Source organism: Pocillopora damicornis, chromosome 5 (assembly GCF_964200805.1).
Source record: "Pocillopora damicornis chromosome 5, jaPocDami1.2, whole genome shotgun sequence".
In the NCBI taxonomy this organism is placed as follows: Eukaryota; Metazoa; Cnidaria; class Anthozoa; order Scleractinia; family Pocilloporidae; genus Pocillopora; species Pocillopora damicornis.
In genome coordinates this window covers 14,815,619-14,880,618 of record NC_142674.1, presented here as the reverse complement: position 1 = coordinate 14,880,618, position 65,000 = coordinate 14,815,619, and the positions used below count along the sequence as shown (strand labels likewise).

Here is a 65,000-nt window from a genome sequence, read left to right as displayed (position 1 = left end):
CAAGCCTTCCTAGAGTCTTCCCACTTTGCACGTGAGTTGGTTGGTGTGATGTCTGTATAGAATTTACCAACTTAATAAAAGTGGATCTAGATGTAAATGAGATGTCACTATCGAATATTTAACACGCGCAATATTCGAGAAACAAGAGACAGCTTTGCACGTGGTCCATACGTGTCATTTTTTTTTAACCGATATGTGTTCATTTTGTTGACAAAAATAGGGGCTGAGACCAAAACTGTTCCCTCGACTTGATATATTTTTAACGTTTAGGGGTGTTCGCGCACTGATTTTTACATATGTGCCTTATATTGTTATTGGCTTACATGAGGAACCGGCGAATTTTTATAGGGAAAAGCGAAGCGTGGCTTTTGTGACTGGCCATTTGATTACTTTTCTGACTGTTTTATCTCTCATCTGTTTGGGGATTACGCAAATATTGATATGTGAAAATCAGACTATCTGGGGGCTTGAAATTCTATTAAGAACCATTGTAGCCGCTTTGTTAAATTCCAAATGCAACGATCGCTTTATTAAAAACAAAAGATATTAAGAAACAAGCAAGGAATATTTCACAATAGTGCAAATGATCATGAAAGATGAGGGTTATAAATGTTTTGTTACTTGAGCAACATTTGATGCTTGATCATGCCCACCCAGCCCACCCTCCGCCCCACAAACACACACACACACCAACAAAAAGGACACTATATGCCTAATGACCTCTGCCCATCCCACCTCCAGCCCACATAACCTTATTTCCAATTCCCATCACGACAAATGAACAAGTTTTCTTATTACACAACTGCCCAAAAGTCTTGAAATTTAACATAAACTGAATTCAACTGTACCTTATTCAAACAGTCCAAGATATCAATACAAACTTAAGCCATAACATGATTGAGCTGGCTCCAAGAGCCCTTTAATTGATTATATTTGCTGTCGGTCGCTGAAAATAGCTAAACACTTCTCAGTTACTAATAGTTTTAATTTGCGCATAAAAAAATCAATGGAGATCTTAGGATTCAGCGGTGTCACTAAAACATAGTGATTGAAACAAAAAGTTCAGTTTTTGATAAGCTTTGGCAGTGAGTTGAAATTAATTTAAAATCAACTCAGAACTCTTTAGAAGGGAAAAACCATTAAAATAAACTATATTTGGTCAACACTTACTTAATTCCACACCAGATGGTTGCACTGAGACAATTTTGATGTCCTCTTATTGGCTCACTTCGAAGTGAGGTCATAAACATATAAAGATAGTAGTTATTGGATTCTGAAATACATCCTTCTGCAAAATACTCGTCATTTTCTTCCTTTTTATTGTTTGTGTCTTCACGGATCGTGGTGTTATATCTAGCGACCCTCCATTTACTTTGGAAATAATCAAATTTTCAACAGAAGGAAAAAGGTGAGAAAGACATTATCATCATTAGTTGTTTTCTTCTGGTATTGTTCGGATCACCAAAACGAGTTTCATTCTAGGCCTCTTAGTTGTTTGATTCAATTGTTAAATCGTTGATGATACGCTGTCAATTTTCGTTGACGATCTTTACCCATTTTTATTTCGATTCTGCTGACTGAGTTTACCATGATACACTATATTCAGTTGCATTGTAGGCGTTTTTAACAATATTTGCTGCCGGTCGCTGAAATCGGCTAAACGCTTCTCAATTTCCAATAACTGCAAAAAAACAAACTAAATTAAAAGAACACGAAATAAAACAGGTACAAAAAAGAAGCGAGAAGCAAAACTCGACAGAACGGAGAAAAACCAAATTTCAAACTGTTCGTAATACTAAAATCTCCAGAGTTTTTAAAAGGACCAATTTTGACAACAATCGGTAATGGATTTACGTTATTCGTCACCAGATGGTGGCAAGCGTTAACGATCTCTTACTTGACTGACTCATTTGAAATAATAATAATGCCCAAAGAGATGTTTTTTTGGCACGATTATGGCAAATAAATTCAAAAGCAGTTTTAAATTTTCGCGTTAAAAAGAAAGGAGATCTTAAGATTCAGCAGTGTCACTAAATGGTAAAGTTTAAAACAAAAGATAAGTTTTCCATGAGCCTTGGCAGTGACTTGAAGTTAATTTACAATGAACTCAAAACTATTTAGAAGGGAAAAACTGTTTAAATAAACTACTTTTCACTCTAGGCCTACTAAATGTTTAATTCAGTTGTAAAAATGTTGATGATTCGCTTTCAATTTTCGTTGACGATCTTCACTCATTTTATTTCGATTTTGCCGATGCACTTTATTCAGTTGCATTATAGGCTTTTTTAGTGATATCTGTTGTCGGTCGCTGAAAATAGCTGAACGCTTTTCAATTGTAAATAACTGTTAAAAAAAACGAGACAAACTAAAAGAACACGAAATAAAAACAGGTACGAAAAAAAAGAGCGAGAAGCAAAACTAGACAGAACAGAGAAAACCAAATTTTAAACTGTTTGTAATTCTAAATTCTCCAGAGGTTTTAAAAGAACCGATTTTTGACAGCAATCGGTTATATGGATCGATGACGCTGGTAAAATAGTTATGTCATTCGTCGCCACGAAATAAACACGAAATAAAAACAGGTACGAAAAAAACAAATAGGCGAGAAGTTGAACGCGACAGAACAGAGAAAAACCAAATTTTATTTTATTTTGTGTCATCGCGGATTGTGGCTTTATATCTGGCGACTCTCTATTTACTTTAGAAATAATCAAATTTTCAACAGAAGGAAAAAGGTGAGAAAGACATTATCATCATTAGTTTTTTCTTCTGGTATTGTTCGGATCACCAAAACAAGTTTCATCCTAGGCCTCTTAGTTGTTTGATTCAATTGTTAAATCGTTGATGATACGCTGTCAATTTTCGTTGACGATCTTTACCCATTTTTATTTCGATTCTGCCGATTGAGTTTACCATGATACACTTTATTCAGTTGCATTGTAGGCGTTTTTAACAATATTTGCTGCCGGTCGCTGAAATCGGCTAAACGCTTCTCAATTGCCAATAACTGCAAAAAAACAAACCAAATGAAAAGAACACGAAATTTAAACAGACACGGAAAAAAAAAGCGAGAAGCAAAACTCGACAGAACAGAGAAGAACCAAATTTTAAACTGTTCGTAATACTAAAATCTCCGCAGTTTTTCAGCCGGTCGCTGAAATCGGCTAAACGCTTCTCAATTGCCAGTAGCTACTTAAAACGAAACAAAACAAAAGAACACGAAATAAAAACAGGTACGAAAAAAAGCGAGAAGTGAGAAAGCCTACTATTTGTTTAATTCACTTGTTAAATTGTCGATGATTCGATATCAATTTTCGTTGACGATCTTCGCCCATTTTATTTCGATTCTGCCCATTTAGTTTACCATGATGCCCTTTAGTCAATCGCATTGTAGGCGTTTTCAATGATATTTGCCGTCGGTCGCTGAAAATAGGTAAACGCTCCTCAATTGCCAATAACGGCAAAAAACAAACCAAATCAAAAGAACATGAAATTAAAACCAGTACAAAAAAAGCAAGAAGCAAAACCCGACAGAACAGAGAAAAACCAAATTTTGATAACTGTTCGTAATACTAAAATCTCCGGAGTTTTTGAAAAGGACCAATTTTGACAGCAATCGGTAAAAGAGGTACGTTATTCGCAACCAGATGGTTGCAAGTGGTAACGATCTCTTACTTGACTGACTCATTTGAAATAATAATAATGCCCAAAGAGATGTTTTTTATCACGATTATGGCAAATAAATTCAAAAGTAGTTTTTAATTTTCGCATTTAAAAGAAAGGAGATCTTAGGATTCAGCGGTGTCACTAAAAGGGAATGATTAAAACAAAAGATAAGTTTACCATTAGCTTTGGCAGTGAGTTGAAAAACCTGTTTAAATAAACTTCTTTTCACTCTAGGCCTACTAAATGTTTGATTCAGTTGTTAAAATGTGGTTGATTCGCTCGCAATTTTCGTTGACGATCTTCATCAACTTTATTTCGATTCTGCCGATGCACTTTATTCAGTTGCATTATAGGCTTTTTTAATGATATTTGCTGTCGGTCGCTGAAAAAAGCTCAGCGCTTCTCAATTGTAAATAACTGTTCAAAAAAACGAAACAAACCAAAAGAACACGAAATAAAAACAGGTACGAAATAAAAAGCGAGAAGCAAAACTCGACAGAACAGAGAAAAACCAAATTTTAAACTGTTCACGGTGATACTAAATTCTCCAGAGCTTTTGAAAGGACCAATTTTTGACAGCAATCGGTTATACAGATCGATGACGCTGGTAAAATAGTTATGTCATTCGTCACCACGAAATAAACACGAAATAAAAACAGGTACGAAAAAAACAAATAGGCGAGAAGCTGAACTCGACAGAACAGAGGAAAACCAAATTTTAAACTTTTGGTAATATTCAAATCTCCAGAGTTTTTAACGTGGTTTTATATCTAGCGACTCTCCATTTACTTTGGAAATGATCAATTTTTCAACAGCTACTAAACAACACATACTAAAATCTCCGAAGTTTTTAAAAGGACCAATTTTGACAGCAATCGGTAATGGAGTTACGTTATTCGTCACCAGATGGTGGCAAGCGTTAACGATCTCTTACTTGACTGACTCATTTGAAATAATATTAATGCCCAAAGAGATGCTTTTTTTGACACGATTATGGCAAATAAATTTAAAAGTAGTTTTTAATTTTCGCATTTAAAAGAAAGGAGATCTTAGGATTCAGCGGTGTCACTAAAAGGTAATGATTAAAACAAAAGATAAGTTTACCATTAGCTTTGGCAGTGAGTTGAAATTAATGTACTATTGACTCAAAACTATTCAGAAGGGAAAAACTGTTTAAATAAACTACTTTTTACTCTAGGCCTACTAAATGTTTAATTCAGTTGTTGAAATGTGGATGATTCGCTTGCAATTTTCGTTGACGATCTTCATCCATTTTATTTCGATTCTGCCGATGCACTTTATTCAGTTGCATTATAGGCTTTTTTAATGATATTTGCTGTCGGTCGCTGAAAAAAGCTCAACGCTTCTCAATTGTAAATAACTGTTAAAAAAAAACGAAACAAACCGAAAGAACACGAAATAAAAACAGGTGCAAAATAAAAAACAAGAAGCAAAACTCGACAGAACAGAGAAAAAACTGTTCTTGATACTAAAATCTCCAGAGGTTTTAAAAGGACCAATTTTTGACAGCAATCGGTTATACAGATCGATGACGCTGGTAAAATAGTAATGTCATTCGTCACTACGAAATAAACACGAAATAAAAACAGGTACGAAAAAAACAAATAGGCGAGAAGCTGAACTCGACAGAACAGAGGAAAACCAAATTTTAAACTTTTGGTAATATTCAAATCTCCAGAGTTTTTAACGTGGTTTTATATCTAGCGACTCTCCATTTACTTTGGAAATGATCAATTTTTCAACAGAAGGAAAAAGGTGAGAAAGACATTATCATCATTAGTTGTTTTCTTCTGGTCTTGTTCGGATCACTAAAACGAGTGTCATTCTAGGCCTATTAGTTGTTTGATTCAATTGTTAAATCTTTGATGATTCGCTGTCAATTTCGTTGACGATCTTCACCCATTTTATTTCGATTCTGCCGATTGAGTTCACCATGATACACTTTATTCAGTTGCATTGTAGGCGTTTTCAGCAATATTTGCTGCCGGTCGCTGAAATCGGCTAAACGCTTCTCAATTGTCAGTAACTCCGAAAAAACAAACCAAATTAAAAGAACACGAAATAAAAACGGGTACGACAAAAAAAGCGAGAAGCAAAACTCGACAGAACAGAGAAAAACCAAATTTTAAACTGTTCGTAATACTAAAATCTCCGGAGTTTTTAAAAGGACCAATTTGACAGCAATCGGTAATGGAGTTACGTTATTCGTCACCAGACGGTGGCAAGCGTTAACGATCTCTTACTTGACTGACTCATTTGAAATAATAATAATGCGCAAAGAGATGTTTTTTTGGCACGTTTATGGCAAATAAATTCAAAAGTAGTTTTTTTAATTTTGGCATTAAAAACAAAGGAGATCTTGAATGAAAGTGAACCTCGCAGTAATTTGCACTACTTAGGCAGTAGTGAAAATAAGGCCTGAAAAAAATTCAGGCCTGTACGGGATTTGAACCCATGACCTCTGCGATACCGGTGCAGCGCTCTTTTTCATTTTTTTTTTTTTTTTTTTTCAGGCCTTATTTTCACTACTGCCTAAGTAGTGCAAATTACTGCGAGGATCACTTTCACTCACGTCTTCATCCGCAGTTCAAATATATGACTTTCATATATTCTTAACCATTTAAAGGAGATCTTAGGATTCAGCGGTGTCACTAAGAGGTAATGATTAAAACAAAAGATAAGTTTTCCATTAGCTTTGGCAGTGAGTTGAAATTAATTTACAATGAACTCAAAACTATTCAGAAGAGAAAAACTGTTTAAATAAACTTCTTTTCACTCTAGGCCTACTAATTGTTTAATTCAGTTGTTAAAATGTTGATGATTCGCTTTCGATTTTCGTTGACGATCTTCACCCATTTTATTTCGATTCTACCGATTGAGTTTACCATGATGGACTTTATTCAGTTGCATTGTAGGCATTTTTAACAATATTTGCTGCCGGTCGCTGAAATCGGCTAAACGCTTCTCAATTGTCAATAATTGCATAAAAACAAACCAAATTAACAGAACACGAAATAAAAACAGGTACGAAAAAAAAAGGCGAGAAGGAAAACTCGACAGAACAGAGAAATACCAAATTTTAAACTGTTCGTAATACTAAAATCCCCGCAGTTTTTCAGCCGGTCGCCGAAATCGGCTAAACGCTTCTCAATTGCCAGTAGCTACTAAAAACGAAACAAAAGAAAAGAACACGAAATAAAAACAGGTGCGAAAAAAAGCGAGAAGTGAGAAAACCTATTATTTGTTTAATTCACTTGTTAAATTGTTGATGATTCGAAATCAATTTTCGTTGACGAACTTCACCCATTTTATTTCGATTCTGCCGATTTAGTTTACTATGATGTCCTTTAAGTCAATCGCATTGTAGGCGTTTTAATTTTTTTTGTCGGTCGCTGAAAATAGCTCAACGCTTCTCAATTGTAAATAATTGTTTAAAAGAACGGAACAAAACAAAAGAACACGAAATAAAAACAGGTACGAAATAAAAAGCGAAAAGCAAAACTCGACAGAACAGAGAAAAACCAAATTTTTAACTATTCGTTATACTAAATTCTTCAGAGGTTCTAAAGGACCCATTTTTGACGGCAATTGGTTATACAGACCGATGACGCCGGTAAAATAGTTATGTCATTCGTCACCACGAAATAAACACAGGTGAAAAAAAAAAAAGGGCGGGAAGCAGAATTCTACAGAACAGAGAAAAACCAAATTTCAAACGCTTCGTAATATTCAAATCTCCAGAGTTTTTAAAAAGACCAATTTTGACAGAAATCGGTTATACAGTCAAATGATGCTAGTCATGTCATTCGTCACTATTGAAAAAAACCAAAACAAATGAAAACAAAACACGAAATGAAAACAAGTACGAAAAAAATAGAGCGAGCGGGAAAACTCGGCAGAAAAAAGATAAACTAAATATTGAACTATTCGTAATGCTAAATCTCTGAAGTTAGTAAAAGCACCAATTTCGACACGTCTCGTTTACAACAGTCCAGTGACGCTAGTAAAATAAATACGTTAGTCGCTACCCGATGGTTGCAAGCGCTAACGATCTCTTACTTGATTGGCTCATTTGAAATAATGATAATGCCCAAAGACATGTTTTTTTTCGGCACGATTATGGGAAATTTATTCAACTGTAGTTTTAGTTTGCGCATTAAAAACAAGGGGGGATCTTAAGATTCAGCGGTGTCACTAAAACATAATCATTAAAACAAAAAATTCAGTTTTTCATTAGCTTTGGCAGTGAACTGAAATAAATTTACAATAAACTCAGAACTGTTTAGAAGGGAAAAACTGTATAAATAAACTTTTTTTAGTTAACACGCACTTAATTCTACACCAGATGGTTGCAATGAGACAATTTTGATGTCCTCTTATTAGCTCCCTTCGAAGTGAGGTCATAAACATATAAAGATAATAGTTGATGGATTGTGAAATACATCCTCATGCAAAATATTCGTCCTATTCTTCCTTTTTATAGTTTTTGTCATCGTGGATCGTGGCTTTATATCTAGCAACTCTCCATTTACTTTGGAAGTAATCAAATTTTCAACAGAAGGAAAAAGGTGAGAAAGACCTTATCATCATTAGCTGTTTTCTTCTGGTATTGTTCGGATCACTCGAAAGAGTTTCATTCTAGGCCTATTAGTTGTTTGATTCAATTGCTAAATTGTTGATGTTTCGCTGTCAATTTTCGTTGACGATCTTCACCCATTCTGTTCCGATTCTGTCGATTGAGTTTACCACGATGCTCTTTATTTAGTTGCATTGTAGGCGTTTTTACAAATATTTGCTGCTGGTCGCTGAAATCGGCTAAACGCTTCTCAATTGCCAGTAACTGCTAAGAAAAACAAAACAAAACAAAACACGAAATAAAAACAGGTACGAAAAAAAAGGGAGAATTAAAACTCGACAGAATAGAGAAAAACCAAATTTTCAACTGTTCGTAATACTGCAATCTCCAGAGTTTTTATAAGGACCAATTTTGACAGAAATCGGTTTTACAGTCCGATGACGCTAGGAAAATAGTTATGTTATTCGTCACCAGATGGTTGCAAGCGTTAACGATCTCTTATTTTATTGACTCATTTGAAATAATGATAATGCCCAAAGAGATGTGTTTTTTGGCTCCATTATGGCAAATACATTAAAAAGTAGTTTTTAATTTTGGCATTAAAAAGAAAGGAGATCTTAGGATTCAGCGGTATCACTAAAAGGTGATGATTAAAACAAAACAAAAGATACGTTTACCATCAGCTTTGGCAGTGAGTTGAAATTCATTTACAATGAACTCAAGACTTTCCAGAAGGGAAAACTGTTTAAATAAACTACTTTTTACTCTAGGCCTACTAAATGTTCAATTCAGTTTTAAAATGTTGATGATTCGCTGTCAATTTTAGTCGACGATCTTCATCCATTTTATTTCGATTCTGCCGATGGCATTAACCATGATGCACTTTATTCAGTTGCATTATAGGCCTTTTTTTTTAATGATATTTGCTGTCGGCCAGTGAGAATAGCCAAACGCTTCTCAATTGCTAATAACTGTTGACAAAAAACAAAGAAAACAAAAGAACAGGAAGTAAATAAGGTAGGAAAAATAAGCGAGATGCAAAACTCAACAAAACAGAGAAAAACCAAATTTCAAACATTCCGCAATGCTTAATTCCCAGAGGTTCAAAAGGATCAATTTTTGACAGCACTCGCTTTTACAGATCGATGACGCTGGTAAAATAGTTATGTCACTCGTCACTACGAAATAAACACGAAATAAAAACAGATACGAAAAAAAAAAGGGGGAGAAGTAAAACTCTACAGAACAGAGAAAATAAATTTTAAACTCTTCGTAATATTCAAATCTCCAGAGTTTTAAAAAGGACCAATTTTGACAGACATCGGTTATACAGTCCGATGACGCTACTCATGTCATTCGTCACTGCTGAAAAAAAAAAACCGAAACAAATGAAAACAAAACACGAAAAGAAAAAAGTACGAAAGATAAACTGAATATTGAAATGTTTGTAATGCTAAATCTCCGAAGTTAGCAAAAGCGCCAATTTCGACACATCTCGTTTACAACAGTCCAGTGACGCTAATAAAATAATTTCGTTATTCGTTTCCCGATGGTTGCAAGCGTTAACGATCTCTTACTTGATTGGCTGATTTGAAATAATGATGATGTCCAAACACATGTTTTTGGCACGATTACGGCAAATTTATTCAACAGTAGTTTTAATTTGCGCATAAAAAAACAACGGAGATCCTAGGATTCAGCGGTGTCACTAAAACATAATGATTAAAACAAAAAATTCAGTTTTTGATAAGCTTTGGCAGTGAATTGAAATTAATTTGAAATCAGCTCAGAACTGTTTAGAAGGGAAAAACCATTAAAATAAACTATATTTAGTCAACACTTACTTAATTCCACACCAGATGGTTGCAATGGGACAATTTTGATGTCCTCTTATTGGCTCCCTTCGAAGTGAGGTCATAAACATCTAAAGATAATAGTTATTGGATTCTGAAATACATCCTTTAGCAAAATACTCGTCATATTCTTTCTTTTTATTGTTTGTGTCATCACGGATCGTGGTTTCATATCTAGCGACTCTCCTTTTACTTTGGAAATAATCAAATTTTCAACAGAAGGAAAAAGGTGAAAAAGACATTATCATCATTAGTTGTTTTCTTCTGGTAGTGTTCGGATCACTAAAACGAGTTTCACTCCAGGCCTATTAGTTGTTTGATTCAATTGTTAAATCGTTGATGATACGCTATCGATTTTCGTTGACGATCTTTACCCATTTTTATTTCGATTCTGCCGATTGAGTTTACCATGATACACTTTATTCAGTTGCATTGTAGGCGTTTTTAACAATATTTGTTGCCGGTCGCTGAAATCGGCTAAACGCTTCTCAATTGCCAATAACTGCAAAAAAACAAACTAAATTAAAAGAACACGAAATAAAAACAGGTACGACAAAAAAAAGCGAGAAGCAAAACTCGACAGAAAGGAGAAAAACCAAATTTTAAACTGTTCGCAATACTAAAATCTCCGAAGTTTTTAAAAGGACCAATTTTGACAGCAATCGGTAATGGAGTTACGTTATTCGTCACCAGATGGTGGCAAGCGTTAACGATCTCTTACTTGACTGACTCATTTGAAATAATAATAATGCGCAAAGAGATGTTTTTTTGGCACGATTATGGCAAATAAATTCAAAAGCAGTTTTAAATTTTCGCGTTAAAAAGAAAGGAGATCTTAGGATTCAGCAGTGTCACTAAAAGGTAATGATTAAAACAAAAGATAAGTTTTCCATTAGCTTTGGCAGTGACTTGAAGTTAATTTACAATGAACTCAGAACTATTCAGAAGGGAAAAACTGTTTAAATAAACTACTTTTCACTCTATGCCTACTAAATGTTTAATTCAGTTGTAAAAATGTTGATGATTCGCTTACAATTTTCGTTGACGATCTTCACTCATTTTATTTCGATTCTGTCGATGCACTTTATTCAGTTGCATTATAGGCTTTTTTAGTGATATCTGCTGTCGGTCGCTGAAAATAGCTGAACGCTTTTCAATTGTAAATAACTGTTAAAAAAAACGAAACAAACTAAAAGAACACGAAATAAAAACAGGTACGAAAAAAAAGAGCGAGAAGCAAAACTAGACAGAACAGAGAAAAACCAAATTTTAAACTGCTCGTAATACTAAATTCTCCAGAGGTTCTAAAAGGACTAATTTTTGACAACAATCGGTCATACAGATCGATGACGCTGGAAAAATAGTTATGTCATTCGTCACCACGAAATAAACTCGAAATAAAACAGGTGCGGAAAAAAAAAAGCGAGAAGCAGAACTTGAAGTAACCGAGAAAAACCAAATTTTAAACCCTTCGTAAGACTAAATTCTCTTGAGTTTTTAAAAGGACCAATTTTGACAGCAATCAGTTATACAGTCTGATGACGCTAGTCATAGTACGAAAAAAATAGAGCAAGAGGGAAAACTCGGCTGAAAAAAGATAAACTAAATATTGAAATGTTCGTAATGCTAAATCCCCGAGGTTAGTAAAAGCACCAATTTCAACAGCTCTCGTTTATAACAGTTCAGTGACGCTAGTAAAATAATTACTTGCCAGCGTTAACTATCTCTTACTTGACTGGCTCGTTTGATATAATGATGATGCCCAAAGACGTTTTTTGTCGACACGATTATGGCAAATTTATTCAACAGTAGTTTTAATTTGCGCATTAAAAACAAAGGAGATCTTAAGATTCAGCGGTGTCACTAAAACATAATGATTGAAACAAAAAATTCAGTTTTTCATTAGCTTGGCAGTGAACTGAAATAAATTTACAATAAACTCAGAACTGTTTAGAAGGGAAAAACTGTTTAAATAAACTATTTTTAGTTAACACGCACTTAATTCTACACCAGATGGTTGCAATGGAACAATTTTGATGTCCTCTTATTGGCTCGCTTCGAAGTGAGGTCATAAACATATAAAGGTAATAGCTATTGGATTGTGAAATACATCCTCATGCAAAATATTCGTCCTATTCTTCCTTTTTATAGTTTTTATCATCGTGGTCGTGGCTTTATATCTAGCAACTCGCCATTTACTTTGGAAGTAATCAAATTTTCAACAGAAGGAAAAAGGTGAGAAAGACCTTATCATCATTAGCTGTTTTCTTCTGGTATTGTTCGGATCACTCGAAAGAGTTTCATTCTAGGCCTATTAGTTGTTTGATTCAATTGCTAAATTGTTGATGTTTCGCTGTCAATTTTCGCTGACGATCTTCACCCATTTTGTTTCGATTCTGCCGATTGAGTTTACCACGATGCTCTTTATTTAGTTGCATTGTAGGCGTTTTTACAAATATTTGCTGTTGGTCGCTGAAATCGGCTAAACGCTTCTCAATTGCCAGTAACTGCTAAGAAAAACAAAACAAAACAAAACACGAAATAAAAACAGGTACGAAAAAAAAAGGGAGAATTAAAACTCGACAGAACAGAGAAAAACCAAATTTTCAACTGTTCGTAATACTGCAATCTCCAGAGTTTTTATAAGGACCAATTTTGACAGAAATCGGTTTTACAGTCCGATGACGCTAGGAAAATAGTTATGTTATTCGTCACCAGATGGTTGCAAGCGTTAACGATCTCTTATTTTGTTGACTCATTTGAAATAATGATAATGCCCAAAGAGATGTGTTTTTTGGCTCCATTATGGCAAATACATTAAAAAGTAGTTTTTAATTTTGGCATTAAAAAGAAAGGAGATCTTAGGATTCAGCGGTATCACTAAAAGGTGATGATTAAAACAAAAGATACGTTTACCATTAGCTTTGGCAGTGAGTTGAAATTCATTTACAATGAACTCAAGACTTTCCAGAAGGGAAAACTGTTTAAATAAACTACTTTTTACTCTAGGCCTACTAAATGTTCAATTCAGTTTTAAAATGTTGATGATTCGCTGTCAATTTTAGTCGACGATCTTCATCCATTTTATTTCGATTCTGCCGATGGCATTAACCATGATGCACTTTATTCAGTTGCATTATAGGCCTTTTTTTTTAATGATATTTGCTGTCGGCCAGTGAGAATAGCCAAACGCTTCTCAATTGCTAATAACTGTTGACAAAAAAAGAAAAGAAGAGAACAGGAAGAAAATAAGGTAGGAAAAAATAAGCGAGATGCAAAACTCAACAAAACAGAGAAAAACCAAATTTCAAACATTTCGCAATGCTTAATTCTCCAGAGGTTCAAAAGGACCAATTTTTGACAGCACTCGGTTATACAGACCGATGACGCTGGTAAAATAGTTATGTCACTCGTCACTACGAAATAAACACGAAATAAAAGCAGATACGAAAAAAAAAGGGCGAGAAGCAAAACTCTACAGAACAGAGAAAACCAAATTTTAAACTCTTCGTAATATTCAAATCTCCAGAGTTTTAAAAAGGACCAATTTTGACAGACATCGGTTATACAGTCTGATGACGCTACTCATGTCATTCGTCACTGCTGAAAAAAAAAAACCAAAACAAATGAAAACGAAACACGAAAAAAAAACAAGTACGAAAAAAGTAAAGCGAGAGGGAAAACTCGGCAGAAAAAAGATAAACTGAACATTGAAATGTTTGTAATGCTAAATCTCCAAAGTTAGTAAAAGGACCAATTTTGACAGCAATCGGTAATGGAGTTACGTTATTCGTCACCAGATGGTGGCAAGCGTTAACGATCTCTTACTTGACTGACTCATTTGAAATAATAATAATGCCCAAATAGATGTGTTTTTGCACGATTATGGCAAATAAATTCAAAAGTAGTTTTTTTAATTTTCGCGTTAAAAAGAAAGGAGATCTTAGGATTCAGCGGTGTCACTAAAAGGTAATGATTAAAACAAAAGATAAATTTTCCATGAGCTTTGACAGTGAGTTGAAATTAATTTACAAGGAACTCAAAACTGTTCAGAAGGGAAAACTGTTTAAATAGACTACTTTTCACTCTAGGCCAACTAAATGTTTAATTCAGTTGTAAAAATGTTGATAATTCGCTGTCAATTTTCGTTGACGATCTTTACCCATTTTTATTTCGATTCTGCCGACGGCATTTACCATGATGCACTTTATTCAGTTGCATTATAGGCCTTTTTAATGATATTTGCTGGCGGTCAAAGATAATAGCCAGATGCTTCTCAATTGTTAATAACTGCTGAGAAAAAAAACAAAGAAAACAAAAGAACAGGAAGTAAAAACAGGTAGGAAAAAATAAGCTTCATGCAAAACTCAACAGAACAGAGAAAAACCAAATTTTAAACAGTTCGTAAAACTAAATTCTCCAGAGCTTCTAAAGGACCCATTTTTGACAGCACTCGGTCATACAGATCGATGAGACTGGTAAAATAGTTATGTCATTCGTCACTACGAAATAAACATGAAATAAAAACAGGTGCGAAAAAAAAAGGGCGAGAAGCAAAACTCTACAGAACAGAGAAAATCAAATTTTAAACTCTTCGTAATATTCAAATCTCCAGAGTTTTTAAAAGGACCAATTTTGACAGAAATCAATTATACAGTCTGATGATGGTAGTCATGTCATTCGTCATTTCTGAAAAAAAGCCAAAGCAAATGAAAACAAAACACGAAATGAAAACAAGTACGAAAAAAATAGAACGAGAGGGAAAACTCGGCAGAAAAAAGATAAACTGAATATTGAAATCTTCGTAATGCTAAATCTCCGAAGTTAGTAAAAGCGCCAATTTCGACACATCTCGTTTACAACAGTCCAGTGACGCTAGTAAAATAATTTCGTTATTCGTTACCCGATGGTTGCGAGCGTTAACAATCTCTTACTTGATTGGCTCATTTGAAATAATGATGATGTCACAACACATGTTTTTGGCACGATTACGGCAAATTTATTCAACAGTAGTTTTAATTTGCGCATAAAAAACCACGGAGATCTTAGGATTCAGCGGTGTCACTAAAACGTAATGATTAAAACAAAAAATTCAGTTTTTCATAAGCTTTGGTAGTAAATTGAAATTAATTTAAAATCAGCTCAGAACTGTTTAGAAGGGAAAAACCATTAAAATAAACTATATTTAGTCAACACTTACTTAATTCCACACCAGATGGTTGCAATGGGACAATCTTGATGTCCTCTTATTGGCTCCCTTCGAAGTGAGGTCATAAAGATATAAAGATAAAAAGACCAATTTTGACAGCAATCGATCATACAGTCCGATGACGCTAGTAAAATAGTTACGTTATTCGTCACCAGATGGTTGCAAGCGTTAACGATCTCTTACTTGATTGACTCATTTGAAAGAATAATGATGTCCAAAAAAACAGGTACGAAAAAAATAGAGCGAGAGGGAAAACTCGGCAGAAAAAGATAAACTAAATATTGAAATGTTCGTAATGCAAAATCTCCGAAGTTAGTAAAAGTGCCAATTTCGATACATCTCGTTTACAACAGTCCAGTGACGCTGGTAAAATAATTACGTTATTCGTTACCCGATGGTTGCAAGCGTTAACGATCTCTTACTTGATTGGCTGATTTGAGATAATGATGATGCCCAAACACATGTTTCTTTTGCACGATTATGGTAAATTTATTCGACAGTACTTTTAATTAGCGCATAAAAAACTAGAGAGATCTTAGGATTCAGCGGTGTCACTAAAACATATTAAAACAAAACATTCAGTTTTTCATAAGCTTTCGCAGTGAGTTGAAATTAATTTACAACTAACTCAGAACTGTTTAGAAGGGAAAAACTGTTTAAATAAACTATATTCAGTTAACACGCACTTAATTCTACACCAGATGGGACAATTTCGATGTGCTCTTATTGGCTCTCTTCGAAGTGAGGTCATAAACATATAAAGATAATAGTTATTGGATTCTGAAATATATCCTTATGCAAAATACTCGTCATATTCTTTTTTTTTATTGTTTGTGTCATCACGGATCGTGGTTTCATATCTAGCGACTCTCCTTTTACTTTGGAAGTAATCAAATTTTCAACAGAAGGAAAAAGGTGAGAAAGACATTATCATATTTAGTTGTTTTGTTTTGGTATTGTTCGGATCACTAAAACGAGTTTCATTCTAGGCCTATTAGTTGTTTGATCCAATTGTTAAATTGTTGATGATTCGCTGTCAATTTTCGTTGACGATCTTCACCCATTTTATTTCGATTCTAACGATTGAGTCAACCATGGTGCACTTTAGTCAATCGTATTGTTGGCGTTTTTAATTATATTTGCTATCGATCGCTGAAAATAGCTAAACGCTTCTAAATTGCTAATAACTTCAAAAAGAACAAACGAAATCAAAAGAAAACGAAATAAAAACAGGTACGAAAAAAAAAGCGAGAAGCAAAACTTTAAAGAACACAGAAAAACCAAGTTTTAAACTGTTCGTAATACTTAATTTTCCCGAGCTTTTAAAAAAACCAATTTTTGACAGCAATCCGTTATACAGGCCGATGATGCTAGTAAAATAGTTATGTAGTTCGTCACCTCGAAATAAACACAAAATAAAAACAGGTACGAAAAAAAAAAAAAACGCTGAGAAGCAAAACTCTACAGAACAGAGAAAAACAAAATTTTAAACTCTTCGTAATATTCAAATCTCCATAGTTTTTGAAAGGACCAATTTTGACAGCAATTGGTTATACAGTCTGATGACGTTACTCATGTCATTCGCCACTCCTGAAAAAAAAAAACAAAACAAATAAAAACAAAACACGAAATGAAAACAAGTAAGAAAAAAATAGAACGAGAGGGAAAACTCGGAAGAAAAAAGATAAACTAAATATTGAACTGTTCGTAATGCAAAATCTCCGAAGTTAGTAAAAGCACCAATTTCGACACGTCTCGTTTACAACAGTCCAGTGACGCTAGTAAAATAATTTCGTTATTCGTTACCCGATGGTTGCAAGCATTAACGATCTCTAACTTGATTGGCTTATTTGAAATAATGACGATGTCCAAAGACATTTTTTTTTCGGCACGATTATGGCAAATTTATTCAACAGTAGTTTTAATTTGCGCATTAAAAACAAAGGAGATCTTAAGATTCAGCGGTGTCACTCAAGCAAAATGATTAAAACAGAGAATTCAGCTTTTCATTAGCTCTGGCAGTGAGTTGAAATTAATTTACAATTAACTCAGAACTGTTTAGAAGGGAAAAACTGTTTAAATAAACTATTTTTAGTTAACACGCACTTAATTCTACACCAGATGGTTGGACAATTTTGATGTGCTCTTATTGGCTCCCTTCGAAGTGAGGTCATGAACGTATAAAGATAATAGCTATTGGATTCTCAAATACTTCCTTATGCAAAATACTCGTCATAGTCTTCCTTTTTAAAGAAAACAAAAGAACACGAAATAAAAACAGGTACGAAAAAAAGCGAGAAGCAAAACTCTACAGAACAGAGAAAAACCAAATTTTAAACTGTTCGTAATACTAAATTCTCCAGAGGTTTTAAACGCCAGTAAAATAGTTATGTCATTTGTCACCACGAAACAAACACAAAATAAAAACAGGTGCGAAAAAAAAAAGGCATAGGGTAAAATATGGACTGGACTATTTTTTGGACCAATTTTTTGGACCATTTTAAAGGGGGGAGCACACCATTAGTACTGAGGGAGGGGTAGGATGAAGTCTATCAGTACTGAGGGAGGGGTGGGAGACAGTGTTATTACCCAGGGTGGGGCGAGAGAAGGACTATTACTGCGCAGGGAAGAGTGGAAGGTGGTTGTAATAGTAAACACTACTGGTTAATGGAGCTTTTACTCGATCGTACAAAGTATTTTAATTGTATTTTCGACTAAATTTTGTTTGTCTAAATTTTAGCGCTTAGCCGCGGCGTTTCTTCATTTTTTTGTCATGCGAAAAACACGTCTCGTTTACAACAGTCCAGTGACGCTAGTAAAATAATTTCGTTATTCGTTACCCGATGGTTGCAAGCGTTAACGATCTCTTACTTGATTGGCTCATTTGAAATAATGATGATGCCCAAAGACATGTTTTTTTAGGTACGATTATGGCAAATTTGTTCAAAAGTAGTTTTAATTTGCGCATTAAAAACAAAGGAGATCTTAAGATTCAGCGGTGTTACTAAAACATAATGATTAAAACAAAACATTCAGTTTTCCATTAGCTTTGGCAGTGAGTTGGAATTAATTTACAATTAACTCAGAACTGTTTAGCAGGGAAAAACTGTTTAAATAAACTATTCTTAGTCAACACTTACTTAATTCTACACCAGATGGTTGCAATGGAACAATTGTTATATCCTCTTATTGGCTCGCTTCAAAGTGAAGTCATAAACATTTAAAGAATATAGTAATTGGATTCTGAAATGCATTCTTATGCAAAATCAATCCTTTTCATTTTTTGTGTCATTACGTCACGAGGTTTTATATTTAGCGCCTCTCCACTTTTTGGGAATAACCAACTTTTTTAACAGAAGGAAAAAGTTGAGAAAGGTATTATTATGATATTACTTGTTTTCTTCTGGTATCGTTCGGATCATTAAAACATGTTTCATTCTAGGCCTATCAGTTGTTTAATTCAATTGTCAAATTGTTGGTGATACGCTGTGTATAATCAATTTTCGTTGACGATCATCACCTATTTTTTTTTATTCTGCCGATTGAATTTACCATGATGCACTTGGGACAATTACATCGTAGGGTTTTTAATTTTATCCGTTGTTGGTCGTTGAAAATAGCTAAACGCATCTCAATTGCTAATAACTGCGAAAAAACAAAACAAAACACGAAATGAAAACAGGTACGCAAAAAAAACAAACAAACAAACAAACAAACAAAAAATGCCAGAAGAAAAACTCGACAGAAAAAAGATAAACTAAATATGAATCGTTCGTAAATTTGCTAAATCTCCAGAGTTTCTAAAGCACCAGTTTTGTCAGCTATTGGTTACAACAGTCCAGTGACGCTAGTAAAACAATTGTGTTATTTGTGACCGGATGGTTGCAAGCGTTAACGATCTCTTACTTGACTGGCTCATTTGAAATAATGATGATGCCCCAAGACATGTTTTTTTTGGTACGACTGTGGCAAATAAAAGCAAAATTAGTTTTCCATTAGCTTTGGCAGTGAGTTGAAATTAATTTACAACAAACTCAGAATTGTTTAGAAAGGAAAAACTGTTTGAATAAACTATTTTTAGTTAACACTCACTTAGTTCTACACCAGATGGTTGCAATGGGACAATTTTGATGTCCTCTTATTGGCTCGCTTCAAAGTGAAGTCGTCAAAATTTACAGAAAATAGTCATTGTATTCTAAAATGCATTCTTATGCAAATTCCATGTCCCCTTCTTTTTTATTGTTTGTATTACCACGTAACGAGGTTTTATATCCAGCAAATAACCACTTCGTTTCGAAATGATCAATTTTCCAACAGAAGGAAAAGTTGAAAAAGGCATTATTACCATATTATTTGTTTTCTTCTGCAAGTAGCAAAACTCGACAGAAAAAAGATAAACGAAATATTAAACTGGTCGTGATACTAGAATCTCCAGAGTTTCCAAAAGGACCAATTTTGACAGCCATCGGTTTCAACAGTCTAATGACGCTAGTAAAATAATTATGCTACTCGTCACCAGATGGTTGCAAGCGTTAACAATCTCTTACTTGATTGGCTTATTTGAAATAATGATAATGCTTAAAGAAATATTTTTTTTGGCACGATTACGGCAAATAAATTTATCGGTAGTTTTATTTTGCGCATTAAAAATAAAGGAGATCTTAGCGGTGTCACAGAAAGGTAATGATTAAAATAAAAAAATAAGTTGTCCATTAGCTTTGGCAGTGAGTTGAAATTAATTTACAATTAACTCAAAACTATTCAAAAGGAAAAATTGTTTAAATAAACTACTTTTCATTCTAGGCAATAGCTTTGGCAGTGAACTGAAATTTATTTACAATTAGTTTAAAACTGTTTCGAAGGGAAAAAACTGTTTAAATAAACTACTTTTCATTCTAAGCAATAGCTTTGGCAGTGAACTGAAATTTATTTACAATAAGTTTAAACTGTTTCGAAGGGAAAAGCTGTTTAAATAAACTACTTTTAGTTAACACTAAATTCTACACCATATGGTTGCCATGGGACGATTTTGCTGTCCTCTTATTGGCTCACTTCGAAGCGAAGTCATAAACATTCAAAGAATATAGTTATTGGTTCTGAAATACATTCTTATACAAAATATTCGTCATCTTCATCCTTTTTATCGTTTGTGTCATCACAGAACGAGGTTTTATATCTGGCGAATCTCCACTTTGTTTGGGAAGGTTTTTTAATTTTATGTGTTTTTGGTCGCTAGAAATAAATGAACGCTTCTCAATTGCTGATAACCGCTGAGAAAACAGTCCAGTGACGTTAGTAAGCTAATCATGGTATTTGTTACCAGATGGTTGCACGCACTAAAGATGTATTACTTGATTGGCTTTTTTTAAAATAATAATGATGTCACAAGTTTAAATTGTGATGAACAGAAAGAATAATATGCTTATTTGAAGATTGCTCGTCGAGCTAGGAAAAAATTAAAGCTACATGATTATTTATATGTCTATAAATCATTACTATTTGTATCATCCTCATAAATGATATTTTTTTCATTATTACCAATATCCTCATCATTATAATTATATAAATTCTCATGATCACCATTGTCTTTTCTACCTCAACAGAACAGTAACTGAGGATTTCTTTTAAGAAGTATGTAGCGCCAGAGGTAAATGCTCATTTGAAACGCGTCGAACTTTTACAATGATGTTCAACGGTGCTTTATCAAGTTTCGTTATAAATGTCTCTGTTATTTTCTTTATGATGAGTTTTTATTTTTACACCGAATAAATTGGTTATAAAATTCCAGTGTAACTTGTCTAATTAGAATTTACTATAGATGGCTTTGACGAACAAATAACACAACCAATCAAAGCGTGACTAATTGAATTCCTATTCTTAAGTGTTCCAGTTCCGTTTGAAAAACGCTCCGATTTCATCGTTGACAATGTTTTTATTCTTGCAGATTGTGCCAGCGTTTTGAGTCACTGCCAAGGTGCAAGAAAGGTGAGGTGCTCCTTTTTCATCGCCACTTACAAGTTTATCAGAAGCGCTACAATATCACCATAGGTGGTTATAAATTAGTGACAAATTAATAACTCAGCCTACTAGAAAATGAAAGAGGGAGAGAAATTCGTACTACGCAGATCACACATTAAATTGATAAAGTTTCCAAAAATGTTTCGGATGTTCGAAATGTGTTTTTTGGTTCTTTTTCCTCTAAATTTGTTGCAAGAAAATTCAATCACATAGCATTGGGTTATGGAGCAAAGTGGTTTCGAAGATATGGGAGTGGGAGAGGATAAACTTCTGATTCAGTACCCATTTCGTGTTATTAGGTGTGGTCCAAGAATATATCTTAGACACACCCAAAAAAATTTAATAGCCTCCTTGGTGCTTACATGCGGGTTCTGCCTACATAAAATCTCGACTAAAATGGGAGGGGGGGGGAGAGGGTAGTTAGAAAAGAGGGATTCACACGGACTTTGAAAACAACCTTGATCTTTAAGGCAACTCATGAAATTTAACCTTGATTTCAAGTCAATCAACTTTGATTTAAAAAAAACACTTCTTGCACATTTTGGAGACAACCTCGATTTCAAGGAAACTTGAATTGTTCACTGGTGAATAATAATTCACAATGTCTCACTCGTGAGGTCTTAGGAGGATGCAAATATTATAATCTCGAATGATCCTCATGTCACGCCATCGGGGTGTCGAGTTAGGGTTCCAGCGTAAAAGTCTGTTGCATTTATCGCGCTGTTTTCCTTACCAAATCGTCTGAAGACCTCTTCCCACATATTCCCTCCATTCCTTGGCTGTTAACCTTATTTGGGATTCAATCGACAATCACCTTCACTTCAGTGATGTCAGGATTGAATCCCCTCTCGCTGCCTCCCTCACCAGCGGCATCGCAGTCCCTTCATTGACTTCCTTGGAACATTGATACCCTCATTGATGATTGTGTCTAATCCCTTATCTACTAAGATTGTCTTGAGTGACATGCTCACACATGAATCTCTTTCCGATTTTTGTGGTTAGACGAGGCCTCATCAGCGAGTTCTTGACTGCGAATGACTTCATACTCAAGCTAATTTTATTCAGTTCATAGGCAAGCTGCGTCTTGTCAGATCCTATTAGAACATTGCTGGCAGGTGCAAGCCTGAGCTCGAAAGGAAGCTCATCAGAAAGAACTCTTGGGAAGAATCCATGATCCTTCAGAATCTCATGATGGAATCCTATACTTGTTCTGATAAACGATTGAGCTTATTCTCATTGTCAACTCCTGATTTCTCCTTATCTTCAGCATTGCATCTGATCTTTCAAAGATCAACAGACTGAATAACTTCTCTAAACATGCTCGCCCTCTCATTCTCAGTCAAGGAGAGGTCCTCATAGAACTTGTATAGATCATAAACATCATTGTCCTGTGCGATCATTTCTGCGAATTTAACAGTCAAGCTGCCAACAAGAGCTCTTGAAACACTGTTCACGATATAACCGTTTGCGTGATCACAAACTGCAGAGTCAAAGATAGGTTTAAAAGGTCCTGGCACAAGGGCATCTCTGTTATTATGCTTTGGAACTGGGACTCTAAGGACTTCAGCTGAAGATGCCCTATTAGTGTTAAATGTTACTCTGTGAATTGCACGGTCAGCCTTTAGGGTGTTTGACGTTTTTTTTTTTTCAAAATTTGGGTTGGTTTTTTTTCGCTGACTTTCGTTTTAAAATAATAGATATTTTATTTTAAAATGGATGAGTTTGGAGATGCCGATCCTCTTTTAGAGCACAGAGACGGTGATGATGATGATGATGAGGTCCGACCCCAAGTTGTTCCCCCGACGGTCTGCTGTCGTACCGGTCTCCCGTTGTGTTTCTTGGTCATTGGTATCCACACTTCACAAATTTCGATTTCATTATCCCTATTGATGTTATCAGAGAGAAGTCTTATGTCAATAGCTTCCTTGACTCTTCTGGTGTACCAGAGTGATTCTCGATCAATAAACTTTACTTCGTTCCAAGTTGTTGGCGCGCGGACAAACGGCGGAGGTCTGGGTACAGGCTAAACGTATATCCCTCTCGTGTTCTTTCAGCCTCTATTGCATACAGGTCTTCTTATTTCACCAATGTAGATTTTGCCGCATTCACAGGAATCGTGTAAATCACGCTGCTCTATCTAACGGGATTGACACTGTCCTTTGGTCGTACTCAATGTAAGTGGCGTCTCGGAGTTAAAGACTGCGCGGATGCCTTGTTGTTGTAGGCAACGGTGAAGAGGCTCTGATAGACCTTTTACGTAGGGCAAAAACGCTGTGGACTTGAACTGCGTCATAGGCCCTCGGCTTGAGGAGGAGTTTCTTGTTTTCGTAACCTTCTGTACAAAGGAGGAGGGAGAACCGTTAAAAACAAGAACTGATGACAAATGTCTCTTTTCCTTAATGTTTTTTTCGCGAGACGCTTCGTCCAGTCATGCAAACGCTTAACAACACCGCGCCTTACTTATTGAGGGCGGTGTGAATCATGCGCTGAGTACTCATTTGTGTGAGTTGGTTTTCTGTAGACACTGGTGGTCAGTCGTCTGTATGGTTCTCTCGTAACTGACAAGTTGAGAACGACGATCTTGTTGTCTTTCTTAGTTTCCGTGGTGAATCGGATGGTAGGTTGCTGACTGTTAAGATGCTGTAATAGACAGTCGACATAACTGCGATCCAGGATGGTGACGGTGTCATCAACGTAACGCTTCCGGGTCTTGGGTTTCTGTGTTGTGGATTCTATTGCTTGTTCTTCAAATACCTCCATGTAGAGGTTTGCAATAACCGCCAAAACCGGGCTGTGCGCCCATACTTCAGGTCAATATCCAGTAAAAGAGGTTATTGCTCATCGTGGTGGCAGGTGATAATAGACTGTTTAATCGTTTGTCTCACGATGAAGTCAGTAGTCACTTGAGATGTAGATGGCGACGTTTCAATCGCCATGATACAAATGCTATTGCCTGAGCAGTCGACCCAATCGTCTGATGAAGACTAGCAGTAAGCAGCTGAGACGTCGCCATCTACATCTCAAGTGACTACATCGTGCCGCCACGCACGTGCATCGATGTCGAATTCGGTCTTAGGTTACAAACGAGTCGCAAAATCACTACAAGCAAAACAGTGCACTTTCAGACTCATTAGTATCGAAACTAGAGCTTGTTTATTCGCCATGTTTTCATTAATAGTCGATCGGCCGAGAGCACGCGTTGAATTAGGTTTGAATTGTTACGTAATCGTTTTCAAATCGTTTTCAAATTTATCCGGATAAGATGTCTACACGGAGACGCTTAGCCAGCGTTTTCAAATTTATCCACTCTGGAGAGCGTTTTGAAATTTATCAGTTTTCGGTGTGTGAAAACGCCGTTTACGTGTGGACGGAACCCGTAACCGTATAAATATTTATCCGTTTTCAAATTTATCCGGATACGTGTGGACGGGGCCTAAATTTAAATACGTGTTTCCTCTGTAACTATTCGTTGAAGATTTGATTTCTCAAGGAAATAACATTATCTCTTCATTAAAAAAAATTCAAATTACCCCTTGAATTCTATAATTTCAAGAAATTTGTTTTACATTTGTTTTTTCTGTTATCGGTAGGGATGATTGATTTGGTAACACAACGGTCGGCGAATTACTTAATTATTCCTTACCTAAAAAAAAAAGAACGATTTGACGCGCTACAATCTTTTCTTTTCAATTGCCTTTTTTTTTTTTTTGTTTTTATTTCCATGAAGATTGTCATGAATCCTCAGGCTGTTCTATTGCTCACACTGGTAGCTGTTCCATGCACGTCTGCGAGTATGTTTTCTTGTTATTTTGTATAATAAATTACTACTTTAACCGTTCGCAAGGAAACAAGTTTTTCAAGAAAACAGCCTGATGGTGATATTCTGCTTGGCTAAGGCATCAAATAGATATAAAAGCTAAGTCTCACGCGCGTTATTGGCAAATGGACAGAACGCAAACATAACAGCTCACCACGGGGGATAGCTTTATAAAAGAATGTCATAAAAAAATGCATGTAGGTCTGTACATAAAGGGAAAAACCTTTTGCAATAAAGCAAACTCAGAGTATGATGTATGAAGTAAATATATCCAGCAAAGCCCACTCCTTCATAGGTGCCTTCGAGAGAAAAGAAAGAAAACCATGGAAAACTATCTCTCAGTGAGTAGGGTAGTTGATGTGAATGTAACGAAAAGTTATCAAACGCGATCTCTGATGAAATGTTACTGCACAGTGTTAATTAAAAAAAATGTATATATATATATATATATATATATATATATATATATATATTATGAGAGGGAAAAAAGGACGTAACTACATTTCCCGACAAGCCTGTTTCGTGAATCGCTTCACTCTTCAGGGGTTTAATGAAAGAATATTCATGTGACTATCGTTTATATACTAGGAAAATTTGCATAATATGCGGTAAACTTAAAAACTTTAAAGTTCAGCTGTTGCGTAGCAACGCTTTGTTTTTGTGCCGGCACGAAGATACGAGTTCGTTACGCTTATTTAGTGATGAGAGGTCGGGTCGGTAAATTATAAGGAATTTTTCTTTTAGGCAGAGGTTGCATCTTTTACTGGAGCTGTTGTAGGGAGAGTTAGATGATAAGACGCGCCATAAGATAGAATAGTCAATGTTGTCGTTCTTGAGTGTCCAGATGTGTTTGCTAAGTTCGGTAGAGTTTTTGTGCTTGGCGTGGCGGAATGATGCGGTGTGATTTCTGTGTCTTGTTTTGAAGTCGGTTTCTGTGAGTCCGATGTATGTTTCAGAGGTGTTGTTGTCTTTCCGTGTGACGGTGGCTTGATAAACGACTGAGGATTGAAGGCAGTTACCATTGAGCGGGCAGTTGTTCTTTTGTCGGCAGTTGCATGTTTTGTTGGTTTCCGTGCCGTCTTTGTTGTCTTTCGTGTAAGGTGAGTGGGACGAGTGTAAGATGCGCTTGTTGTGGTTGTCGATGACCTGTTTGGTGTTGTTCATGCAGCTGTAACTGATTTTGATGGTGTTGCGGTTAAATATTTTGCGGAGGCTGTGGTCCTTAGGGAAATGTTTGTCGATTAGGCTGAGGAATTTGTGTCCGATATTGGTGCTGACGTTCTTGCTGAATGGAGGGTTGTACCAGAGGATGTTGCTTCGCTGCCTGTTTTTGCGTTTTACAGTCGTGGTGGGTTCGTAGTGGAGGGTGTATTGGTATCCGCCTTCGTCAAGTGCTTTTTGGTACGGGGGGGCGGCTTTGTCGAATGAAGCTTTGTCTGATGAAAGGGATGAAAGTCGTTTGTTAACCGCAACACCATCAAAATCAGTTACAGCTGCATGAACAACACCAAACAGGTCATCGACAACCACAACAAGCGCATCTTACACTCGTCCCACTCACCTTACACGAAAGACAACAAAGACGGCACGGAAACCAACAAAACATGCAACTGCCGACAAAAGAACAACTGCCCGCTCAATGGTAACTGCCTTCAATCCTCAGTCGTTTATCAAGCCACCGTCACACGGAAAGACAACAACACCTCTGAAACATACATCGGACTCACAGAAACCGACTTCAAAACAAGACACAGAAATCACACCGCATCATTCCGCCACGCCAAGCACAAAAACTCTACCGAACTTAGCAAACACATCTGGACACTCAAGAACGACAACATTGACTATTCTATCTTATGGCGCGTCTTATCATCTAACTCTCCCTACAACAGCTCCAGTAAAAGATGCAACCTCTGCCTAAAAGAAAAATTCCTTATAATTTACCGACCCGACCTCTCATCACTAAATAAGCGTAACGAACTCGTATCTTCGTGCCGGCACAGAAACAAAGCGTTGCTACGCAACAGCTGAACTTTAAAGTTTTTAAGTTTACCGCATATTATGCAAATTTTCCTAGTATATAAACGATAGTCACATGAATATTCTTTCATTAAACCCCTGAAGAGTGAAGCGATTCACGAAACAGGCTTGTCGGGAAATGTAGTTACGTCCTTTTTTCCCTCTCATAATATTTATTCTGCTCTGCTTCAACGTATTGAGCACTGTTCCACGCGAAAATCGACTCGCAAACTTCCTATATATATATATATATATATATATGTATATATATATATATATATATATATATATACACGTATATAAACAAAAAAAAATCTAAAAGCTGCGAACTGCCCTTCCTTATCATCACAAGGTTTGCAGTACTTACAGCGCGAGCGTGAGATATAGCGCAACCTCGACAGTCAAGGTGATAGTGTAAAAATTTTATAGTTAGTGTCAACGATTGGTCACGATTCGTGTGATTCTTTTGATCATCTAGTAACTTGTAGAGCCGATCAGTTTGCTTGTGCAAATCAAGAAAAGTGCATCCATGCGTCTCAACGCTGCAACACTATCACGGACTGTAGCGATGGATCAGACGAACAATGCAGTGAGTATCGTATTTTTTTTTTACATTTGTTGGAAGCTGAGCCTATCCCACTCCGAAAGTAATGTCAAAGTAAGTTATACTTTCACAACAACAAAAAAAAGAAAAATTGTTTACCGAGAACCCCACATTTACAATAATATTTCCAGAACAGGGAATATAAATATAAGCTTTGACGCACATTACATGTAATGAATTTTACATCCGTCCATCTTTGGATACAGAGCTTCGATGATATGGAAACGATTGTTGTGATGACCAAAATCACTTTAACAACGAATGAACTAAGCTGAAATTTGTTACTGAGCTAGCATTAAGTTACGTGATGTATTGAGCTATTTGATCGTTGATAAATTACTTTAAAAATGATAATTTTAGAACTAGAGTCATCCCTCGACATTGCCTCAATCGACTATCTAAATTGACCACAAAAAAGTTAACATGCAAGCGGTATCAACGCAGATAATACTAAATTTCCGTCACGAATACATTCTTCTTTGACATATGAATTGTCGTCGCCCATGGTGCGACATTTACATTTTTCCTGAAAAAAAAATACAGAGCTTAGTGGTATTGTCATAATACTAATAGACCATTTCAATAAGTTTTCGTTTTCTTTCATGTTTCACCTGGACGAATCAGCTGGCCGTAAGTACTTTAAATTCAAACTGTGATCTTTTTGTGTGTCGTCTCAATGTGCACTGATACAATAACAGCATTAAGAAACTGTCGAATCATTAATTCGCCACTCCAAGTTGTCTTTAGTTTTTTTAACTGGTTCACATGTAGCCATCAGGGACACATGTAAAATTAAACATGATTGAAGCATGAAAAAGGGTTTTTAGAGGAACAAAGAAAAAGAATGAGGCATAACAAAAGAAAATTCAGTTGATTTCCTCTTGCTTAATAGGGAGGATAAAAACAAGAAAATTAAATTCATCAAGTTGTTCTTAGATTTCATTTTTTTATTATCATTTCCTTTGCCTTCTGTCAAGAAAGCTGATCGAAGTTCCTGGAAACTCTATTGAACGTAGTATCGTGTCCCTTCCTTTTTCCTTATCAACCCCCTTTTAATTCCCAAGTGGCCTTTTTTTAATGTTTTGCCTTTTCCTAAAAAATGTAATGATTTCAAGCCCTTAAACTTAGCTAAAAGTTCATTCATTTTTGAACAAAAATAAAAAAAAAAAATAGGAAATTACAAAAAAAAAAAGAAAAGGCTAAGGGTAAGCAGCAACCTTCTAGTTTCTGAAGACAATGTAGGTTCAATTTTATAAGGTGACATAGCTGCAACAACAGTAATTTCAAAAACAAAACCAAATATGTCGTAGAATAGGCTATTCGTCGTGGTAAATAACACTTGAAAGGGAAATATAATTGTTTGTCTCACGATGTGGTCACTTCGGTGTGGATCGCACCGTTGTTACTGCATTCTGCCAGTTTTCTCCATGAGATGAGGTCGATTGAGTACTCGCCACCTATATGCTGTTAAGACAGCAAAACTATTTAACGGGTAATAAACTCAGTAGCCTCCACTTTTCTCCAAAAAGATATGATAATCTATTTGTCCCTGGAAGTCGTTGTTCTTCGAAGATCACATTTTCCGAGCTTTTCTTTCAGAAATTTGTTTATTCTTGAACAAACCATGTCCGCGGACTAATATCCAAGACTATTTTAACACCAAAAGGAGGCTAATGGTTATTAATAATCGGGGAGTCAAACTGAACGTTGCAATGTGCACTACCATGTCTTAACTTCCAGTTTTTGGTTGTTCATTTCCTTTGTCTTACGAGCAGAGGCTCAATGTTCCATGTCTGTCAATAAGCAATCATTGGGTGAGCTTGAACAGGATAAAATAGATTATAAAAACGAAAACCGATCGAGGTCTGAGTTATTAACACAGACACAAGGTTCGATGGTTTATGATCTCATGCGAAAACCAAATAACCCATTTCAGAATCATTAAGTGCCTGTATCGAATTCTAGCGTGGGAGCGAGGCTAGGTGCTCACTTAGCGGCGCGAAAATATAAGTGTTCTTAAGCATTTCTAGAAGTTGTAACAAAAAATACGAAAAAAAATAAGACTAACCAGAATATGGTTCGTTGCTCAGAAGCTTTGTATCGCTAAAGTAATCGTAACCTGGAAGACCTGTCTTTCTTCGATTTCCTATGGACAAACGATTTTCTGTGTTTGAAGTTAAAATTATGCCGAAGAGCTGATAGCAGGTTCGAAGAAGAGCAAAGGGAGGCAATAACTGGCGAGGAACACAACTTAAGGAATTATAACGAGTACTCTGCTGATGATTCTCACCGAAAACACTCAACGGTTGACGTGTCTTAAACGGTTATGCAACACTAGCAACATTTCAAATCAACGAAAAAACTGAAAAAAAAGAATGAACGTTGAGATAAAGGTACTGAAAAAACATCTTGGCCGAAAGGGTGCTATGTCGAATAAAAAAAAAAATTAATAAAAGTGCAAAGCGCAGCACCACTGATCCTGTATAACATAATACGATCGCATCTATGCCAAACCGCTAAGTAGTCATTATGGCCGCAGAGAAGACAATTTCCATTCGAACACAAACCGATAGCTTTATACGATATCCAACAATGGCAAAACGACCAAGAGGAGTTAATAGCTCTTATCCGAGTTGAGCACGCGAAATCAGCGGTCTCCGGATGAGCTTACGCTAAAACGAGGCTATCGGGTCTAGCTCGCTCTAAAGTACAAGGAAGCAGAGAGGGAAATTAGTAGTAGCTTGGTATTTACATAATATTTTCTCGAGTTTTTAGTTTCTTTATCCATGGTGAAACATTGCATAGCTTTTGGGTGTCAAAACCGAAGTTCCAAAGCGGAATGCAAGGACTTATCATGGCATTCGCTGCCGCTGTCAAACAAGAATTTGCTGGCACAATGGCTCGTGAAACTGCGTCGAGAGAACACTCCGGTAAACAAAAACTCTTATGTCTGTAGTCAGCATTTTGAAGCTAATTGCTTCATAAAACCAATGGGAGGACAAAGAATTCGCTTGAAGCCAGATTCCGTACCGACAAAGTTTATATTTACTGTTGAAAAACCAAAGAGGAAAGAGCTCGCTGATCGAGCAACGTTGAACACAAAGAAAACAAAAATAGAGAAATCGCAGCAGCATTCAGCCCCCGAACCGATAAACATTGAAAACACCGATTTTAAATCTGTTTCAGATGGTATGGAAACTGAACATCTCGAAAGTGAAGGTTTATTTCAAATTGTAGATGAAAACTGGGAACATCAACTTCAGTTAAAGAATGACGAAATCTCATGTTTACTTGAGAAATGGCAAACTAAGGAGCGCGAACTGAACAAAAAAATACAAGAGCTGGAGAATCAACTTGAAGAAGAAAGAAGTGCCAGAAAGGAGCTGGAATTATTAATCGAGAAGAAAGCCTTCAGCATCGAAACTGTAAAGGAAAATGATAAATTATTAAGATTTTACATTGGATTTGAAAACTATGAAATCTTTGTTGGATTCATTGTCTTTAGCTTTTCTTTCCATAAAGTAAGACACGATATTCTGAATATTAAATGAAGGGAGATCGTCCTTCGCGTCAACCAGCGAAACCCATTGTGCAGATCCAGGGAAATCGCAATTGACGGTCGCCGTTTGCTCCAGTGGTTTACTTGCCGCCAAGTGTTGCCACTTCTCCGCAAAATTATTCTCCCAACCATTTTTTATATAACTGATGACCTTGCGGCAGGTAAAACAAATCGATATAGAACTTATGCTTCGATATTCCCTTCAAGCAATGGCAATAATTATAAGGGACAAAAAATATTGCAATCTGTGTACCTTTGAGATAACTCAGCCTTCGTTGCTTCAGACCGTGCACTACCAACTTTAGCCGTCCCTTTGCGGAATAACAACCATTCTTTAAGTCTTTCTTCAGTAATATGCCGTGGGCAATTACTACTAATCAACTGCACTTTCTCCTCAGCGGAAAAAAAGGCCGCTTGTGGAAGATTCACTCCATAAGTTTTCCTTACTTTCTCACACAAATCTGATCGATGTTGACCCGATAGCCTCGCTTTGATGTTTACTCACGAGAATACCGCTGGATTGTTTGGGTGGCGTGCTCAACTCCGATAAGAGCTATTCGGTTGCGCCAGGAAATGAAGCAAGGCAGCATAAACTGCAAGAAAAGCCTACTACAAACAAAAATTGTAGTAAAATAAGTATGATGCTGCAGATATCTGCCTTTTTTTCTGATCAATCCAAAACTGACTGCCTCCTTGATGTTGACACAAAAACAAGTTAGAATAGGTTGCAGTGTTTATATTTACAAAACAACACGCATACACTCCGAAACAATTCTTGCAGTTTCTCCTGAGATTTAGTATACGGAACCTGATGAACTTGCCCTCTTTCTGCAAATTTGTTACCGTCATCAATGATGTTACGCTCTTATGGACCACAACGGTTTTGAGCGACAAACTCAACATCTCACTGCGACCATCAAAATCAACTGGACAAACCCAGCTTGATGTATTGCGTGACGTGATTGTGCAAACTTTTCTCTTTGTCGTACGACCTGTTTCGCAGGTTCTACGAGTTGGAACCAAAATTAGTTAATGTAACGAATTAGAATCGAAAGTTATTCAAATGGACTGAAGAATTTTACATTTTAATGAGAATTTTATCTTTTAAATGTTTACTTGATTCACGGATAGTAAAGATTGGAGTGGCTTTGGGTATTTCTGCCCTGATTTGAAAAAAAATAAAACAATTAGTGGTATGTTTTAAACACCAGAACACCTAGAAGGACACTGGAAATGTAGTAAAAGTATTTTTAGCATCCAGAGCAAAAAGAAGAATGTGAGGCAGTGAAAGGAGACTGGTTTTCAACGCCATTTGTCGTAAAAGCTGCCACCAGCTTGTTATTGAACTCACTAAAATTTATCTGGAAGGCATTAACTTTTTTTGTCGCGAAACTCGTGGATTTTAAAGCTTTGAAACGACGTCCGATGAATCCTGAAACTGGAGTTTGAGTCCATTGGTAAACTATGCCAGCTGGTCTCATGAGCAGATCAAGCTCTGACGAAATTTGACAGTTTGAAGTTTTAAGCGGATGCAAAAATCGAGACAAAAATTCGTCATGACACAATTTGTCCTTTGCTTTGTCAAGAGAATTCTGGTTTTGTCTGCTATTGCAGATAGCCCAGATAGGCACTTACGAACCAATTTTTAGTTAAATAATAACCTTCACTCTCGAGAAATTGCAAATATATTTCTCATGTGATACGAATGCAACTTAAATTCCGAAAACTTCAAAAACATCTCCAGTCAGTCTGACTTTCTTTTACTGCCTCACATTTTCCCTTGTGCTGTGGCTGTGAACAAGCACTTTCATCGCATTTCTAATGCTTCTTAAAGTGTTCAGAACATACCAATAACTGTTATATTTTTTTTCCATATCGTGGTCAAACTGACCGGAACGAAACAAAATTAACTTGTAATCGAGGATTTCGCTGGATAGCTGGTAGTACTTCAAATAATTCGATACGTCGTCCCAGGAGAGAAATCAGGGCTTAAATATCCAAAGCCACTCCAATCTTTGCTTTCTACGAATCAAGTAAACCTTTTTAAAAGTTAAAATTCTCATTAAAATGTAATTCAGTCTATTTTAATAACTTTCGATTCTAATTTGTTACACTAACGGCCATATGGCAAGGGGAAAGATTTGCACAATCACGTCACGCAATATATCAAGCTGGGTTTGTCCAGTTGATTTTGATGGTCGCAGAGAAATGTCGAGTTTCTCGCTCAAAAACGTTGTGGTCCATAAGAGCGTAACATCATTAGTGATGGAACAAATCTGCGGAAAGGAGGGTTAGTTCATCGGGTTCCGTATACTAAATCTCGGGAGAAACTGCAGGAATTATTTCGGAGTGTATGCGTGTTGTTTTGTAAATATAAACACTGCAACCTATTTTAACTTGTTTTTGTGTCCTTTCAAGCCGCGCGATATGTCTGTTATGACCAGAGTGCCAATTTTATTCTTTAATTTTGATCTTCTCCACGCTGTGCATAGTTCATGGCCTGATATTTCAACGTAAATTATCGAGAAGGCGCCTTCCGATCACCTTTGTCTACTTTGTAAGTCACGCAAGCGCGCAAGCGTTATGACCGATCACGTTTACGCAACGTTTTAGGACAACTCGGCATCTAATCTCCATTTAGTTGCTGTGAAAACCTAAAATCCTCAACGTAGAAGATAAACGAACGAAGTTTGAACTGTCAAAAGGAGATCTTGGTCAATTCCAAGAATCATGCAAATGATCTTTGACACGAGCGCAATTGAGCAAACACATGGATTTGCGCTGTTTTTAAGAAGTTGGTGGATGGAAGCTAGCGATATACCCGCGAGGTTGAGGCAATCCGTGACCTCATTGGTGTATAAACTATGCACTGATATGCTTTTTCGGCCCGATTAACGCCTGCATTTTGAGAATTCTTTCGTACAAAGTAATGAATTTTTGATATGCAAATTAAGGTCGAAGAGCAGGGTCTCCTCTGATCACGCTGGTATGAAAAATATTTCAGCTGAAGTTTCCATATTTTGTTTGTGAACTAACTGAATAAACCTTGTAACTTGTAGCAAGATAGAATTCCGTGAGCTACATTGTTGCAGTCGCTGCGCGCTAGACAAAATCTTTGAAATTGACACTTTCGATCTCTGTTCACAGGTGTGGCCTGGCCAAAAATGATTTTTGGTTTGTGGCGACGCAAAAAAAGAGAATTGGAAAACAATTAAACTATTTTTGAAACATGTGTCCTTAACCCTTTTCATGGGCAAAAAATAAAAGAAAACTTTTTTTCGACTGGAAGTCGAGAGGACCGCTCTTAGCGAGAGTGGCAATTAAATGTTCTGAGGTTCTTAGTAATCGTACTCGATTAGCGATCGAGCTCTACTTGTAGTTATCGAGCTCGATTATCAAACGTCGTTTGCTTATCGAGCAGGAATGGTAATAGAGTACGACAAATCGATATTGAGCTCGGTTGCCCAGAAACAAATATTGATCCCATTTTTCGAATAATCTGCAAAAAGAGGATAATTCTCTCTAAGTTTGCAGAAAATTTGAGAACACCAGTAAACGGACGAAGGTCTAGGAAACTAGGCAGTGTGTAATATCCTGAGGGGAATATCCGTTGCAGAGATTGCATTTATTATGCCAAATAAGCACGCTATCGTATATTGATTGAGTTAGCTCTCGACCAATCAGACTTTTCATAGTAATTCTAATGTATAATTATTGACGTTACTCGCATATCTATACAGGAAAGTGTGAGAACTATGAGTTCACCTGTGGAAATGGAAAGTGTCTCAGCAAATATCATCGTTGTAATTTGAGAAATGACTGTGGTGATAATTCAGATGAACAACAGTGCCGTAAGTGTGTTTTTACGAACATTTCTGTCTTATATTGCAATCACCTTTCCACTGGGCTGATGGCTAACAGTACTTTTATTCAAGTCAGCCTGTACTTACCATGTCAAGATACAAACAGATAGTCCCTTTCAATCTCTCCCTTTTTTTTCCCATATCAACGAAATTATAACAGCAACTTTAATATGGACCAAATAGGAAAAATGATTTTTGTTCTTATTGTTGTTACTACTGACTACATAGTATGCCTTGCTCCGCTTTCCATTTGAGTTGTTCTTTGTTTTGTTTTGTTTTCCTTTCCCTTTTTTTTTTTTTTTTTAATTTTGTATGTGTTTATTTTTAACTGCAATTGCAATGACCAAGTCCTGGTCACTCAATGTTGTATTAATTTGTGACTGTTTTCTTCTTTTCTCAATTTTCAAAACATTTACACGGAAACATTAGCTCAGCGTAAGTATCTTTTGGATATTTCATTAACTTCCTCTCCTTAGCTACCGGTCATTTTACTTGCCATGTAGGGGAAGGAGAAGGGAGAGGGGGGAAGGGTGTGGATAATTTTGTTTGTGTCATTTCAAATTCAGTTTTAATTTACAATTTTCATTTTACCTTTCCCATAGTGGTTTGTCCAAATACCAAAAATCTTTGCAGGTGTTGAGGGTCCCCAGTGGGTTTCCCGGGATCCGGGATTGGGCTTATTTGCAGGAGCGAGATGCGGGATTGTCACTATGAACGGCACATGAGAATCGGCAATTTTTAGGGGCGGAATTCGGGAAACAATAACTTAAACGCACCGAGAACCGGGCCATCCGTTGACGAGAATTTATAAAGAGATTGTTCTACGTCAAAGTCCTAAAAAGCCTGGCTTCCCACGCAGCCGTTTTTATGAGATCGTGTTTCACTTCTCTCCACAAACGCGTTTATAACCTGGTGAGTCCTACGACAATAGAAGTGGAGAGTGCTCACTCAGTTGTGCATTTATTACAAAGATCCACTTCGATCGGTGTTAATTTACGCAAGAAACTTTGAAAATGTAGCCAAAGAAGCCTTAAAGAGGACAACCCATTGGGTGGTGTATTATTTTTACAAATTCAAAGTCTTTGTACCCTGCCATGATCCTGTCGGCCACACCGGTATTCAAATGATATCACTTGTACCAATAGCACCATAGAATATGTAGAACAAGAAGGACTGGGCGCAAACATTTTGGTGTTGCGGTGCGTCAGATGGCAAAAGCTGGAACTCTCCCGTCGTACCTCAATTAGAGAGAAATTCGGCCAGGTCAACCGCTCAGCTTCGAACTGTCTGACCTCGAGGAGCAGCAAAAAAAAAAAAAAAGACAGACGAAGAGGAAAATGAGATATTAGAGTACGATTCCCAAGCAGTGATGAAGAATCGAATAAGCCATTTCTGGACGACGAGACCAGATGTGATGATGGTCACTCTATCTTTGAACGAGAGACTCATTATCTCCGCGGAAGATTTTTCCTGCTTTGGAGGAAGTATTCGCTTCAACAGCAAAATTGTGTTCAGTTGACTTTTCGTAGTTTCCCTAGTTATGGAAGCAATGGGATTGCCGTCACCTTTTTTTTTTTTATGCACATGTTGACATTTTTATTCGTTTCCTTGATACTGACCTGTCTTTACTTATATGTTTATCCGAGATCGAAGTTAGAACGGAAGGAAATCGTCTCCGTGACTGGCATAAGTTATTCGTGAAAAACTTTGAAAACTTCTAAAATTAATGGTATCTTTTGGTTGAAAAGAGTTAAACTTACCCCTCGCGGTGAGCAAAGACATCAACAGATCAGTGCTAGTAGAGAAGATCATCACCCATCGTAGAAGGCCCTTTCAAGTTGAGCGAATGGACGAAGAACAAAAATTTATCATCGGGATCAGGATTGGCAGGTATAAACCGTCGGGATTACGGGACTTAAGTCGGGATCGCGCGACTAAAGAATCCTATTGGGGACCCTTGGTGTTTGTTCATGATATGTAAATCAGAATTCGAAGTATTAAAGTTTGACATTAAACATAAGTTTCATTTTAAAACTGAACTTATTCAAGTGAGATTTTAGCTTTAATTACGCGTTTCGCATCAATGCAATAAATACTTTGACCCTTTTAGAGAACTGTAATGTGCATAGCCAGGTTCCCAAAAGAACGAAGGAAAGAAGGGAAGAAGGCGGAGAGGGAGGGGGGAGGGGGAAGTGGAGATGGGATAAATGAAAAACTCAAATTTCAACAGTCCCTTCTTTCATCTCCGTTATTGACGACTGACCCTTCCTATGTTCTCCATGACAAAACCATGTGAAACCCCCCCAGAATTCTCCAGCCAACCCTCTTTCCCCCCAGATGAGTGATGGTGATTGGTCCCTGATGTGTGGTTACCGGTAAACTCACCCCAAAAAACCCCTATGTGTTCACTTAGTTAATCATTTATTCATTGTTTGACCTTCATACTTTCCTGTAACTTTTTCGGGACAAAGGTAATGGAACTTTTGTCCAAGCGTAGGAGCTACCTGCTTGGAGAATGTAGGCGCATGGGATTCACATTTGTTTTACAATCTCTTTTTATCTGTCTTTATAAGCAGAGTGTTGAGTACGAAATATATATTAGAAATAAGTTATTTCATTCTATTTTGATTTGTTTTTTTAATGCTTCCCCTATATCTTACATTTAACGTTGAAATTAAGTTTAAAAAAAAAAGGGGGAAGTTTAACATGTTTATATTTGCCTGTTTCGTATATAGTGACCTTGTTTTTAACTACCTGGGCCGAAGATCAGGACAATAATATCTTCCCAGGTTGACAGCAAGAAGAGAAGTTTTGGCAACAAAACTTACATAAATTCTCCCTTCTCTAAAGCAGAAGCCAAAACGTTTGAAACAACATGCTCCTCTGTTGCTAAGGCGTTGATATCGACTGTGTACTAACCGGTGATTTTCCTTTTCTTTCCTTTTTCTACGTTTTTAACGAACTGCTCCTCGGAAACTACAGGAAGTAAGTGGTCCTACAATTTCATAATTTAGATGTTATCTCTTGCATGTCATGATTATAACAAAAAAGCTGTTAACCACATTCTAGCCGCAACCTTTCTTTGCCAACTAAACACTACTAGCGGCATAAGACAAGATCGGGAAGAGGAATCTGCCTTTCGGTCTAGAAAAAACCCATGGTATGAGATAATATGCCCAGGCCAATACCTTTATTGATGGAGAATTATATTTCACGCACTACTCAGGAATCTTTCAATTTTGCATTTAACCTGTTTTGAACAATGGAACAATAGATCTTTTCATTTTTCGCTGCTAGGAAAATCTTTAACACCACGATCATGGGGAAAAAAACTGTGGTTATAATCCATCAATTGTTTTTTGTACCCGTATTAACATTTGCATCCGTTTTACATGGGAGACACTCTTTCCTTGCCAATTAGAACTGAGTCATTTTGTTACGCGAGTAATCTTTTAGAGGAAGGGTAGCTCGGAGACCAAACTGAACTCAGGGTTGTCGTAACAGCAACAAGAAGATTTATTCTAGAGAATGAACGTAGTGTCCACGAAGTTAAACTCTTACTCCGCCACCGCCAAACTGCACTTAATCTTGATAAATTCACACGACCTCCGCCAACTTCAATAAATACCGCTTCGTCACACTTGAATGAACACGCTAGAGTCAAACTCTCTTCGCTTGTGAAAACTGGTTCAAACTTCGCTTGGACTCGCCTACTTATATACTTACACAAGAAATATCTAGAACTTTCTAAATAGTCTAATTATAGAAAGATTACAAAATAAACCGCTTTACGAAACGCTTGCGCAATACACTAAAATAAACAAACTATGACCTCTCGCGAAGCTTCTAGAAGGTCACGCTGTCACGCACTACAATTTTTCGTAACACAGTTTTGTTTCCTTTTACATCATTAATTAATAAAATAGTCTTAGAGCATCGAATTGATGTGTTTGATCAGCTTTACATGATCGATTAATTCATTTTTTTGCTCTTTTATTATCAATATTTTCATTCTTTTTTTTAAATTTACTTTCCCTGAATTAATTAATTGTCATTATTTTCTTTCTCTATTCATGCACTGCCTTTGTCAAATTAAACAGGCTGTAAGTGATGAACTCAATTTAATGAGGCAACTGAATTAAATAACTTACTAAATAGCAAAATAATACAACAGAAACGTGTATAGTAAGCAAAACACAGTGACTGATATAATATGTGTGACCCTCCATGGGATTCGGGGAATAAGATGAACGCACGCACACGGTACGCTCGCACGCCAAAAGAAAAGAACTAGCTTTTAACACTTTAGCAGCGTGTTAGTTACTCGCCTCATTAACTTCAGAGCCATTGTCTGCTTCGCACGGTAGAAACAAAGGAACGTGTTAGGATCTTGCTCGCAACTTTGCACGATACAACACAGGGACCGTGCTAATTTTATGACACGCCTCTCAAAGTTAAAGTTGCTTTTTTTGTACCTGGAGCCAGAAATCTGTTGCTAAAGGATTCACAAAGATTCGGTACTGAGCTTATTAACCCTTTAACTCTTATTAACCCTGTAACTCCCTGAAACATGAAACTTCTCTCTATAATACCTATACATTATTCAGCAAACAGGTAATGAGAATATTCGAGCTTATCAGGTAGAAGCGGCTATCCTGATCTAGCACCACGTTCTCATAACTAATTTACAAGGAAATGTGTAACAGCTGGAGGGGAGAATTAACAACCGGATCTTGGGAGTTACAGGGTTAACTGTGGGAAGCGATAAGGATTTATATTTTTCAAGGTAAGAATTAAGTTTTAAAAAAGTAATTCGTGCGTTCAAACTGAGCTCCTCTAGACCTTGTGAAACACGTCGTGCTCATTGAACTCCCTGTGAAAATCTTGAGGGAAAGAGCCGTGATTTGCCGGGAATGTTTCTTTTTTATTACAACTTTCGGATAGGACAGAAGATCTTCTGCATTTCCGCTTATATTCTGTAAGTAATATACTTTACAAACACCATTCTCACGATTAAGAAGCTGACAAACACAATTAACTAAGTGAGCTGGGTTGTCCAAGATAAGTTAGCGTGTTAAGGAACAAAGGAACTTAGCGTGTTAAGAAAAACAAAAAATCTAGCGTGCTATATTAACAAAGCTCTACCGTGTTAGCAATGTCTACGAACACGCTTTCCAAAATCAATTGTTTTTGTGCGCATATCTGCACGGTAAGCGTGTCATACCACTAGCGTGCGAGCGTGTTATAGCGTGCCGTGTGCGTGCTATCACCTTATTCCCTGAAACCCCGTGGAGGGTCACATATGGTATGAGAGTTTGACTTTCTAATATCAGTCGTTCTATCATATCTATATACAATAGCATCATTGAAGAACGAGGGCCAGTTTTCAGTCTGTAGTGATGATCAGTAGGAAGCTTCTTAATACTACTTTGATTTACTGAATTTTCCTTGAACCGATCAAGTGTTTTAACGCCTGAACTCTACTTATCCCAATCTTTTTCTCTGCTGTCTATGTCAACCATGCTGGATGAAATAATCACATCAGGTGGTAAGTGAAAACGTAAAAATAATTGTTTGCAGAATCATAATGATACATCGAGTCCTCCTGAGTATTTACAATGTTTTCTACGTTGTTCTCTCTCTCTAAGCTAGGATTCTGACAGAAAATTTTTGGACGGGAAACTCATGTTGTTTTCGTCCTTTTACTTTTTGTTGATAACGATGACTGTTAACAGGAAGTACTCGTCGATTAAAGAATTGGATGCATATGCAAATTTACTTATGTAGGAAGGTGATTAACTCTAAGTTATTAATTCAATTTCGTAACTTGGGATAGAATATAATAGATTGCCTGATCTTGAAAATACGTTAGCGAGGTGACCATCAGTTCGGTATCATTAAGTAGTTTTGAAAGAAGGATTTAAATTTGCAGCCAAATGAAAATCAACTTTAGATATAGCCTCGCTTGAATGCGCCCCTCCAAAGGCATTGGTATCGCGAAACTAACATATTGAAACAAATGTCAACGAGATTTTCTGATGAAACGATTTGTTATTAAACTCTAGAATTCGTAGATGTTTGAATTACAAGTGAGGGTTAATGTTGGGTTAGGGAAGGGGTAGGTGGGCAGTTGCCCAGATACTGATATTGATCCAATCACTTCTTAGGCACGAACTCTTTCAACAGAAAACAAGAGTGGCAACCGAGCGCCATGTTCATTTAGACACTGAATAGAAATGATCGTGTGTTAAAGTTTATGATGAGATTATCTTTCAGCAATTTCTCCCTTGTTACGGTATTTTCCAAACCGCCAGAAAGATACAACTCGTACAACCCAACTACTTTATTGACCAACGTAATAACTACGAAGCGATATCGACAACCAATACAATAACTATCTTTTTCACTTATCTACGGAGCGATATAAATGCTAATACAATCAGTATCCCTATAACTTAGAGCCCTTTACAATTAATATCACTTAAATCTCAGTGCACTACCGCCCAACTCACAGTTCTCTTGAAAATCTTTAACAAACTGTCGACGTCCGTAATTCTTTCTCTCACGTAGCCTTCCACACGGCTTTCAATTCCAGTAAACAACTCTGTCCGGCTCTCGCTCCTCTAGGCTCTTCGCAACAGCAGTTATAGCTCACTAAAAGGCTCCCACTGTTTCTTTAAGCTAGCGTGACTCCTTATATATCTTTCGGAAAAGTTCTAGAATGTTCTAGAGATCTGTAATATTGTTATTTTTAGAAACATTACACTATGATTACATCATAACAAAAATATGCTGAGTCACGGTTCTAGAAGGTTCTCCTTAAAGTTCTCGCTTAGTCATCATGACTAAATGTTCTAGAAACTTCTTCGTTCTATTTTTAATAATTATGTAACGCAACGCACTCTAAAAAATATGGGCGCTCTCCATAACACCCTCAATACTCGCTGCCAAGTACCTTTTACGATTATGACGGTTATTATTATGATCATCATTCCTGGATAACTATGAAATTTACTTACTTTAACACATGCTGAAGTAACATGACATCAGTTAAGATGACTTAACACGCCAACCCTACATGATTATCGCTGGTCACCATTATTTTATTTCTTTGATCTGTCCATCAAAGTTCTCGTCTTAGAACCAGTTTCATGGCTGGCAGTGAAAAACATAGGTAGCTTACATCGTGCGGTAGATTTTTCTGTTTTGTGTATTGCGATAACCGGTGAAATTTGACGTAATCGTTGCTCTTAAGTCCACGAACAGTCACAAATATGTTATTCATCGATCATACGTAAATTTCTGACATATAAAAGTATCATCATCGATTGCTATAAGTCAATTGGTTTTCGTAATAACCATTCGCGAACTTAACAGAACTGGAAAACTGATTTATTCGCTGTAGAAACCCCGTATACAATTCATAGTGGAGTAAAACAGTCACGTTAAAGTCGCGCACCGAAAAAAAGCTAAAGTTAGCAATTGCTATCAATTGATTGAATGAAATTGGTTTCCGTAATATTCAGTCGGGAATGATTTATTCGCTGTCGGTGACCATTGACAAACTTCAACGAACGCCTCAGAACCACTGTTGCGGAATATTTGTAAGGAGCAGAAAAGAATGGAGGGTCGAGGTTGATTTGGTGGCAATTTTCTCGGAAAATTTTCACTGCTTTGTTGCAACTTTAAACAAGTTCATTGAAACAACATAATGTCCGTATGTAGAAGATAAATCTACATATCTAAATATCGCGTGACATGGCTCGTTTATTTACTTATTTAGTATTATCATTGATTTTATTATCATTTTTTTTCTATCATAATCATTAGAATTATTAATTGTTATCATAATTATTATTGTCTTTTTTCGTGATCGAAAATAGTATCGTACGTTGATGCAAAAAATAATTTCGGTATGTCAAGAAATTAAAGTTTGTTAGGTAACAATATGTTTTAGTAAACCAGTTATATGTACATGTCAGGCATCAATGTTTGAAGTTTAAGGTGGACTAGTTTTGTAAATAATCCTCTTTATGTAAGTTATGTCATTAGGTATGTTAGTAACTTTTTAATGTGTTTTTGATTGCTGTTCATTGATCTCTAGCCCAATAATCTAAAATAAAGGGGAATGTTTCAATGTCTGAAACAATTTCTTAGGTCATGAACTTAACCAAGTTTCATTAATTTGTATTTGACATAAATTTTCTATTTATTGTTTAACTGACACTTTTTGTTACTTTTCTTTTCCCCTTGGCTGCTCCATACAGCATGTGAGTACTGTTTTAATAATGTAATCGAGTTGGAAAAATATTAAATAATTACAATTTTCAAATCAATTTAGTTCATTTCCTCATCATTATCTATCCTTTTATTGTCTTTCCAATTGTTCCTCATTACCTTCCTGACCCGGTTACAATCAGGCTGTAAGTAACCATTATTTTTTATTATCCATCTTGGGTATTTTAGCTTAGATTGTTTATAAAAGTTGACTTGGACAATGTTATTACCAGTTATTTTTTTAATATAAGTATTTGATTCGATTTAATCTCAGATCCTGATCACACACAATTAAGACAGGTTAATGTGCAGAAGATCATCTGTTGGAAAGTGAAATTGATTTGACCAATTAAAGAACGGTTTTTTTTCCCATAATGCGTGCGTAGCACCATTCGGTTGTGACTTTTACAGATTTCTTGGAGACTAAGTAAATATTTAGCATTATTTTTTTTAGAGGGCACGGTAACGAATCCTGCAATCTAATTGGTTCTTTACCCGGTCAGTATTTTCCTACCTCTGCCCACAGGCCACGGTAACGCTTTCGTGAGTCGCCGAGTACATCCCAACTTTTGTTGCCATTTTTCATAAATATATTTCGTTTTTGCGGCTGGGCAGTATTTTTAAGCAAACGCGTCGGTCACTACCTCAAGCCGATAAATACTCATAAATCCTCTCTTTTCTCTCTCTCAAATCAATTTGGTTTACAGGAGAATATTGGTTTCAGAACGAATTTTTATAAGTAATAGTGTCAGTACGGTGGTTGACAAGGGCCTAAAAACCGTCTGCAATTGATTTTAATCGTTCACAAAAAGTACCTAGAAAGTGGAAACGTGAGGTATTTGGTTACAGTCAGACTAAACGATGGAACTTTCATTCATTTAATATCTGAATTTTTTCAAATAATTTGTGCGTAGTGAAAGAGCGAGTGAGTCTTTCCAAGTCCGTTTAATTTGGACATATGTACCGTAAATTACACAACAGAAACTGAAGGAATTCAATGAGAGAAGGCCGCATTAAATCCCCTTGTGTCTCGTTGGAGTGTATCATTCAAATTTAGTTTTTGTGGAAGAAAAACCAATTTACACACGCCATTGCAGCAAACAAACGAGCAGACTCACACAACTTCAAAATAAAAAATATTTACTTACAATTACTTTCCTCGCCGTTTTCCTAATGAACAGAGGTAAATCTTCTTACATGAATTAATCGTCGATGAGAGTGAATAATACTTCCCGTTCGATCATCGACTGTTTTTGAAGGAAATATTGTCGTGACAGTCCTTGCCAAACTGGTTTCGTTGTTTTTTTAAAGTGTACATGCGCTCTTTTTTTCTCTTACGCACTCTCTAATTGACAGGCGTCAGATTGTGACAGATACTTGTAAAAATAATGTTTCAAAGTTTTGTTTGGAAGCCTTTTAAATCACCTTTATCGTGACGCAAATGAAAATGTTTCGGTGAAGCAATTTGCATGACCTCTATTTTAACTACCATTTACTCGCCTAAAAATTGTTCAGTTTATCTTGCCGTATTGACAGCCCTAAATCATCCGAGTTCTTTCGGAAAGAATTTCGTTAAGTTTAAAAAATATATATATACATACATATGATATTTATCGGCCAAGGGTCGGTCCGTATGGTGAAAAACTGTGACCTACGTTCTCGGGCAGCATTTTCAACACCTCAGAAGTCATTTTCAACACCTCGGTCACAGTTTTTCACCATACGGACCGACCCTTAGCCGACAAATAACATATATTTATTCAGGTTACAATCAAACTCATCAGGGCGTTATAACCTATTCATTGTAGAGCGTTTGTTTGGTTGTTACTGTTTAATCTAAACCCATTTGAATTTACCAAGGCCTCTGAATCGTATTTTCTTCCATTTCAATTCGTATATATCTGGTATAACACCATTACTCCGTTCCTTTCTTCTGATCACATAGGGTCAGGCTGAAGAATATTGCGCATGATGCTTGATATTTTTTTGTTAATCCATGAAAGACCCCCTAGTAATTTAGTTCTCAAAGCTCCAGTGCTAACGAAATAAGCCACAACATATTTCAAGAAATTAACTAATAAACAACGCGGGATGTTGGGAGAACACGCCGGCCAGATGAAAGAAGACTGCAATTAATTTATAGCTGAATTAAAGTAACGGCATTGAAATTGTGCAGAAATTGTAAAGAAAACTAACGAGACACAGCCATATGCAAGCTAAGGACACAAACAATAACGTCCAGTGATGAATATTTCAATTTGGCCATCGACAACGCGATCTTTGCTGCAAGAATTTTCCTACAAATGCGATTGCGATCCACGATTGCGATTGCGATCCACGGAATCAATCAAAAATAATATTTGTGAGATAAAGTGGTTGAGAGTTATCTAATTTAATAAAAAGGAAACGAACAAACCCTAACTGGCCTCATTTCCAGGAGTAACATGATTAAAAGTTTCCAATCTACCATTCTTGAATGATGGTGCGCTTATAAGTGTTGTTTTCTTCCTTTTTTAACACACCTGCTGGTAACAAACAAACTCGTTAGGGAGTAAGTACTTACATACTTTGCTACGTATCTATTTGCAAAATTTGTTTTAATAAAACGACATACATATAGGTCATTATTGTTGAAGTTGTGAGAAAATAGATCACGATTGAGTTTTTTTCACGTAATCAGTCCAAAGTTATATTTGTGAGATAAAGTGGTTGAGAGTAATCTAATTTAATCAAAAGGGAACGAACAAACCCTAACTGGCCTCCTTTCCAAGAGTAACATGATTAAAAATTTCCTGTCTACCATTCTTGAGTGATGGTGCGCTTATAAGTGTTGTTTTCTTTCTTTTTTAACACACCTGCTGGTAACAAACAAACTCGTTAGTGGGTAAGTACTTACCATTCAACCTACCATTCTTGAGTGATGGTGTTGTTTTCTTTCAACGTTCCTGGCCTCCTTTCCAATATAAACATGATTACTTTTTTTTTTATTATCATCATTATTTCTTTCATCTTTTTTTTAAAGGGTAGTCGACATCTAGTGATGAGACATGAGTTATAGGGATATTTGTACTTACCGAGCGTAACATTAGTTATGGTGTCCCTGTTAATATCCTTATGTGAGAGTGGTCTTAAGACATGTTTCTTGCTTTCTTGCTTTTATCATTTAACATGGTGGCAAACAAACTCATAAATGAAATGAAGTAGGGTTTTGTTGTTGTTGTTTTTTAAATTTTATTTTGTATTGTTTTCATTCTTTTATCACACATGATGGTAACAAATTAACTCATCAGGTGGTATTTTGCTACGTATTTATTTCCATAATTTTTCAGAATAAAAGCAAATCAAAATATGATCTTGTACATTTAGAAGACAGATAACGATTAATTCATTTATTTATTAGTTTGTTTGTTTACTCCAGTTTATGATAAACTGAAGAGAATTGTTTGACCGCTGTATTTTACCATAGTATCAAAATAATATGGATTCTTTTGGGTGTTACTAAACTATGGATCAGCGGACCGTGGAACCTCCGAAACCTCCAGAACCTGCGGAACCTCCGAAACCCATATGTTTTCTTAAAAGAAAAGTAATCAGCTAAAAGAAAACTAAAAAGACCTGAACGCTGTCGGAAAGTTCGTTTTCGGGTATAAAAAAGAAAACTTTAAAAGATAAATATTTTTTAATTGTGCTGGACCTTCAACTTAAATTGTGACGACATTTTCAGTAGTAGTACAAGGGTATGTAATGTCATAAGGAGTGATCAGCAGTCACCTGACTAAGCTCTAACAGTTTGGTACCGCGATATCCGAATATCGCATCATCCGAAGGCTCTCAGCAAACCTTTAGGCTGGAATTCATTGTCCATTGCGCATGAAGAATTTTTCCTTACTCAAAAATAGTCCAGAACTTTTTAAGGTTGAGAGCGCGACTGTTTATTGCCATGCAAATCCTTATATCTCACTCATTGCGCAACGTGAACATATTTGTATATTCACAAATGCTCACTGTATGAGCTTGGGTTTCCTGTGTTGGACGTCAAGGTAGATAAAAAAATCATATTTCACTTTTAACGTTACCTTCTTTACACCCGAAATCGAAATCTCGAACAGTATTCAGGTACTTTTAGTTTCATTACTATTTTTATATACAAAAAAGTAATGGTTCCATAGGTTCCGTTGGTTCCACAAGTTCCAAAGGTTTTACCAGTTCTACTGGTTCTAGAGTGTAGCAAATCTCTTTCGTTTCCAAATTTCAAGCTACAATTTTTCCCTTCCTCTCCTTCCTTTGTATTTTTTTGTATTCACGCGCAGCGCGCAGTATTTAAAAAATTTGCCAATCATGTCAAAGAACTCTAACCTTGACATCGGAAAACTGATATTTTTCGCGTACTTTTTATTTTATTTTATTCAATTAAATCAGATTTGAGCTTAGCATCCTAACCGAGAATAAGGATCAATTAATCCCTCGCTCTTATCCCTATTAGGAGAACATTGAAAAACAAACAAACAAACAAACAAACAAAAACCGAAGACAGACCAGATTAGAAAAAAAAAACTGTAACTTAGCTTTCCTGGCCTTTCTTTCTTTATTGTCTGGTCTTTCTTTCTTGTCCGAAAATGAAGATTAACGATATCCACGCTAAGATCCTTTAGGGAATGTGCACTAATTAATCTTGTTTACTTCCTTTTATCACCCCCGATGGTAACAAACAAACCTATCAGATTGTAAGTACCCATTTGTTTTAATAACTTAATTTCGATATTGCCGTTTGAGCGGCCTCAGGGGTTGTATTTACATAAAGTTGAATTTGGATATTTCCAGTTCTTTATGTAATTAAAATTGATATATCCAAATTAAATCATACACAAAAACTACAACCAACGGCCTATTCTTTTTAAAATTATATTAAGATAACTCAATATCTTCATACTGTAGAACTTATCTTCAAAAGATTATCCATTAAAAAACTAACAAAAAGGCGGAACAGAAATTGAATAGATTACGTTGGACGCTAATCACATCATTCTTGGGCAGTTGAATACTGTCGCAATAGCGTGGAATTTCTCGAAAGAAATTTTCTACCTATATTTTAAACGATTTTTAGTTACATGCGCACACAGCCGTCATTCCAAGTTGTTATAGCGCTGGCAGTGCCCGTGGGCAATCTGAAGCCCTTAGTTCTGATTGGTTACCCGAGCGGGCAAGATAGGCCCATCTTGCTCCCTTGGGATTGCCCGACTAATAAAGCTCGTAAATTTTAGACAATGTTGGTGATGGAGTCGCAAAAAGTGGCAGAACGTAATCAAAACAAAAGAAGAGCTGAGCCGTAAGCTGAGCCCATCCAGAAAAATTTATCTTAACTTTGGGTTGTATTTTTTAAATGTAAAATTGAATTTCATTGACTATCAGTTCAGTTTATAACTTGACACATTACATTCGGTCAAGCTAAAGAATGTTATATAACATACCAAGGTATTCTCTGTAAGAGAGTTCTTTAAGCATAGCTTTAACTATATCACAATAATGTTCCACTGATAAGTCGTTGAGCTATGTCATAATTAATAGATGCTCTCTATCACCCAAATTTGTATCATTACTGAATAAGTTGCAAAAGTTATTCGAATCAATTACGGTTCTGGCAGCCTTACTGGAGCAACACAGAGAGTTGGTAAAATGCGGGGACTTAAGCAACTCTAAGAAGAGACTGTGCAGTTCTATATTAAACGCTAGGATCGAAAAAGATGATGATCAAAACGTCCATATGTTGGAAATTGGATAAAAGGGCAATGTGCTTCAACAGTCGATTTTCTTTTTCAACACTTATAACAAATCTTTGTTTTTCTTTTTCTTTTTCTTTTACCGGCATTCTTCAAAATCAATCGATCTCCAGGCTGTAAGTAACACTCAATGTATTTAGTTACACATATGGCAGAAATTTGTATATATTTACAGGCCAGAAAGTATTTTGAATTGAGCTATAACTTTAAACCGTTAATTTCTTACTTCTTTAAACTTTTTTCCCCCATTTGTTACCGGATAAATCAGATGGTAAGTTTTTACTTTCATTATCCAGAGAAGATTTAATCGATAACACTTTTTACTCATTTACTCAGGCGCTCAAAGTTGGTGTCGGCTCAGTTCCAAATCGCCGTCAGAGCTCATAAGCATATGCATAGGGCAAGCTTTTTACACATTTCACATAGAGGCCTAAAGAGCTAGTCATAAACCATGTGAAAATGCTTTCTTAGATAGCTAGCAGTGCCTATTGGTGAGATGGAATCCTGTCAGTTGACAATGGAATCATAAAATAAAGAGCGATAGTGACCAGTCAAAACCAAGAAAACTTAATCGAGCACACGCCATTATTGTTGGCATTCTTGATTCTTGTTGAAGTGAATATTTTTCTGTAAAATAAATAATTTACTGACCAAGCTTGTTCAGGAATGATGGCTGGATATTAGCCTCGTTCTTGGCTTTATCAGCCCCCATGTCCTCCCGCTTGGTCAATAAAGCATATGTGGAGTGGATAACATTTTTGCGTGCCTTACAACTGCCTCTCATTTTCTCTATGTAATCCATATGTTAAATACCGGTGAAAAATGTTGCAAGAAAGTGACTAGCATCTTTACCATCGCCTGAACTCCCGAACCTTTGGACAGCCAGAGAAGAACGCAATTTTAATTTCGGCAATGCAATTTATCAGTAATTCGTGGACAGTGATCACAACTCCAGAAGTGGTTAGACTATACTTAAGGTCCATTCGATCATTGTTCGCCAAGAGGAGTTTTACACTTACTTAAAAATAAATTTGTTCCTGGCTGTTATTGCTATAACTTCAAGCTTGGTAATTTTACTTACCTCGATCGCACTAATTTACTTTTCTGAATACCAGTCGTATTGAGGAATAAATTTTCTTCGAGTTATTTAAAGTGTACTCAGTACAAATGTCATAAAAGATTCAAATTATTTTGATTTGCACAATGATCAATCGAAAATGTGTCCAGCGGAAGTTTAATATTTCGTGATTAGTACTAGTAAACATAATCAGCTGCACACAATTGCCTTTTATTTATTATATTTTTTTCGGAGAGGGTGGGGGGGGGGGATAAATTCTGAAAAGAAAAAGATTGAATTGTAAAATCGTTCTCTAAAGTAAAAGTAACGATTTACGAATTGTTGTGCTCTTCATTGCATATTATCATTAATGTCTTTAATACTGTATCTGGTAAAATAATTAAGCAAGCAGTAGTATCAACAGGAATGTTAAGCTAAATTCACATTTTTTTCCTTTGATCTTTGTTTCTCTAAAATCTGCGATGGATTAAAGAGCGTAAGTATTTTATCTTCTTTTTTATGTAGTCATGCCCTATTTTGAGTATTTCTGTCAGAAAGTCCAGCTCATTACTCGCCCACCAGCTTTCTCCTATGGCCTTCCACGCCTGGTGTGGGAGTGGAATGGTTTAAGGTGTCGAGGAAAATTCGGTTGATCTTTATCACAATTTCTTTTAGCTGTATACACCTTAGCTTTGTCTTTTTATCTATGTTTGCCAACATCTTATGGGCGGTAATTTCCCTGCACGCAGTGAAGATATCATATTTTTGATCCCCTTACTGTGCTTATGAATTCAGCTGGCTTGCTTCTATGGGTTGTTCCCGGCTTAAAAGGGACAAAATGAATGATTTTATTCAACCTCTGTGCGCCTGTCTGTGACTCAATCGCAAAGCGATCACCACGATAAACAGTAATGTTGCATGTGCAGCCTTCAAACTTAAAAAATAAAATGTTAAGTAAATCGGCGTAATAAACCACTCACTATTTTGGGAGAACACGACAGTAGTTTGTGAACCATAAGCCAGATAAAAGTATCAAATAAATTAAACGTTTTCACATGAGACAAAAAGTTAAAATGCTTAGTTACATTCTTCTTGCGTTGTAAATGAGAACTATGTCTTATGACTTAATGGTAGTTTGTGTGTTAATCCATTTGCTTTTCTTCTCTTTTCAATTTTCTTTTAATCTGTTGCACTGACCCACATTTGACAAATCAGGGCGTAAGTAACGTTTTCTTTGCTTAATAGTGGTCAGACCACACTTTCTATCGGTTAATCGGCGTATTAAACCACTTAGCATGTTGGGAGAACACGACACTACTTTGTAAACCATAAGCCAGAGAAAAGTAACAAATTATTTCAACGTTTTGACGTAAGAGAAAAAGTTAAAATGTTAAGTTGCAATCTTCTTGCGTTGTAAATGAGAACTGTGTCTTATGAGTTAATGGTAGTTTGTGTGTTAATCCATTTGCTTTTTTTCTCTTTTCAATTGTTTTTTAATCTGTTGCACTGACCCACATTTGACAAATCAGTAGGTAAGTAACGTTTTCTTTGCTTAATAGCGATCAAATCACACTTTCTATCGGTTAATCGGCGTATTAAACCACTTAGTATGTTAGAAGAACACGACAGTACTTTGTAAACCATAAGCCACAGAAAAGTAACAAATTATTTCAACGTTTTGACGTAAGAGAAAAAGTTAAAATGTTAAGTTGCAATCTTCTTGCGTTGTAAATGAGAACTGTGTCTTCTGAGTTAATGGTTGTTTGTGTGTTAATCCATTTGCTTTTTTTCTCTTTTCAATTTTCTTTTAATCTGTTGCACTCACCCAAATTTGACAAATCAGGGCTTAAGTAACATTTTCTTTGCTTAATAGCGATCAAACCACACTTTCTATCGGTTTATCGGCGTATTAAACCACTTAGTATGTTGGGAGAACACAACAGTACTTTGTAAACCATAAGCCAGAGAAAAGTAACAAATTATTTCAACGTTTTGACGTAAGAGAAAAAGTTAAAATGTTAAGTTGCATTCTTCCTGTGTTCTAAATGACAACCGTCTCTTATGAGTTAATGGTAGTTTGTGTGTTAATCCATTTGCTTTTTTTGTCTTCTCAATTTTCTTTTAATCTGTTGCACTCACCCACATTTGACAAATTAGGGCGTAAGTAACGTTTTCTTTGCTTAATAGCGATCAAACCACACTTTCTATCTGTTAATTGGCGTATTAAACAACTTAGTATGTTGGGAGAACACGACAGTACTTTGTAAACCATAAGCCAGAGAGAAGTAACAAATTATCTCAACGTTTTGACGTAAGAGAAGAATTTAAAATGTTAAGTTGCATTCTTCTTGCGTTGTAAATGAGAACGGTGTCTTATGGGTTAATGGTACTTTGTGTGTTAATCCATTTCCTTTTTTTTCTCTTTTCAATTTTCTTTTAATCTGTTGCACTGACCCACATTTGACAAATCAGCAAGTAAGTAACGTTTTCTTTGCTTAATGGCGAGCAAGCCAAACTTTCTATCGGTTAATCGGCGTATTAAACCACTTAGTATGTTGGGAGAAGACGACAGTACTTTGTAAACCATAAGCCAGAAAAAGGTAACAAATTATTTCAACGTTTTGACGTAAGAGAAAAAGTTAAAATGTTAAGTTGCATTCTCCTTCCGCTGTAAATGAGAAATGTGTCCTATGAGTTAATGGTAGTTTGTGTGTTAATCCATTGCTTTTTTTCTCATTTCAATTTTCTTTTAATCTGTTGCACTGACCCACATTTGACAAATCAGTAGGTAAGTAACGTTTTCTTTGCTTAATAGCGATCAAACCACACTTTCTATCTGTTAATCAGCGTATTAAACCACTTAGTATATTAGGAGAACACGACAGCACTTTGTAAACCATAGGCCAGAGAAAAGTAACAAATTATTTCAACGTTTTGACGTAAGAGAAAAAGTTAAAATGTTAAGTTGCATTCTCCTTGCGTTGTAAATGAGAACTGTGTCTTATGAGTTAATGGTTGTTTGTGTGTTAATCTATTTGCTTTTTTTCTCTTTTCAATTTTCTTTTAATCTGTTGCACTCACCCAAATTTGACAAATCAGGGCGTAAGTAACGTTTTCTTTCCTTAATAGCGATCAAACCACACTTTCTATCGGTTAATCGGCGTATTAAACCACTTAGTATTTTGGGAGAACACGACAGTACTTTGTATACCATAAGCCACAGAAAAGTAACAAATTATTTCAAAGTTTTGACGTAAGAGAAAAAGTTAAAATGTTAAGTTGCATTCTTCTTGCGTTGTAAATGAGAATGGTGTCCTACGAGTTAATGGTAGTTTGTGTGGTAATCCATTTGCTTTTTTTCTCTTTTCAATTTTCTTTTAATCTGTTGCACTCACCCAAATTTGACAAATCAGCAAGTAAGTAAGGTTTTCTTTGCTTGATGGCGATCAAATTAAATTTTCTATCCGTTAATCGGCGTGTTAAACCACTTAGTATGTTGCGAGAACACGACAGTACTTTGTAAACCGTAAGCTAGAGAAAAATAACAAATTATTTCAACGTTTTGACGTAAGAGAAAAAGTTAAAATGTTAAGTTGCATTCTTCTTGCGTTGTAAATGAGAATGGTGTCCTATGAGTTAATGGTAGTTTGTGTGTTAATCCATTTGCTTTTTTTCTCTTTTCAATTTTCTTTTAATCTGTTGCACTGACCCACATTTGACAAATCAGCAAGTAAGTAACGTTTTCTATGCTTGGTGGCGATCAAACCAAACTTTCTATCGGTTAATCGGTGTGTTAAATCACTTAGTATGTTGGGAGAACACGACAGTCCTTTGTAATACATAAGCCAGAAAAAAGTAACAAATTATTTCAACGTTTTGAAGTAAGAGAAAAAGTTAAAACGTTGAGTTGCATTCTTCTTGCGTTGTACATGAGAACTGTGTCTTATGACTTAATGGTAGTTTGTGTGTTAATCCATTTGCTTTTTTTCTCTTTTCAATTTTCTTTTAATCTGCTGCACTGACCCACATTTGACAAATCAGCAAGTAAGTAACGTTTTCTTTGCTTAATAGCGATCAAACCACACTTTCTATCGGTTAATCGGCGTATTAAACCACTTAGTATGTTAGGAGAACACAACAGTACTTTGTAAACCATAAGCCAGAGAAAAGTAACAAATTATTTCAACCTTTTGACCTAAGAGAAAAAGTTAAAACGTTAAGTTGCATTGTTCTTGCGTTGTAAATGAGAACTGTGTCTTCTGAGTTAATGGTTGTTTGTGTGTTAATCCATTTGCTTTTTTTCTCTTTTCAATTTTCTTTTAATCTGTTCCATTCATCCACATTTGACAAATCAGGGCGTAAGAAACGTTTTCTTTGCTTAATAGCGATCAAACCACACTTTCTATCCGTTAATGGGCGTGTTAAACCACTTAGTATGTTGGGAGAACACGACAGTCCTTTGTAAAACATAGGCCAGAAAAAAGTAACAAATTATTTCAACGTTTTGATGCAAGAAAAAAAGTTAAAATGTTAAGTTGCATTCTTCTTGCGTTGTACATGAGAACTGTGTCTTATGACTTAATGGTAGTTTGAGTGTTAATCCATTTGCTTTTTTCTCTTTTCAATTTTCTTTTAATCTGTTGCACTGACCCACATTTGACAAATCAGCAAGTAAGTAACGTTTTCTTTGCTTGATAGCGATCAAACCAAACTTTCTATCGGTTAATCGGTGTGTTAAACCCCTTGGTATGTTGGGAGAACACGACAGTCCTTTGTAAAACATAAGCCAGAAAAAAGTAACGAATTATTTCAACGTTTTGACCTAAGAGAAAAAGTTAAAATGTTAAGTTGCATTGTTCTTGCGTTGTAAATGAGAACTGTGTCTTCTGAGTTAATAATTGTTTGTGTGTTAATTCATTTGCCTTTTTTCTCTTTTCAATTTTCTTTTAATCTGTTCCATTCATCCACATTTGACAAATCAGGGCGTAAGAAACGTTTTCTTTGCTTAGTAGCGATCAAACCACACTTTCTATCGGTTAATCGGCGTATTAAACCGCTTAGTATGTTGGGAAAACACGACAGTACTTTGTAAACCATAAGCCAGAGAAAAGTAACAAATTATTTCAACGTTTTGACGTAAGAGAAAAAGTTAAAATGTTAAGTTGCATTCTTCTTGCGTTGTAAATGAGAACGGTGTCTTTTGAATTAATGGTAGTTTCTGTGTTAATACATTTGCTTTTTTTCTATTTTCAATTTTCTATTAATCTGTTCCATTCATCCACATTTGACAAATCAGGGCGTAGGTAACGTTTTCTTTGCTTAATAGCGATCAAACCACACTTTCTATCGGTTAATCGGTGTATTAAACCACTTAGTATGTTGGGAGAACACGACAGTATTTTGTAAAACATAAGCCAGAGAAAAGTAACAAATTATTTCAACGTTTTAACCTAAGAGAAAAAGTTAAAATGTTAAGTTGCATTGTTCTTGCGTTGTAAATGAGAACTGTGTCTTCTGAGTTAATGGTTGTTTGTGTGTTAATCCATTTGCTTTTTTTCTCTTTTCAATTTTCTTTTAATCTGTTCCATTCATCCACATTTGACAAATCAGAGCGTAAGAAACGTTTTCTTTGCTTAGTAGCGATCAAACCACACTTTCTATCGGTTAATCGGCGTATTAAACCACTTAGTATGTTGGGAGAACACGACAGTACTTTGTAAACCATAAGCCAGAGAAAAGTAACAAATTATTTCAACGTTTTGACGTAAGAGAAAAAGTTAAAATGTTAAGTTGCATTCTCCTTGCGTTGTAAATGAGAACGGTGTCTTTTGAGTTAATTGTAGTTTCTGTGTTAATCCATTTGCTTTTTTTCTCTTTTCAATTTTCTTTTAATCTGTTCCATTCATCCACATTTGACAAATCAGGGCGTAAGTAACGTTTTCTTTGCTTAATAGCGATCAAACCACACTTTTTATCGGTTAATTGGCGTATTAAACCACTTAGTATGTTGGGAGAACACGACAGTACTTTGTAAAACATAAGCCAAAGCAAAGTAACAAATTATTTCAACGTTTTGACGTAAGAGAAAAAGTTAAAATGTTAAGTTGCATTCTTTTTGTGTTGTAAAAGAGAACGGTGTCTTATGAGTTAATGGTAGTTTGTGTGTTAATCCATTTGCTTTTTTTCTCTTTTCAATTTTCTTTTAATCTGTTCCATTCATCCACATTTGACAAATCAGAGCGTAAGAAACGTTTTCTTTGCTTAGTAGCGATCAAACCACACTTTCTATCGGTTAATCGGCGTATTAAACCACTTAGTATGTTGGGAGAACACGACAGTACTTTCTAAAACATAAGCCCGAAAAACGTAACAAATTATTTCAACGTTTTGAAGTAAGAGAAAAAGTTAAAATGTTAACTTGCATTCTTCTCGCGTTATAAATGAGAAATGTGTCTTATGACTTAATAGTAGTTTTTGTGTAAATCCATTTGCTTTTTTTCTCTTTTCAATTTTCTTTTAACCTGTTGCACTGACCCACATTTGACAAATCAGCAAGTAAGTAAGGTTTTCTTTGCTTGATGGCGATCAAACCCAACTTTCTATCCGTTAATCGGCCTGTTAAACCACTTAGTATGTTGGGAGAACACGACAGTCCTTGGTAAAACATAGGCAAGAAAAACGTAACAAATTATTTCAACGTTTTGAAGCAAGAGAAAAAGTTAAAATGTTAAGTTGCATTCTTCTTGCGTTGTACATGAGAACTGTGTCTTATGACTAAATGGTAGTTTGTGTGTTAATCCATTTCCTTTTTTTTTCTTTTCAATTTTCTTTAAATCTGTTGCACTCACCCACATTTTTACAAATCAGCAAGTAAGTAACGTTTTCTTTGCTTAATAGCGATCAAACCACACTCTCTATCGGTTAATCGGCGTATTAAACCACCTAATATGTTGGGAGAACACGACAGTACTTTGTAAACCATAAGCCAGAGAAAAGTAACAAATTATTTCAACGTTTCGACGTAAGAGAAAAAGTTAAAATGTTAAGTTGCATTCTTCTTGTGTTGTAAATGAGAACGGTGTCTTATGACTTAATGGTAGTTTGTGTGTTAATCCATTTGCTTTTTTTCTCTTTTCAATTTTCTTTTAATCTGTTGCACTCACCCAAATTTGACAAATCAGGGCGTAAATAACGTTTTCTTTGCTTAATAGCGATCAAACCACACTTTCTATCGGTTCATCGGCGTATTAAACCACTTAGTATGTTGGGAGAACACAACAGTACTTTGTAAACCATAAGCCAGAGAAAAGTAACAAATTATTTCAACGTTTTGACGTAAGAGAAAAAGTTAAAATGTTAAGTTGCATTCTTCTTGTGTTGTAAATGAGAACGGTGTCTTATGAGTTAATGGTACTTCGTGTGTTAATCCATTTGCTTTTTTTCTCTTTTCAATTTTCTTTTAATCTGTTGCACTGACCCACATTTGACAAATCAGCAAGTAAGTAACGTTTTCTTTGCTTGATAGCGATCAAAGCAAGCTTTCTTTCAGTTAATCGGCGTGTTAAACAACGTAGTATGTTGGGAGAACACGACAGTCCTTTGTATAACATAAGCCAGAAAAAAGTAACAAATTATTTCAACGTTTTGACGCAAGAGAAAAAGTTAAAATGTTAAGTTGCATTCTTCTTGCGTTGTACATGAGAACTGTGTCTAATGACTTAATGGCAGTTTGTGTCTTAATCCATTTGCTTTTTTTCTCTCTTCAATTTTCTTTGAATCTGTTGCACTGACCCATATTTGACAAATCAGCAAGTAAGTAACGTTTTCTTTGCTTAGTAGCGATCAAACTACACTTTCTATTGGTTAATCGGCGTATTAAACCACTTAGTATGTTAGGAGAAGACGACAGTACTTTGTAAGCCATAAGGCAGAGAAAAGTAACAAATTATTTTAACGTTTTGACGTAAGAGAAAAAGTTAAAATGTTAAGCTGCATTCTCCTGGCGTTGTAAATGAGAACTGTGTCTTATGAGTTAATGGTTGTTTGTGTGTTAATCCATTTGCTTTTTTTCTCTTTTCAATTTTCTTTTAATCTGTTGCACTCACCCAAATTTGACAAATCAGGGCGTAAGTAACGTTTTCTTTGCTTAATAGCGATCAAACCGCACTTTCTATCGGTTAATCGGCGTATTAAACCACTTAGTATGTTGGGAGAAAAAGGCAGTACTTTGTAAACCATAAGCCAGAGAAAAGTAACAAATTATTTCAACGTTTTGACGTAAGAGAAAAAGTTAAAATGTTAAGTTACATTCTCTTTGTGTTGTAAATGAGAATGGTGTCTTTTGAGTTAATGGTAGTTTGTGTGTTAATCCATCTGCTTTTTCTCTTTTCAATTTTCTTCTAATCTGTTGCACTGACCCACAATAGAGAACAACGGGCGTAAGTAACGTTTTCTTTGCTTAATAGCGATCAAACCAAACTTTATATCGGTTACTCGGCGTATTAAACCACTTAGTATGTTGGGAGAACACGACAGTACTTTGTGAAATATAAGCCAGAAATAAGTAAAAAATTATTTCAACGTTTTTAAGAAAGAGAAAAAGTTAAAATGTTAAGTTGCATTCTCCTTGCGTTGTAAATGAGAAATGTGACTTATGACTTAATGAAAATTTGTGTGTTAAACCATTTGCTTTTTTTCTCTTTTCAATTTTCTTTTAATCTGCTGCACTGACCCACATTTCAGAAATTAGCAAGGAAGTAACGTTTTCTTTGCTTAATAGCGATCAAACCACACTTTCTATCGCTTAATCGGCGTATTGAACCACTTAGTATGTTGGGAGAACAAGACAGTACTTTCTAAAACATAAGCCCGAAAAACGTAACAAATTATTTTAACGTTTTGACGTAAGAGAAAAAGTTAAAATGTTAAGTTGTATTCTCCTTACGTTGTAAATGAGAAATGTGTCTTATGACTTAATGGTAGTTTGTGTGTTAATCCATTTGCTTTTTTTCTCTTTTCAATTTTCTTTTAATCTGTTGCACTGACCCACATTTGACAAATCAGCAAGTAAGTAACGTTTTCTTTGCTTGATAGCGATCAAACCAAACTTTCTATCGGTTAATCGGCGTATTAAACCACTTAGTATGTTAGGAGAACTCGACAGTACTTTGTAAGCCATAAGCCAGAGAAAAGTAACAAATTGTTTCAATGTTTTGACGTAAGAGAAAAATTTAAAATGTTAAGTTGCATTCTTCTTGTGTTGTAAATGAGAACGGTGTCTTATGAGTTAATGGTAGTTTGTATGTTAATGCATTTGCTATTTTTCTCTTTTCAATTTTCTTTTAATCTGTTGCACTGACCCACATTTGACAAATCAGGGCGTAAGTAACGTTTTCTTTGCTTAATAGCGATCAAATCACACTTTCTATCGGTTAATCGGCGTATTAAGCCACTTAGTATGTTGGGAGAACACGACAGTACCTTGTAAACCATAAGCCAGAGAAAAGTAACAAATTATTTCAACGTTTTGACGTAAGAGAAAAAGTTAAAATGTTAAGTTGCATTCTCCTTACGTTGTAAATGAGAAATGTGTCTTATGACTTAATGGTAGTTTGAGTGTTAATCCATTTGCTTTTTTTCTCTTTTCAATTTTCTTTTAATCTGTTGCACTGACCCACATTTGACAAATCAGCGGGTAAGTAACGTTTTCTTTGCTTGATAGCGATCAAACCAAACTTTCTATTGGTTAATCGGCGTGTTAAAGCACGTAGTATGTTGGGAGAAAACGACAGTCCTTTGTAAAACATAAGCCAGCAAAAAGTAACAAATTATTTCAACGTTTTGAAGCAAGAGAAAAAGTTAAAATGTTAAGTTGCATTCTTCTTGCGTTGTACATGAGAACTGTGTCTTATGACTTAATGGTAGTTTGTGTGTTAATCCATTTGCTTTTTTTCTCTTTTCAATTTTCTTTTAATCTGTTGCACTCACCCACATTTGACAAATCAGGGAGTAAGTAACGTTTTCTTTGCTTAATAGCGATCAAACCACACTTTCTATCGGTTAATCGGCGTATTAAACCACTTAGTATGTTAGGAGAACTCGACAGTACTTTGTAAGCCATAAGCCAGAGAAAAGTAACAAATTGTTTCAATGTTTTGACGCAAGAGAAAAATTTAAAATGTTAAGTTGCATTCTTCTTGTGTTGTAAATGAGAACGGTGTCTTATGAGTTAATGGTAGTTTGTATGTTAATCCATTTGCTATTTTTCTCTTTTCAATTTTCTTTTAATCTGTTGCACTGACCCACATTTGACAAATCAGGGCGTAAGTAACGTTTTCTTTGCTTAATAGCGATCAAACCACACTTTCTATCGGTTAATCGGCGTATTAAGCCACTTAGTATGTTGGGAGAACACGACAGTACCTTGTAAACCATAAGCCAGAGAAAAGTAACAAATTATTTCAACGTTTTGACGTAAGAGAAAAAGTTAAAATGTTAAGTTGCATTCTCCTTACGTTGTAAATGAGAAATGTGTCTTATGACTTAATGGTAGTTTGTGTGTTAATCCATTTGCTTTTTTTCTCTTTTCAATTTTCTTTTAATCTGTCGCACTGACCCACATTTGACAAATCAGCAAGTAAGTAACGTTTTCTTTGCTTGATAGCGATCAAACCAAACTTTCTATCGGTTAATCAGCGTATTAAAGCACGTAGTATGTTGGGAGAAAACGACAGTCCTTTGTAAAGCATAAGCCAGCAAAAAGTAACAAATTATTTCAACGTTTTGAAGCAAGAGAAAAAGTTAAAATGTTAAGTTGCATTCTTCTTGCGTTGTACATGAGAACTGTGTCTTATGACTTAATGGTAGTTGGTGTGTTAATCCATTTGCTTTTTTTCTCTTTTCACTTTTCTTTGAATCTGTTGCACTCACCCACATTTGACAAATCAGTCGGTAAGTAACGTTTTCTTTCCTTAATAGCGATCAAACCAAACTTTCTATCGGTTAATCGGCGTATGAAATCACTTAGTATGTTGGGAGAACACGACATTACTTTGTAAACCATAAGCCAGAGAAAAGTAAAAAATTATGTTAATCCATTTGCTATTTTTCTCTTTTTAATTTTCTTTTAATCTGTTGCACTGACCCACATTTGACAAATCAGGGCGTAAGTAACGTTTTCTTTGCTTAAAAGCGATCAAACCACACTTTCTATCAGTTAATCGGCGTATAAAACCACTTAGTATGTTGGGAGAACACGACAGTACTTTGTAAACCATAAGCCAGAGAAAAGTATCAAATTATTTCAACGTTTTGACGTAAGAGAAAAAGTTAAAATGTTAAGTTGCATTCTTCTTGGGTTGTAAATGAGAACTGTGTCTTATGAGTTAATGGTTGATTGTGTGTTAATCTATTTGCTTTTTTTCTCTTTTCAATTTTCTTTTAACCTGCTGCACTGATCCACATTCGACAAATCAGGGCGTAAGTAACGTTTTCTTTGCTTAATAGCGATCAAACCACACTTTCTATCAGTTAATCGGCGTATAAAACCACTCAGTATGTTGGGAGAACACGACATTACTTTGTAAACCATAAGCCAGAGAAAAGTAACAAATTATTTCAACGTTTTGACGTAAGAGAAAAAGTTAAAATGTTGAGTTGCATTCTTTTTGTGTTGTAAATGAGAACGGTGTCTTATGAGTTAATGGTAGTTTGTATGTTAATCCATGTGCTATTTTTCTCTTTTCAATTTTCTTTTAATCTGTTGCACTGACCCATATTTGACAAATCAGGGCGTAAGTAACGTTTTCTTTGCTAAATAGCGATTAAACCACACTTTCTATCGGTTAATCGGCGTATTAAACCACTTAGTATGTTGCGAGAACACGACAATACTTTGTAAACCATAAGCCAGAGAAAAGTAACAAATTATTTCAACGTTTTGACGTAAGAGAAAAAGTTAAAATGTTAGGTTGCATTCTTCTTGTGTTGTAAATGAGAACGGTGTCTTATGAGTTAAGAGTAGTTTGTGTGTTAATCCATTTGCTTTTTTTCTCTTTTCAATTTTCTTTTAATCTGTTGCACTCACCCACATTTGACAAATCAGGGCGTAAGTAACGTTTTCTTTGCTTAATAGCGATCAAACCACACTTTCTATCGGTTAATCGGAGTATTAAACCACTTAGTATGTTGGGAGAACACGACAGTATTTTGTAAACCATAAGCCAGAGAAAAGTAACAAATTATCTCAACGTTTTGACGTAAGAGAAAAAGTTAAAATGTTAAGTTGCATTCTTCTTGCGTTGTAAATGAGAACGGTGTCTTATGAGTTAATGGTACTTTGTGTGTTAATCCATTTCCTTTTTTTTCTCTTTTCAATTTTCTTTTAATCTGTTGGACTGACCCACATTTGACAAATCAGGGAGTAAGTAACGGTTTCTTTGCTTAATAGCGATCAAACCACACATTCTATCGGTTAATCGGCGTATTAAACCACTTAGTATGTTGGGAGAGCACGACAGTACTTTGTAAACCATAAGCCAGAAAAAAGCAACAAATTATTTCAACGTTTTGACGGAAGAGAAAAAGTTAAAATGTTAAGTTGCATTCTTCTTGTGCTGTAAATGAGAACTGTATCTTATGAGTTAATGGTAGTTTGTGTGTTAATCCATTTGCTTTTTTCCTCTTTTCAATTTTCTTTCAATCTGTTGCACTGACCCGCATTTGACAAATCAGGGGGTAAGTAACATTTTCTTTGCTTAATAGCGATCAAACCACACTTTCTATCGGTTAATCGGCGTATTAAACCACTTAGCATGTTGGGAGAACACGACAGTACTTTGTAAACCATAAGCCAGAAAAAAGTAACAAATTATATCAACGTTTTGACGTAAAAGAAAAAAATAAAATGTTAAGTTGCAGTCTTCTTGCGTTGTAAATGATAACTATGTCTTATGACTTAATGGTAGTTTGCGTGTTAATCCATTTGCTTTTTTTCTCTTTTCAATTTTCTTTTAATCTGTTGCACTCACCCACATTTGACAAATCAGAAAGTAAGTAACGTTTTCTTTGGTTAATAGCGATCAAACCACACTTTCTATCGCTTAATTGGCGTATGAAACCACTTAGTATGTTGGGAGAACACGGCAGTACTTTGTAAACCATAAGCCAGAGAAAAGTAACAAATTATTTCAACGTTTTGACGTAAGAGAAAAAGTTAAAATGTTAAGTTGCATTCTTCTTGCGTTGTAAATGAGAAGTGTGTCTACTGACTTAATGGTAGTTTGTGTGTTAATCCATTTGCTTTTTTTCTCGTTTCAATTTTATTTCAATGTGTTGTACTGACCCACATTTGACAAATCAGCAAGTAAGTAACGTTTTCTTTGCTTAATAGCGATCAAACCAAACTTTCTATCGGTTAATCGGCGTATGAAATCACTTAGTATGTTGGGAGAACACGACAGTACTTTGTAAACCATAAGCTAGAGAAAAATAACAAATTATTTCAACGTTTTGACGTAAGAGAAAAAGTTAAAATGTTAAGTTGCATTCTTCTTGCGTTGTAAATGAGAATGGTGTCTTTTGAGTTAATGGTAGTTTGTTTGTTAATCCATTTGCTTTTTTTCTCTTTTCAATTTTCTTTTAATCTGTTGCACTGACCCACATTTGACAAATCAGCATGTAAGTAACATTTTCTTTGCTTAATAGCGATCAAACCACACTTTCTATGGGTTAATCGGCGTATTAAATCACTTTGTATGTTGGGAGAACACGACAGTACCTTGTAAACCATAAGCCAGGGAAAAGTGACAAATTATTTCAACGTTTTGACGTAAGAGAAAAAGTTAAAATGTTAAGTTGCATTCTTCTTGTGTTGTAAATGAGAACTGTGTCTTATGATTTAATGATAGTTTGTGTGTTAATCCATTTGCTTTTTTTCTCTTTTCAATTTTCTTTTAATCTGTTGCACTCACCCACATTTGAGAAATCAGTGAGTAAGTAACGTTTTCTTTGCTTAATAGCGATCAAACCACACTTTCTATCGGTTAATCGGCGTATTAAACCACTTAGTATGTTGGGAGAACACGACAGTAGTTTGTAAACCATAAGCCAAAGAAAATTAACAAAGTATTTCAACGTTTTGATGTAAGAGAAACGCCTTGAGCAACTCTTACGCATCTTTGGTGCTCTCCAACCTTCCTGCGTACTTCATATCTCGATGAACGCACGCTGACGTATGAACTAATTGTTAAATTTAAGTTCTACAACAAACTTACGCTCTCGGTGAGTCTTTCCGAATCCATTCAATTTGGACATTTTTTACCGTAAATTGCACAATAGAAACTGAAGGAGTTTAATGAGAAAAGGTCGCATTAAATCCCCGTGTGTTTCGTTGGAGTGTGCCACTCGAATTTAGTTTTTGTGGGGGAAAGACCAGATTTACACACGCCATTGCAGCAAACAAACGAACAAACCCTCACAACTTTAAAATGAATAATTGAATTTACTCACATTTTCTTTCCTCGCCGTTTACTTAATGAACAGAGGTAAATCTTCGTACATGAATGAATCGTCGATGAGAGTGAATAATACTTTCCGTTAGATCATCGACTGTTTTTGAAGAAAACATTGTTGTGACAGTCCTTGCCAAACTAGTTCTGTTGTTTTTCAAATGTTCTTGCGCTTTT

At 35.7% G+C, this 65,000-nt stretch overlaps 1 long non-coding RNA gene across 1 annotated transcript; it reads left to right on the top strand.

Moving 5' to 3' along the window:
- The first annotated feature begins 8,152 nt into the window (after nucleotides 1-8,152).
- On the top strand, nucleotides 8,153-35,394 carry LOC149045539 (uncharacterized). Its single transcript, XR_016187281.1, has 5 exons — nucleotides 8,153-8,255; nucleotides 20,929-20,972; nucleotides 21,270-21,310; nucleotides 27,658-27,768; nucleotides 35,083-35,394. It is a non-coding gene; the product is annotated as an uncharacterized LOC149045539 (long non-coding RNA).
- Nucleotides 35,395-65,000: the final 29,606 nt, after the last annotated feature.